The following is a 72089-nucleotide window of genomic DNA, read 5'->3' on the forward strand; positions in this document are numbered from 1 at the left end:
ATTATCCATAGTGGGGGTGACTTACCAAACTTCCTAGCTCAAATTAAACAATTTTAGTAATTGACGGTACCCTAACCACGTGCATCTCTCACACTAGGATGACCTGGTTGTTCGCGCTCCTGATTGTCTGCCCAATAGCTGTCATCGCTTTTCCTGACATTGTCGAACCAGGACCAAAGCTTGGGGATTGTTCTGAAATATCAGCCTGGACTGTTGGTCACTAACTGTTGTCTACACACACAGAGGGTGTTTGTCAGGTTGAACCCCAGTGAGGTATGTAGGAAGAATGTGGCACTGACAGCCCAACAGACAGGGTGGGCTGGGGCCAGATGGACCATGGATGCTATCAGGCATGCAGAAGCAGACATCTCTCACGTTACACCAGCTACAGAAGTTCACCGACACTCAGTCGGAACTAAACAGATACAGTAAGATGACCAAACGATTCATGTTGGGAGTGCTGGCCACAGCAGCTGCCGCCGGATCCATACTTGGTATCGGGACATCCGCAATGAATGCAGTTAACATAGCTACCGTCAGGCAACAAGTAGATGAGTTACAGGCTAAGCTTCCAAGTATAAAAACACAGTTGAACACCCAGCAATCGCAACTCCAAACCATTGGTCAAACTGTACAGGGCACAATTCTAGTGCTTAATGCCCACAGTACCACCACCAGTACCACAGTACCACAGTACTAAAACCATACAAACGGTGAACGCTCTCATTTCAGTGATCCAGATTGACCATGCTCACCTCCAACTCGTAAACATGCTAATGTTGGATATGTTACAAGAAGTTGGGACCTTGATAGACAGTCTAGGCATGGGAAGAATCCTTCATTACCTCATTCCCTTGACCTTGGTACAAGACATTCTTGCCACTGCCACACGGGAGACTGTTACGGACCTACAAGCCCATCTAGCTTACACGTTAGTTAGCGCTGTTCCCATTTATGTCAATCCCTAAGACAGAGAATTAGCGATTTTGGTTAACTTGCTGATAATCGCAGCTGAAAATATCTACCGGCTAAAAGATGTGGTAAATGTAGGATTCTGGCAAAGTGAAACATATGTCCACTCCTCGTAGCTTACAATGACAACTAGGGGTGCGGGAAAAAATCTATTCTTAGATGCATCGTGATGCAGACCTGGACGATTCTAAATCGATTCACAAATGTCAAAAATCGATTTTCTAAATATTTAATTTATAACGTAATGTTGACGGAACGCAAAGGGCGGAACTTGGAAGTGGGGAAGTGCAGCGCCCAGTCTGTGGCAGATGGATGAGTGAGAAATCCGACTGGCTCCCTCTGCATTAAAAGCCAGGTCAGGTCAGGAGTCACAACACAAATGATAAGAAGAGACATTTTGTCCTTTCAACAAAAATCAAACCACCTTGGAAGCCACAACATTTATGTCCAGTAAGTCTCAGTATGTGCTGATGTCCTAGTATAGGCTAAACAATATAAGCGAAAACACGGACTTACTCTACTGTGCTTTAAGCTTTAGCTTAGCTCAGCTACAGCCGCTTTTCCTCCATCTCCACCAGAAAACTTTTCCTCAAAAGTTGAATAGTTTCTTGTAAAATGTCTTTCAGCTTTCGGCTGTTTTACGAGGCTGAAGTCGCTTCTCTTTTCCTTTTTCGTTCGCTACCAGCGAGGCGAAACCTCATTGCTACGTGACCTGCAGTCTTCTGCGCTCCCCCCTCTATCACGAGACCAAAAACGGAGTTATGAAATCACTAAAGAATATATAATGTGCTGCGTGGTCATCTATTACCACTGGATCTTATTTCACCGTTACAGCGCATTTTATCACAGATGAGTGGCAGCAGCATCTCATGTGCTCCAAAGGCAGTTAATGAGAGCCTTCCAGTTCACTTGCCACATCACTTCCATTTATTTTATTAATAAAAGATATTGGACGTAAATGCATTATGGATCATTACAAATACTTTGCTTTAAAAGTACCAAGTCCTCAGACAGTAAGAAAATAGAAATGATGTATAGAAAAAAAAAAGATGCATGGAGATGCATCGATAATCCTTGTATAATCGCATCACAGCCTCTGAATTGATCTTAGGTGGACTGTGTCAGAGCTCTGGCTATTTAGCCTGTAAAGCTACTCTCACATTTTTCAACAAGTAGCTTCAGGATTAATTTTCAATTGTAAAAATCGAATGGTTGGAAATATTCTGAGACCTCCAATCACTTTAGAATACGCTGCAAGGCCAAAGAATTACACTGGTTTAAATTGACCTTCATGGGTTGTTGATCATTTCGTGTAGTAGCTCCCCAATTATGGAATACTCTCCCCAAGTCTATTTAGTATGCTCCTCTCTGTCTTCATTTTAATCTCCGTTAAAGACTTACTTATTTCCACTGTGTTATCATTGTTCAGTTTATACTTGAATGTTTACCTGTATTGTCCTTTTGTTGTTAATTGTTTGTGTTCATGTTCTTAGATTGTAAAGCCTTCTTGAGCATAGGAAAGGCACTATATAAACAGGTGATGATGATGATGATGATGATTATGATTGACTTGTTTCCTCCTTCACTCTCTGGAAATTTGCATCAGAAAATTGTGCTAAAATCATGGAGGGTAAGTCTGGCTTAAGGCAAACTGCAGTCATCACTCAAATGTAAAACTGCTTTGTTTTTATTTTTCTAAAGAACTGTAGAAAAAGGAGGACTGACTGTGCTGGGGGAAATTCTTGCCTTTGCTACTGGTGCCAACGATTTTCCCCCCAGCCCTCGATTGATTTCCTGCATCAAGACTTGTCTACTTCCAGAAGTCTTTTGCCCAGCACCTGTATTAACTGCAAGAAGTTGCCATTATATACTTCATATGCTGAATTCAAAAAGAGCATGAATTTTGCGATAGATAACACACACAGTTTTGGCAGAGAATAAATAGAGTGGACTTTTTTTTTGGCAGGGGGCAGTTGTTAATGATGTTTTGACAGTTTTGGTTGACTTGTTCTTTTTCCTAATCACTGTATTTCATCATAGAAGCATGTTTTACATTTCACTGCCCATTTACACCATTCATTGGTGTTCCTTGCTGTTTTGTGTGTGCTGTTTTTCTGTATTATCCTGCTCTTGATATTGTGGCTTCAACCACTGCTGTTCTTTCTGGACCTATAACTTACTCAGTCCTACACTCAGTAGAAAAGTATACTCCAAATATTTTAAGATGTGTTAATTCAGTTTGCATCTCAGGAATAGGTTGAACTTCATCATTTCCAAAGTCTTCAACTGAAAAAACTGTCGACTGTGGTGTTTCCAAGCTCCTGCAAAATGAAGAATGCCTCTCTGCCTTAATTGCAAGGGGTCCACCTTCTCTGTGTAGACAAACCGTGTTTATTCCACTGATTTCTGAATTCAGTAGCTGCTCTCTGAAATCCTACGTAAATATTTTGTAAACAAAAGAGATGGAGAATCCAGGACACCATGGTTTTATTTGAAGGTGAACAGGTTGCTGAAATGAAATGTGACTTCTCTGTTCAGCTCTGCCCACAACCTCTCTATCCGCTGATTGTGGACACTGCGGCCACTTATTACACTTTGTCTGTTTAGTCTGCATCTCTCCAACATATAACGAGCAACTCTTGTGTCGTCCATCCCATGGTCACAGCACACTCTTGATAGTAGCCCAAAATTTGCTACCCCACTGGAAGAGTTCCAAGATGCAAGAAGCTCTGTTATTCTTGAGACACTGCAAGTAAATGATAGTTTGGCTGTAGCCATCAACACACCCATGAAAGATCATGAGGGAGGGGTTCTTGGTTAACTGGATGCCATTGGCCAAGAAACAAGCCTGTCCAACAGAGGAGCTAAGGAATATTGCTATTGGACAATCCTCAACTTATAGCTCAAGTTATTTAGCTTACCTAGAAATTCTGCCTCTTAACCTCAGTGTGCTCCTGCTTGTTTGGAATGAAAACTGGGAGCTTGTCATAAATTGACCAATCTGTCCACACAGTTGCACCAAGGGGGAAAACCAAACAAAATAAACATCCTCACAACAACAAAAAGTATAACTGTAGAGGTTCAGAAGAGTCTTTAGATTTTTCTGATCAAGAGGAAAGTTCAGTTACCCAGAACAACTGTGTTCAAACTGCTGCATAGAACGTCTTGTTTTTCCTCAGTAAAACAGGGTTATGATACGTCTTGACATTGAAAAAGTGACCATGTCAAATGCAGTGATGTCAACATAATTAAAAAATAAAAGCAGAATCTCACTGAACTCACTAATGTTAAAGTTTAGTAGAACGTTGTGGAAACTCAGCCAGACCAAAAAGTAATTGCTGACTTGTATCTGTTCTCTCATGGTGCTGCATCCAAAACAGGTGCAAGTTTAGATGATACATTAATTTAGAACCACTACAGATGAACAAGTGTGATTAGAATACTGTCCTGTTGTAAAGTGACACTAAATCACTAAATACAGTGTACAGAGTTTTTATACTTTTCAGAGATCAATAAACCATCATCCCATCATTAAACCGATGATTTATCACTTTTTTGGACCCAATTAAATTTGACCCATCAGAAGGTCTGGCTGTGTGCTGTGTGTGTGTGTACTGTGTTGTTTTATTTATTGTTTATTATGTATTTTGTTGTTTTCTGATGTTTTTGTAAAGTGTCTTTGGGTTTGAGAAAGGCACTATATGAACTGAACTTTACTATTATTATTATTTGTGTTTATCGTATCTACTTATTAAAAAGGACAAGCTGCATCTTTGGTACTCAGCACCTCCATTGGTGCTTATCAACCACCAGTTTATACAACTGGCTACTTGTGGCTTAAGGTTCAAACGGTTCACTTAAGGGTTCAGCTCTGCTGCTTAGAAAAGTTCTGGTATTTTCCAACACATAGTCTCAGGGGCTTTGCTGTCGTATGTATATACTTTCATTAATGACGTTCTTTATAATCATCATGTTTATTATTATTTTTTACTTACTTAAATGTTCCTGACTCATTTTTTATTTATTACTTCTTGTCACTGCAAGCAAATAAACAAATGACACATTAAAACCCAACATTGGTGCAATATCTTTTTATTGTGAACTTTGTTGTAATATTTCACACTGTACAATGCAGATGAGCTGGGAATAGACTGTCACTGATGTCCAGCTTTCTCAGAGTCCTCAGAGCACAGAGGATTGTGTCCACATTTGGGGCAAGGCTGGGCCAGTGTTCTGGAGACCAGGCTGCTCAAGTCAGCGAGCACTGATGGCGACATTGAAGGGATACAGAGTGAGATCAATGCAGCTAAGGTGCTCTGCAGCTGGGCAGCGTTCAGGTGGAGGTCTGTGGTGGTGGTCTGGGCCAAATCAGTCATTTTGGCCAGAAGAGACAGCAGGGTAGAGTTCAGGCTGGACTCAACAGAGGAGCTCAGGGATGGAGCATCACAGATGGTGTCCTGGCTGAAGCCGAGATCCAAAGAAGTGTTGGTGCTGTTAGGGGTCACCTCCTCAATCAGGCCTGACTGAGGGGTCTGACTTTGGGAGGTGGAGGCCAAAGTCATGGGCTTAGAACCAGAGTTACGTTTCGCCTTGACCTGCAAACGGCGCTTCACGTGGATGAGCAGCTCAGGGTGCTCTCTGCGGAAGTAGCCATTATAGAAAACTTCTTTCTATGGTAAACATGGAGAGTGAATAGGTTACAGCCTGTTTGCATGTTTAATATCTATTCAGCTGTAGTTGTTCTAATCCAGGGGTCACCAGTTCTGATCCTGAAGGGCCAGAGTCCAGCACAGTTTGGTGATTTCCACCAACAAACTGGGAAGTTAAACTGTACAGGTCTCCCCCCCCCCCAAGAATGGGAACTGTTGGTCTCTATTCTTAGCCATCTTACCTTAGAAATAGATTCCATCTGATCCATACAGGTGCTCTCTAACCTGCCCTCCAAGGATCTGATCTTCTTGAAGCCGTACAGGTTGAGCTGTCGCATGAAGCTCTTCATCACTGAAGTCTCAAAGATCTTTAACTCTCCCTGTCGACTAAGAATCTCAGCCAAGAAAAGATCTACATCAATGATGATGCAGGTTCCCCACTGGTGCCATCCAATGGACTTGTAGGTCTCGTTCTCCACTATGTGCCACAACTTCTGTGGGAAGGTGAGTGTGGAAAAGTTCACCTCCACACCATCAGTGCGGGTCCTTTTGATCGGGAATGTCTGGGCGAGGGTCTGGTCATCACTACCTTCACTCGCTTTCCTTTTCATTGTGTTGGTCATTTAACAGCATAAATCATCAACCTATCACTGAGAGTGATTAATCAAGAATGAGCTGCTGAACTGAAATGTGGGCTTTATGAACTGTCACCCACTTGTGATGTCACTGATGATGTCATAATGGAGCTGTGTGGTGACAAATACTACACATGTGTGTGTGTGTGAGAGAGAGAGAGCTAGAATGCTGATGACATCACAGTGAAGCCATTGGCTGCTGTAAAATGAATGCTATGGACGTAACATTAAGATATTCTCAAAAAATGCTGACATAACAAAAATGCTCAGGTTTACTATGTTTTTATACAGCAAAACCCAGTTTATGTTCTATCGCAATACATTTCATGTGTAAGAATCCATGAAAAAGTTTTATGTCTAATATAATGCAGTATAGATTATCTGATCTATAATATCATAGGAATGGATGTAGCTATTCAAATACATGTACATCCAAACACATTTAGCATTCATGTAGATTACTGTGTGTATCTGAAAAAGTCATGCTATAACTATATAACAATTTATGTAAAAATACCAGATGTTTAAATATGCCCGCTTTTACGTTGCCCAACTCACTCGTCATGAGATGAGTCTACTGAAAACAGCTAATCTGATCAAACCCATTAGTGAGTGACACAATCACGTGAAGAGATCACACTTAAAATATACAACAGAGGAAGCAACAATATGAGATCTCCCCATAACCATAATACTTAAAGCAACTCTGTGTTTATTTGAAAGTCATATTTTAAACAGTAGGCTAGTGTATTTCAGAATGGTGTTGTGCCTGTTGTGCAAAGCACATTGTGTGTTTTAATAATTGTATTTTGTATAGTTTCAGCCACACCCTTTGCTAAGAGGTGGATAAAATTAAGCTCATAGCCTTGCAGTCTGGATAGACAAACACTGACAGTAGAATGGGTCACACTGATGAGCTCAGTGACTTTAAACATGAAATTTCCATCCTGCTAGATCTGCACTCGTCAACTGTAAGTCCTATTATTGTGAAATAGAAGCATCTTGGAGCAACAACAGCTTAGCCACGAAGCAGGAGACCACAAAAACTCAGAGTGGGGCTGCCAAATGCTGAAGTGCACAGTGACTATCTTCTGTTGAATCACTCACTAAAGAGCTCCAAATTCCCTCTAGAAGCAACATCAGTAAAAGAACTGCACTTCAGGAGCTTCCCAAAAAGGGTTTCTATGGCTGAGCAGCTGCACACAAGACTTAGACCAAAATGCACAATGCCAAGCATGGGGTGGTGAAAGCACACCGCCACTGGACTCTGGAGCAGTGGAAATGTGTTCTGTGTAGTGACCAATCACCCTTCTCTATCTGGTAGTCTGATGGACAAGTCCGCGTTTGGGCGAATGCCAGGAGGACATACCTACCTGACTGCCTTGTGCCAAATGTAAAGTTTGGTTTAGAAGGGATAATGCTATGGGGTTGTTTTTCAGGGGTTGGCCTAGACCCCTTAGCTCCAGTGAAGAGAAATCTTAATGCTTCAGCAGACCAAGACATTTTCAATAGTTGTATGACTCCAACTTTGTGGGAACAGTTTGGGGGAAGACCCTTTTCTGTTCCAGCACAACTGAGCCCCTGTGTACAAAGCAATGTCCATAAAGGCGTGACTGGGTGAGTTTGGTGTGGAAGAACTTGACTGGCCCTCACAGAGCCCTGACCTCAACCCCATCGAACACCTTTGGGATGAATTAGAACAGAGATTGAGAGCCAGACCCTCTCGTCCAACATCATTGTCTGACCTCACAAATGCCCTTCTGAATAAATGGGCAGAAATTCCCACAGACACCATGGAGCTTCACGCTGTACAATGCTGTGCAAACCTCACCTGCATGAACTGACCTTTCTGATGATGCTGCTGCTACACTGACTCAGTCTACTTAATTATAACCATTGCTTCACCTGTTTTTCCCTGTTTTTGTATATTAATATTATATACTAATGCTGTTTGCTATCCGGTGTCGACCAGAGGAGGATGGGTTCCCCTTTGAGTCTTGGTTCCTCTCAAGGTTTCTTCCTCTTGCTCTTAGGGAGTTTTTCCTTGCCACTGTTGCCACTGGTGATGCTCATGGGGGCTCAGACCTGGATTTTTCTGTAAAGCTGCTTTGTGACAACACCTGTTGTAAAAAGACGCTACATAAATAAACTTTGACTTTAACTTTGCAGTGCATTAGTGCATTAGTCAATCTCTGGTAGAACAGCAGAGGCAGCGCTGCATTAGAGCAGCAGCAGCGCCTCTCCCAGGACGCACCCTGCTATTACAGTATACTATTAATGAGAAAAAAACTGTAGATGATTTGGATTAGTAATGTGCATTTACTTACGAAGGGGGGCTAAATAATGTTCGGTTATACTAAAGCCCATGCAACCAAGTAAATAAACAGATATCCAGCTATATTGAACATAATTTGCCACAAATCCATATTGTAGGTGGATATATTTACTCTGTTTCACACTGTATATTATATATTTTGAATAAGATCTAATGTTTACTTTAGTGAGCCTTTAGCCAAAAGCCTGAATTCAGCTCATTGCAAAGTAGTCGGTAACCGAGCCAGAGACCTCCCCCGAAGTTAAATCAAACATTCAAAAGCAAAAAATAACAAGTAATAGTGAAGGAATTTGCAAAACAGGGGAAAGTCTTCTAGATTCATTCCAACTATCATATTATGTGAAACTCATTAGAAGTTATGGATTTATTGTTTAACCTACAGATCGGTGTGCATGCTGTGCGTCAACACAGACCCAGCCATCCTGTTTTAGCTTACAGTGGCAGTGCAATATCATTGTAAGTGTTAGGAGATTTTATGTAAAACTCACAAAAATGTGTCAGCAAAAACAGAACAGACATTACCCCCACCCCTACACACACAATGGGCACCAGTCCACATGAGGTATCATTCTCTGACTGTGCCTAATCATTTTCTGTAATGGATATGTTGTCATGACGTAGTTCAGAATTCGAATACAGCATTTATGTAATCTAATCTAAATTGATGTATATTTTCACACTTATTCCAGATACAGATCCAGATATTTTTTGACCTTTAAAGGGAAATGGCTTCTTTATGGGTGTCACACATCAATCCGTGTCACTAGAGAACCTGAACTTCAGTTCCCAGAATCCTCACGAGGATCACGTGACAATGCAACTTCCCTCCAATTCGGAAAACTCGATGGACTGCATTACCCACAATGCGGTGAGGAATCACATGACCTCTGAGGAGATCACACGCTCCTATCAGAGGTCGCACTCACCTGAATACTAAATATTTGCACCTGTGTTTTCAGTCATATGATCTAGCTAGAATAGCTTTTAAGCCCGGGCTTTGGTTTAGCTCTTTGCGAGGTATTGTTTCTTCCAGAGCATACTGAGCGTTTTGTCTGAGAGTTATTTGCTGTACGTTTTTGACCTTTGTTCCGTTATTTGACTTTGCCTTTAGCCTTTGCCCTTTTGTACCGTTGCCTGTTTTCGCTGATCTGTGTTTTTGGACCTTTGCCTGTTTTCTGACTTCGTTTTTGCCTTGCCCTTTTGACTTTGTCTGTTCGGTGATATGATCACCGCTTTATTTTGGATTTGTCTTTTGGAATTGACCCACGCCTGCCTTTTGACCACGCATCTGCCTAGCCCTATTAAAACACCTTTTGCCCTTTTAATCCGCGAGCGTCTGGTTTCTGACGAACGGTTACAATGGGGTGACACATTCCTTAATTGTCTCTTTTTCTTTGTCCCCACTTCTCTGTCGGGATTCTGTTATTACTATGTACAGTCATGTGAAAAAATTAGGACACCTATGAAAGCCTGTGTGTGTTTTTACCTATTCGGACAGTAAAATATCAATTTTAACAATACTGAGAGATTCAAGTAATATTACTAAACAATTAAAACTGAAGAAAAGACTTTAAAACTTTCTGTAAAGTGTAATAAAAAAAAAATGCAAATCTGGTGAGGAATAAATTAGGACACCCCCACATTTATTCCCACTTAAAATGGCTAAAATCACACACCGTTGTATCACATCAGGTGCACATGATTAGAACATCGATACTCAGCATTTTGAAGGAGGCTTGCCTTATTTAAACCTCAGACATTTAGTTTGGTGTGCTCCTGACTGTTGAAGTGAGAGCGAACACCATGGTGAGATCGAAAGAGCTGTCTAAGGCCATCAGAAAGAAGACTGTAGCAGCTTATGAGTCTAGTAAGGGATTTAAAAAGATCTCAAAAGAATTTGAAATCAGCCATCAAAACAACTGCCAACATGCCCAGGTCTGGCCGTCCAAGCAAGTTCACCCCGAGAGAAGTCTCAAAATACCCTAAAATGTCATCACAGGACCTACAGCAGGCTCTTGCTACTGTTGATGTGAAAGTGCATGCCTGTACAATCAGAAAGAGACTGCACAAGCTAACTTACATGGGAGGTGTGCAAGGAGGAAACTTTTGCTCTCTAAGAGAAACATGAAGGCCAGACTGAAGTTTGCCAGAGAGAACATAGACAAAGACCAGGACTTCTGGAATAATGTTCTTTGGACAGATGAGTCTAAAATTGAATTATTTGGACACCATAACATAAGGCATGTTTGGCGTAAACCAAAATACAGCATTCCGGGAAAAGAACCTCATACCAACTGTGAAACATGGAGGTGGAAGTGTCATGGTTTGGGGACGCTTTGCTGCAGCAGGACCCTGGCCAGCTCACCATCATAGAATTCAACATGAATTCTACCATGTATTATTTTTATTTAAAATATTTTTTGTTTAATGGGTAAAACAAGGTTAATTTTTGTTGTTTACCTGCAATTAAATCACTTTTTCACATGACTGTGTGTGTATATATATATATATATTTGTATTTTTTTTTAATAGTTTTTAATAGTACCACTTCATAGCTGATTGATGTTAAATTGATCCATGTGGACATACCATTTAAAATGTGATGATTGGCCCTCCGAAAGCCTGTTTAAAGCTTACTAGCCAAAGGTGGCCATATTTGTCCAATAGTCATCATCATTGAGTCTTCCTCTGCAGATAGATTTTTTTTTTTCTTGCAGTGTCATGAGGCCTTTCATATATGATCTTCCAAGCCACCGACATTTTATTTGAAAAATATAGCACTACAAATACAACCTTTTGGACATTTAGTTGAGATGCTCTGGAAGACCTTCACTCAGCTGTTGGTCAGAAGGTAAACTCAAAAACATCTCTCAGTTATCTTTAACCTGCCACACCTGCCTTAAATCTGTACAAACCACTTTCAAGATCCCAGACCACACATGTTGAGAAGCTGCATGTTTTTTTTTACTCCTTTTTGCATAAATAAACATGTTCTTGTCTTGATGAATTTGATATGAAGTGTGGGGGAAAACCTCAAGCACACAAGTCACAACACTGAATTTCTATCAAAGAAGGAAGGAACGAGAAAACTGGAAAACATCTTAACATTTGCTACAGGGTCAACACATGCATCAACTGTCTTCACCTTTTCATCCACAAAATGTATGATGACTAAGAGAAACCTGGACTTTGGTAATAGAAACACTAAAGGGTTTGGTATGGCGTCATTTACAGAAGCAAGGCGTTCAGCTAACGGTTGTCACAAGTGTTTGATTTTCATGGCCTGTTATTCATGGCTGTTCTCACCAAATTTAGCCATAGCAGGTGTGGTGACACAGTTTAAATGGAAATAGTTACTTAAGTGGTTATATGCTTAAAACACTTAACCTTTGGAAATGTTTTTCAAAAACGTTTTGTACGTTAGGTTGTATTTCACAGAACCAATTAACGAAAGGTACATTGCTACGTTAGCTACTTTAGCCAGCTATATTTTTAGCTAGCTAGCTGGCTAACTTATCCTCACTAACATCTGAAAAATCACAGTGAAAAATTGCACCAACTCTATCAGAGAAAAAAACTATTAAATGGCATCATCCACATATGGCATTATATTATCATTAGACCACTTCCTTCGGTTTTAAACAGACATTTGACAACATGCTTAACTTGGGTAAAATGCTTTATAGTAAAACATTAACTTAGCCAGAAATGTCAGGTGCTCTGCAGATGAAGGGACCAACACAGTTTCACCTCCATAAAGCTGGCAAAGCTCCCCTCATCAGAGTGTGCGTTGCAAACACGCATGCTGACCGTCCTGGTACTAGGATGCAAACTCATTATACGCAACCACTGGCTGACCAGTGCTGAATTAGTGAGAAATCCCTGCAATACAATATTGCTTTTACATCTGTAGTAAACACACGTTGGATCCATTACTCTCAACCCAAAAAAGCTATGTTCAGCTAACTGACTAGCTAACATAACCTAGCTAAGACTAAAAAGCTAAAAACTAGAATATCTACAAGCACAATAACTCAAAACTAACACTAATAACTAACCAGAACACTGATTAACGAACACACATACGTACAGAAAACAATCTAAAACAGCGCCGGATCTCTCCCTCTCTCTAGTCTCGAATGATTTTCATATTTAGGAGTGCGGCAGGAGGTGGGTGGCATCATCAGGGGTGGTATCATTAGTTGACTGATTTTGTAGAGTTGAACCAGAGGGGCACTGCAGAGACAGAACTGACCATGATAAAAATCTCATTTGTACAGTTTGGAAAGATGTGTTCATGTTTTAGGCAAGGCTGGTATATTTTATTATTACAGAGCAGCGCATTTTAGCTGTTAATGGAAAAAAGGTCTTAGGATGTAGTTACTCTTTAAAATTAAGGTGTAGCTGAAGTATGTAGCATTTTATAAGTATGTAGGCATAAAGAAGGCAGAAGTTTGAATGTGACAATTATGTGTCAAGTCACCAGAACCAGTAAATGTCTGAGGTGTACAGATGGAACTGGGTGAAGCCTATGGAAGTGACTAAACTGGCACAGTCAAGTTAAATTTATGGAATAACCTCATAACTGCTTTAAAACCTGGTTCAACATACTGATTAACTCATTTGTCAACTAGAAAGGTAAATCAGATCAGTACAAGATCCCAGAGAGCAAAGTTTCACCCTTTTGACCTCTTGTTGTCCCAGATGAAGACTTTGTGGATGCTGCTTTTCTTGAAGGGTGACAGTATCATTACAGCAGTTGGACTTTTTCCAGACAAAGCTCTAAATATCAGTAATAAAAAGTTCAATCTGGTGAAACGTCACATGATATGCACAGAACATTAGTTGATGCACACAGTCAGAGAATTAACGAATGTATAGAACAATATCCACTTTCACAGGCCACAAACAGTAAAATGATGTTGCCTGGCAGCAAACATAACCTGCATTACTAAGTTCAAGAAAATAGAAAAAGGTGGAAAATTATACACCCACAAAATATGCAATGATTGTTTTAATCACTGTGCCTGTGTAAAGAGCCTAATACACTTAAACTACAGCTCAACTTTAAAAATGAACATAATCATGACATGAAGACCAGCCTTAGGTTCTTACTTGCAGTCTTGATTCAAGTGTTAATTTCTGACTACATGCAGCCTTTTGGCTGGACTTCTTTTGATTAGAAGGTCTGTGACATTACAGCTGATTAATTTACATGACTGTTTAATCCATCTTGATCTTGAAAACCTGGACGTAAATATGAAAGGAATGAGCTAATGTCTTCCATCTTATCAGACTTGTTCTTGACCAACAGCATTAAAATGAAATTAATGGAAAGCTATGGTGACTAATTACATGGACATTGGTCCATGTACAGATGGAGTCTCCAACACTAAAGGGAGATTATGATTATAATTTCCAAGTCTTACTTGAGTGGTTATATGGATTTTAATAAAAACATTGTGCAAAGATCCAGACACGGGTATGAATCACATAAAAAAAGAAAAATTCTTTGCCAGCTACCTTACTATGTTCAAACGCAGCTTCACCATCACCACTTCATAGATTCAGAGTCAGCAGTGGCTGCATCTTGTAGCCCTGTTAAATAGAGTGTTCAGCTGGTACTCATTTCAGCCTTGGTCCTGACTGGTTAGTAAATACATGCTAAGGAAGTGACTTTTCCAAGACTGAGTTTAGTGTTTGTAATTGTTTGTAAATTAGAAAAAGCATGCTTTACCTAAATGAATAGAAATATGAACAGTTGTCACTTTTTTTTTTTGCTTGCACAAACCATTCCATTGAACCAGTCATTCTTATTTTTTACATTGTATTTATTAAATTTATTTCTCAGAAGACCCGCCACAAACAGCATCTTCCTCCCCTTTACCTGTTCCCCTGCCAAGCCCAAGTCCCACTTGTGAACGAAACAGAATTCTGACTGAAGCAGTGCTGGAGAAACAATGTTGTGTGTAAATGATACTTTGAAAGAAATTAATACCACGCTCAGAGAAATATGCAGTGCCATCAAAAGTCAGACACAGTCAAATAAAAAAGTGTAATGCACTGGTTCAAATTGTCTAGTGTGTGTGTGTGTGTGTTTTACTTGAGTAGAGGACTCACCATTTCAGAAATGTCCAATTAATCCCTGTCAATGCGTCACTGCTGCAGTTCACATTGGGGTTTGGTGAACTGGGAGGCAGAATGCTGCGCTCAGGTGTAAATGGGTCCTCCAGATTTGGCATGCTGTGTTCCATGCAATGTTGTGGTGGACACAACAGGTAAGTGCTATTTTACAAACTTTCTTGGTATTTGTACAACAGTGTACCACCTGCTGTTAGTTACAGTCTTGTAACTAACAGAGCCAAAGCTAAAGAGAGTCTCAACTCAGAGCCTACCTTTACCAGCAGAAAAACAATAATCAATTAGAAGACACAAGCACACTGGTTCTTCCAGGGAATACCTCCTCAGTTTATCAGCCTTGTGACTGATAGCCCTTCACACCTTTGGCTAACCTGAAACTAGTAATTACAATTAAGCACTAGGTCCCACAAGACAGCCTTGTAACTAACAGAGCCAAAACTAAAGAAAGTCTCAACTCAGAGCCTACCTTTACCAGCAGAAAGACAATATTCAATTAGAAGACACAAGCAACATGAGACAGTGACAATCTAACTCCAGTCCTTGTTAACAATGCTACCCAGATAGCAAGCATATAGTGGCTTGATAAAGTCACCACCCCTCTGACTGTATGCCTCAGTTGGTCCACCTTCATACCACCCACATTATTGTCTTGCACGCAAGGTTTCAAACAGATTTTCAATGCACACAGTTTTTATTTTGGAAAATAAACTAAGACAAAACTCAGAGACAAAAAATAATGATTAGGCCTAATGTAAAATGATTTTGTTGAAAATGTTGCTGACACTGCTAGATTAAAGTCATTTACTAAACTAATTTACAAAGAATAACAAAATACTGAAATAAGGGGAAAATAAATAAATTGGACTGTGAGAGGAAAATGAGTGATGAAAAGTGGCATTTTGTCTGACACTACCATCAGCGAGCTGTCTGGAAAACACAGAGCAAAAAGCCAGTGAGCTGCCAGCTTTGCCATCGGTGGGCCAACAGTGGCCCACTGTCCTCTTGCTATCTGGGTAGCCTAGCTGGATAGTCTCCCATTCAATTCAGATACATGTCTTTGCTCATCGACTGCATCTGGGATAAGTGGTAAATCATGTTAATTTGATTTATCATTGAACTATTCTTTTGAAGCTTTAGTACTTGATGCATGAACGAATGTAAATAACTATGTAAATGTTATGTAAATAACTATGAGATGCGTGTAAATGGTTAAAATAATGTAAGATATCTTACATTAAACTAAATGGTTAAACTAGCCAGTTTACATTAGTCTAAATGGTTAAACTAGTCAGCTTATGTTGGCCTAAATGGTTAAACTACTTAGCTTACATTAGCCTAAATGGTTTGCTAGCAAGATAAGTTACTGAAGGAAAACAGAAAAATAAATGTATGCCTGCCAAAAGACACTACAAATCCCTCTGCCTAAAGCTTAATGCTCTCTCTACAACATATACACTTCATTAAAACAAGTTGCAAATGCAGAGTGGAAGTGGAAGCTAACAGCAAACTCTGTGTGATCGAAGAGGCTAAAGTTGCTTCTTAGGAGAAGCAGCAGCTTCTTATTGGAATTTTCTGCTCCACCTTAAATGCTGCTGCAGAGACAATACAGTATTTCTCCTGGAGATGGCACTGATGAGTCTGTTTTCATCATCATTGAAGATCATTTTAAAGGTAAATTTAAGGAAAATCTATTCATTCATGTTGAGGTGAGTTTTAGTGACCCAATGTTTTAACCCTTTAACCCAAAAACAATACAGAGGTTCTGCTTCATGGTCCAAAAGCTGCTAGAAAGAAACTGTCTCAATTAACATTTAATCTTAATAGCCTCTAGTATAGTTGCGTCAGGTACTTCTGTAAAAACAAAAACAAAAACAAACAAAAAAAAACCTTGGTCTCACAACCACTCCCATTCTGTCTTTTGATGCTTTGATGCACACACAACTGATATTACTCGAATAACTTCATATTTGCAATACTGCCAAATTAAGAAATGCCCTGTCTGTACTGGATGTGGAGAGGCTAGTTCACCCCTTTTATTGCCTCAAGGCTGGATTACTGCAATGCCCTGCTGTCTGGATGTTCCAGCAAGAACCTTAACAAACTTTAGTAAGATTAGTCTAAAATGCTGCAGCCAAATTCCTCACAAGAACTAGAAAGTTTCACCATATCAGCTTAGTTTTATCAAACCTACACTGGTTGCCAGTTAAATGCTACTACAAGCTATAAACGACCTCAACCCTTAATACGTGAGTGAACTTATCTTTTATTATGAACCATCATGCCTACTTAGATCACAAGGTGCTGGTTTACTATCAGAATTATTAACCTAGAATTAATGAAGTCAGGGGATGATCATCAGGGGATGAAGCTTTTTCATACAAAGGCCCCCATCTTTGGAATAGCTTTCCAGTCAGTGTTCAGGACTCAGACACAGCCTCAGTCTTTAAGTCTAGGCTAAAAACCTACTTGTTTAGTCAAACCTTTGGTAATTCATTTTTCCTGTTGGATAAAAGGTGCAGATCTGGGGGTTCGTGGTCATAGAGTATTATGGTAAACTGGGAGTGTTGGTGCTGTTGTCCCGCTGCTCTCACACATTCACTCAGGTTTGTTGATGGTGGAGCGGAGGGGCTCTGACATCTCATCTGATGCTGCTGCTTTATCTGCCTTTTGATCACCATGGAGTTTCCTGTTGTCTAATGCTGGCAGAAAGCCTCAACTGCTTGCCACTCACCCTCCTGATGATGCTGCTGCTTGCAAAGACTCAAACTATTTAATTATAGACATTTCTTCCCAAGCAGATCATCAGTGTAGACTTCTAACAGTAGTCATTGATGTTCATGGTTTTCAGAGATTACTTCTAACAGTAGCCACTGGTTTAGACTGCTAAAAGTGACTGATTCTCTACTCTGATAGATCATTTTCTCTTTTTTTGGTTAATCAGATAGGCCTCTTAAAGTAGTTATTGGTTATCATCAATTATTCTTAATGCTTCTGGCCAATGACAGGCCCGTTTTTTTTTTTTCCTTTTCTCGATATTCAATATTTTATATTAATTGTGCAAAATCTTATTCTCTATTCATATTGCTCTTGTTCTTGTTGTGTCAGAGGAGGATGAGTTCCCCTTATTCTTCATTCCTCTCAAGATTTCTTCCTCTTGCTCTTAGGGAGTTTGTCCTTGCCACTGGCGACGCTAATTGGGTCAGTAAAGCTGCTTTGTGACACCACCTGTTGTAAAAAGTGCTATATAAATAAACTTTTACTTGACTCCACACACACCCACTTCTCCCACTTACTTTTTATTGACACTTAAAATGCGATTGATTTTGATATGTGAACTTGTTTACTAATCTCTTTAGGGCCATAGTTATTTTATATTTTTATTGAATGTGTTTCACATTATACAGTGTTTTGTTTCTTTTGCATGAAGTTGACTATATTTATTTGAATCAGTTTAACCCCTATATATTGGTCCTAGTGTTTCAGTTAATGTTTACGTTTAACTCCTCGTCCTGTAGCCACCTCTTCTGATCTGGCCCAGGACAGTAAGAGGATCACACCCCAAACCGAACTCACACAAACTCATGCATTCTCTCGTTACTAGGAGATGCAAATAGACAAACATGGAGTAGCTTGCAGTTTTCTCTGCCGTTTGCGCTGACACAGTCTAGAAGCAGCATACATAGAAGCTACATACATGAGAGACTTTTCCCCATTTTTCTTTGTTTACTTGCTGTATTCCTTTGTACTCTTGGTTTTATTGGCTGTTGCAGGAGGCAGTTTAGATTGAGTTGTTGACCAGTGTACACTTCTAGATTACACTCAAAGCCGGGTGGAAAAAATCAAACATGTTTGTTTTGCTCCAGCCGGTCTGAAACATGATTGGGAGTCTGTGCCCCTCGCACACTACTCGATTATCTCTACAACTGTCGAATCTGACTGACCCAAAAATCTGCAGATTAGGGCCAACTAGCATAGCCCAGACCAGACTACAAATCTGGGCTAAAATTGGGGTAAAAGTTGTGTAGTGGCTTTTGAGAGGCAGCAACCCATGAGAGAGCTGGTTTTCAAACCACTGTCTGCTAACCAAAGTAAAGTTCTAGGGTCCAATAAAACTGACAGTCACTGCGCAGTTAGCCTGCTTGATAAAATGAAATAAATGATGACCTACGCTTTTTATTTAATCATAATTTAACCAGGCTAGTCATTAAGATCAGCTTCTTATTTACAATGGCAGCCTGGCAAAAGCAAAGCCTCTTGAGAGACAAACACTGCTTGCAATAATCACAGCTATCATAACAATACATCAGAGCCATATAAAAGTAGCACTTAAAACATTAAACAAATAGCAAACAAAAACAATACAACAAAACGAAACATTTTCCATTACAAAGCCATACTTGGTATAGACCAGGGCTCAGCAATTGAAATGTTAAGAAGAGCCATTTAGTCCTTTCAACAAAAGTCAAACCAAGTTGGGAACCACAACATTTTATGTCCATTTTACTATCTTGGCGGTAAATATGTATCACTTTGTGCTAATGTACTAGTATAGGCTTAAAAATATAACAAACTAGAATGCAGACTCACTTTGCTCTGCTTAAAGCTGTAGCTCAGCTATAGCCGCTATATGGTCCATTCGTCTCCAAATCATCAATGTTCATTTTAAATCTTTAAAATCTTTCAAATCTCGTTAATAACTAGCTGGGCGATATTGTTGCCGTTGCTGTGGTGATCAGAAGTCTGCGCACTAATCTTCAGGGTGAATTAGCAGATATAGGCTACATTAACTACAGTGTTTAAGACCATTTATTTCTAAAACTGTATTGGAATGATTAGCAGAGCTTAATTTTACTGAAAAGGAGGATTATTGAACTATGCCGTGGAGCAGCAACAGGGCAGTAAAAGAGCCGCATGTGTCTCCGAAGCCATGTGTTGCCGACCCCTGATACAGACTTCCCTCCTTTACTTAGTAAACTTTAGTATTTTTTTTACTGCAAACTCAACCACAGTTTCTCATAATGCTTCCTTATTGGTTCTGTGCTTCTTGAAATCGTGTTTACTGAGGGAATTCACTGCTGTTCTCCACACTTCAAAGGTGACGTTACTATGATCAATCAGCATTCATTTAATATACCAGTGTCATTGCTTTGACCCTGTTTACTGCAGATCTTTCCCTGTTTTATCATCAAGAGCTCACATAAGTACCTGCCTAATACCCTACCCATATGTTTTCAGCTGTTACTGTAACTGCACGAAGTGAAACACACTTATCTTCATGACTCCTCATGAAGTAAATGAAGAAACTGTGGTTTTAGTGTGTGGGAGTGTCAGGGTTCAAAGTTCGTAAATGACATCATATCACACTTCATGCTGTTCAGGGTTCAGCAGCAAAAAAGACACCTTGTACTGGTAAAATGTAAAGATATTCTCTAATAATGGCAGAGTTCAGCAGCCTGCTTTTTGGAGAGAACATCAAACAGTGCTAGGAAGAAAAGCACTGAGGTAATTACTGAAGCTTAACCAACAGAATCAAAATTCTGACTTAATGATTAAAGAAATTTCAGACAGACAGCAGAACATCACTGTGAAACTCAGAGACAGAACTATATTTCAGAGAACTGCTTTTAGATGAAGTTAACATGTAGACTTCACTACCTCTGTGTGTGCTTACAGGATTAGGTGTAATCTGAAGAAAGGAACCATGACCTCCAAAATCAGTTTCTCTGTGGAATAGAAGTGTGTACTGATATTCTATTAGAGAGACAGTAACATTTTTAATAATGATTGCCATGATTATAGAGATAATCAGTTCTACTGTCTGTTTATACTGTACTGTGATTCTACCAATAAATGCAGTTTATTAATAATGAACTGATAGATCAGAGAGAAAGAAAGTAATATTATTGATAATGATTATCATTATTATAGAGGTTACCAGTTCTACTGTCTGTTTAAACTGTATTGTGATTATCAGTAAATACAGATAACAGAGAGCGAGAGGGCAGACGATTATGTAAGACATGGAATGTTACTTCTTTGTTATCTGAACTGAGACCAAAGTGGCACCAATTTCAAACAAGGTTTGCTGTATGTTAAAGAAATCAGCTGACCTTTTGTTCCAGTCTGTGCGAGAATAAAGACCGTGGCTGAGTTTAAAACGATTATGTAGCGCTGAGAATTAACTCAGCTTTTTAAAAAAGACATGTTGTAGCTTTGATAAAGGTGGAATAACTCCATCCTTAATTTCTCCATCCTTGCGTCTTGTCCTCACATCTCTTCCTCGCATCCTCAGAGGGAGAAGCAAAGATGCAAGGAAAGGAAACAAAAGTTAACAATTAAATATATGAAATTCATGGATTACATTAATTGTGGCCTATTTATACTAGTTAAGCCTGACTAGGAATGTCTGAACACAGCTTTCTTGAAGAAATCCTGAATATGTTAAGTCTGCTTTGTAGTATACCCCTGTGATCTATCACATATCAAACCATCAGATCCTTTCAGTGAATTCAGTACAGATATCACTGGAGTCCAGCCTGAAGATGCAGGAGGATTACAGTACACACAGTGACAGAATGTTGTACAAGAACATCCATCAGCTGTACAGGAACTGCTGTGACTCACAAACACTCGCTGATCTCATTCACAAACACACACACTGATCTGACTCACAAACACACACTGATCTGATTCACAAACATGGACTGATCTGATTCGGCAAACACTGATCTGATTTACAAATGCACATTGATCTGATTCACAAACACAATGATCTGACTCAGAATCACACACTTATCTGACGCACAGATCTGATTTACACACTACACACGTATGATTCACAAACACACACACGGATCTGATATTAGGCACTTCAGTCCACCTGAATGTTTTCAGCTATTTCTGTAACTGCACTGAGGGAATCACAGTTATCTTCACGACAGAGTCCTTATGTTGTAAATGTAGAATCTTACTGTGAGGGAGTGTCAGGGTTCAAAGTTCATACATGAAAGATGGGGCAGTGGATGTCATACTGATATAACACATTATCTACATGTTATTCAAGATTCAACAACAAGAGAGAAACTTTTTACAGGTGTAGTGTAAAGATATTCTGTAATTACATCTGAGTGTTTTAACTGAGTCCAGTGGGAGACTGGGCACTCTGGACTAGTTTATTATAGATACAGTGGAGGTAAATCATATATAATGAAATACTGAAAACAGTTGATCACATAAAGGACGGTCACTTTTGGAAGAATCTGCACACTTGCACTTGTGTGTGAAATAGAAGAACAGTGAGTTTTCATTACACCCCAGTGGCCTTTCAGTTGAGTTTCCAGCTTTTACCAAAACAGACTGTTTGGATTTGCTAGTTTCATAAGCAAACCTGTTTGGCCAGAGCTGTCATTGGTCCAGTAGAATATCAGTCTCCTCTTTTCAACCTGTAAACCTTTCAGCACTTCTTCCTGTGGTGGGGAACTAATCCATTCCAAACCGGTTTACAATGAAAGTAAATCAGCACTGTCTGTTTGATTGAAGACATGTCAGACACAGAAAGAGCAGACAATCACTGTGAAACTCAGAGACAGAACTATATTTCAGAGAACTGCTTTAGATGAAGACAACATGTAGATTTCACTGTTTCTGTGTGTGTTTATAGGATTGGGTATAATCTGAAGGAGGAGCCATGACCTCCAAAATGAGTTTCTTTAAGGAACAGGACTCACAAAAAACTGAGAGGTGAGAGAATCATGTAATTGGTGAACAGCCAGTATGTCCTCATCTTTACCAACATGCAGGAATGTTTTTAGATCATGTCTGATATTGGTTGTGTTCTAGATTGGTTCAGGGTAAGAGATCTGACTCACCTGAACCCAGCTGTGTATCTATGGAGAGTGACCAGTCATTGGACAAAATAATACTCTTCAGAGAATATTCTACCAAGCTCAGGGAAGAATTATGTGACACTGAAGAGTTTTACATGAGACAAAACAAACAAGAAAAACAGAAAAATGTTTTACTGAAATGTTTTTCATGCTACATAATTACTTTTGTGTGCAAAACAACAACATATTAGTGCATAAATTAGAGTACTTTAATTCCCAGCTTTCACCTTTAAAAAGCGTGGATTTTAGTATAAAAAAATTTAGACTCAGGTTTTTTTTTTATTTTAGGCCAAGTCTTTTGATCCATTTAGCATGAAATTTACAATGTGAAGGGCAACAGGTACTTTCAGTTGATGTAACAAACAACAAAAACAGGGATACAAGCCTTTTTTTCGACAGCATATATTGTGGCCTCTTCCCTGGGCCACATTCAGAGGCGTGGCCATGCAAAGGGCTGGCTGGTCACCATCTGTGAAGATATTATGGCTTAAGCTGATCTGCTGATGGGCTCATGTATGTGGCTTTTCTGTCCTGTTTCAAATAAAAAGAGCATTCTGAGCAGAAATTATGGGCTCACTTGACTCTTCTTCTGTTCAATGCCACACTGGTGTCCAAAGTGGGATCCTGCCACTGAACTAAAAGAAATCAAGTAGAAGTTTAAAAAACTCCATGGCGTACAATGAAGATGACAAGCTGTAGAAAGAGAAGCCAACTGCGAGAACAAAACAGACAGCATGGTCTTTAAAATAAAAAAAAAACTTTACAATTTTAACCTTTTCTATAGCAGTCACTGCAGTGCTGTCACTCTACAGAACATGGAGAAAAGAACACTTGTTTAGGGGCTTAAATTAAAGATCTAATACTAACCATTCATTTATTACAATTCAGCTGGTGCTCCAACATTACATGTCTAATAAATCCCACACAGTATATGTAACTGAGTTTTAAAATGAATATACCATAATATATGAAAGTATATTTATTATGCTGTTCAGGTTGTTCACAATAGGCTACTGACAATCTTATGTTTTCTGAAAGAGTTCAGAAGGAGACCTCAGATACTACCAGGAGAAACATGGAGATCATGATAAAGGTATGTGTGTCAGTGTGTGTGTGAGAGAGAAAGAGAAAGAGAGAGAGAGAGCAAGAGAGAAAAGAGTTAATGGGGGAAAGTGAGCAACTAATGTCATGCAGTTTAATGTTGTGCAGTTTAACTAGTGTTAATGAGCAGTGATTCTGGGTTCTTCCTAATATGACTCAATTCATATAATTCATAAATTAATTTGGTAACACTTTGCATTAAGGGTCACCAATCAATCATTAATTATATAATAATCAACTGTTAATTCAGTTATTAGTTAACTCTTCATTAAGCATTAACTATTACTTAGTAACTGATTAAGCACTTATCAATTAGTAATTGAGAACACTTAGATGATAAGTTAGTTTGTCGTTAGTTTATGTCCTACTTGCTCATCTGAGTACTAACTGCCGCTTATTACATTGTTAATGAACTAATAAGTATTTTTATTCATATAAAGAAGTAACATGATAACTTACTAGCACTTATGTGTTAATCCCGCTAATTATCTGTTAATTAACTTTCCATCACCTCCATATATATTTAGTTGCTTCACTTTTTTCACATTGGTTCTTGTTCATTCAAGATGCTTATGGTCACACCTGACCATAAGATGAGCGCACATAAATTCATGGATGGTTTTGTTATTCATCACTTTCATCTTTGGCATATCTGTACAAACTAACTCATATCTGGTAGGAGTGCATGTAAATTTGGGCATAAATGCTGGATATGTGGTTAACTAACCAACATCTGAACTGTTCAGCTTCTTTATTAAAAACAAAAGAAGGAAATATTTCTGTTTCTTTGATTCAGTGTTTCTTTTTAACTTTCCAAAATGCAAATACAAAATGCATACACATTTGCACCTTCAAAACTCTACATATGTGCAAATGTATATGCATTTTGTATTTGTATTTGCATTTTGGAAAGTTACAAAAAGTTTGGAAAGTTTTTAATAAAGAAGCTGAACAGTTCCTGATTCTGTTTGGTTTATTGAGTAAAATCATTCAGAATAAACATGTCATTTGAGAAAGTATGTGTGTTTTCCACTTTACTTGAGGGGACACAAAAACAAGTAAAGACCAATTAATGTATCAGTAAGTAGTCATGTCTTAAACATTAGTTCATAATATAATTAATGGAAAAGGTTGTCACTTTACTTGGAGGGACACAAAAGCAGTAATTAATGGCTAAGTAAGAGGAATTTAAGAAGTAATTAATGATTAAGTAAGAGGAATTTAAGAAGCAATGAATGGTTGAGTAAGAGGAATTTAAGAAGTAATGGTCAAAATTTAAAGATCTAATGACCATTAATCATCAAAGTTGCATAAAAAAAGAACATTTTATTGCTTTTTATAAGGTATGAATTGCTCTGCGTCTGATTCATAACAATTTTGTACGATGTGGAAACAAGTGGAGATTTGAGCATAAATGATAAATCAGCTTCAGTGCATGAAACCAGCCTACCAGCACCTCATTTACATATCATTTACATGAAGCACACACTAATTCATGCAGATGTTTCAGTAGCCAGCCAATAAAACGGCAGTGTTTGGCATGAAAGCTAATGGCCGTGCTCGTCGTGGAGTTTGACGTCCAGCAGTGAGTGCAATCCTCCTCTGCTGACCAAACTTAATAGTATTAAAATGACAACAACTGGAAAAAAATTAAATGTGAAATAAAACAAAATACTCAGTGTTGTTAACATAGTAGAGTGATTGTTTAGTGTAACTAATTCCCTAAAATAAATGCTGTATTATTGCAGTGTATGACAACAAAAGCACAGTGTAATATCTCTTTAAATTGAACATGAAATAGTTGCAGCATTTGTTTATATCAGTGTAAAGTAAGTACATCCCATTTTGTACTGGACTGTCATGCACACAAAATAGTATTATTGATATGTTCTATTGTTGTTCTTATTTTTGCAATTACAGATTATGTTGTTAATAGTTTTGGTTAGTTAACCACATATCCAGCATTTATGCCCAAATTTACATGCACTCCTACCAGATATGAGTTAGTTTGTACAGATATGCCAAAGATGAAAGTTTTGAATAACAAAACCGTCCATGAATTTATGTGCACTCATCTTATGGTCAGATGTGACCATGAGCATCTTTAATGAACAAGAACCAATGTGAGAAAAGTGAAGCAACTGAATATATGGAGGTGATGGAAAGTTAATTAACAGATAATTAACGGGATTAACACATAAGTGCTAGTAAGTTATCATGTTACTTCTTTATTTGAATAAAAATACTTATTAGTAATGCTCATTAACAATGTAATAAGCGGCAGTTAGTACACAGATTATGAGCAAGTAGGCCATAAACTAACGACAAACTAACTTATCAAATAAGTGTACTCAATTACTAATTGATAAGTGCTTAATCAGTTACTAAGTAATAGCTAATGCTTAATGAAGAGTTAACTAATAACTAAATAATGGGAAATTAATAGTTGATTATTATATAATTAATGATTGATTGGCGACCCTTAATGTGAAGTGTTACCATTAATTTTTCACAATGACGGGGCCAAAAGTCTTTTTATTTACCATCAAACACTGCAAGGTTTATCTGATGTATAACTTGAAGTTCATAAATTTTACCTTTTGTACAAGTCTGCAAATTATGTATTAATATATAAAAACATGTAGTCACATGTCATAGCCACTCGCAGTGGTAACAGGCCCCTGTTTATGTTACTGTTTTTTCTTAATCAGGAGCTGGAGCACAAAGTCACCTCTCTGGTCAAGAAACAGCTGAGGAGGTTTGTGAAGCTGTTAAATCTGGATTACCCAGCATGCTCTGAGACAGAGGTAGAGGATGAGGAGGGTCAGAGCAGTGTCAGAGAGGGGGCGCTGAAGATCACACTGACTGTCCCGAGGAACATGAACCAGACTGACCTTGCAAACACACTACAGACCAGTAAGACATCAGGGACATGTGATTACATGTGATAGTCAATTAATATAGTTTAAATGCTCATGATAATGTAATAATAGTAATACTCATCACAGAACCATTAGGTGTAATTTTGTGAACAGATTTTTGTGATGTGTTTTGTGTAATGTGTTTCCAGTAATGCTAAAACTAATTAAGTGGGTGTTGTTATTGTTATTGATTCCTTTTTATTAGAACTAGCTCCTTCCTGTCATCAAAAGCTGAAAACAGCACTAAAGGAAAAATTTCAGAAAATTAATGAAGGAGTCTCACAGCATGGAACCTCAACCCTTCTGAATGAGATCTACACAGAGCTCTACATCACAGAAGGAGGGAGTGGAGAGGTCAATAATGAACATGAGGTCAGACAGATTGAAACAGCGTCCAGGAGACCAGCAACTCTAGAGAAACCCATCAAATGCAATGACCTCTTTAAAGACAAACCTATCAGAACTGTGCTGACTAAAGGAGTTGCTGGAATTGGAAAAACAGTGTCTGTGCAGAAGTTCGTTTTGGACTGGGCTGAAGAAAAAGCAAATCAGGACGTCCTTTTCATATTTCCACTTCCTTTTAGGGAGCTGAATTTAATAAAGGAGAAAAAGCTTAGTCTGTTGGATCTTCTGCACAATTTTTTTACAGATGCAAAGGAATTACAACCAACAGACTATGATAACCGCAATGTCATGTTCATCTTTGATGGTCTGGATGAGTATTGCCTTCCTCTAGATTTCCAGAACAATGAGACATTATTTGATGTAAGACAGTCAGCCTCAGTGGATGTGCTGCTGACAAACCTCATCAAGGGGAATCTGCTTCCTTCTGCTCTCCTCTGGATAACTACTCGACCAGCAGCAGCCAATCAGATCCCTCCTGAGAGTATTGACTTGGTAACAGAGGTACGAGGGTTCAGTGACCCTCAGAAAGAGGAATACTACAGGAAGAAAATCAGTGACCAGAGCCTTGCTGAAAGAATCATTGCACATATGAAGTTCTCAAGAAGCCTCTACATCATGTGCCACATCCCAGTCTTCTGTTGGATTACAGCCACTGTTTTAGAGAGAGTGTTGGGTGAAGCAGAGAGTGGAGAGATCCCCAAGACTCTGACTCAAATGTTCACACACTTCCTGATTGTTCAGATCAAATACAGCAACCAGAAGTACCAGAGAAAAAGTGACATTGATCACGACCACGCTAGAAAGATTATTCTAGCACTGGGAAAACTGGCTTTCCATCAGCTGGAAAAAGGCAATCTGATCTTCTATGAGGAAGACCTGAGAGAGTGTGGCATTGATGTCAGAGAAATGTCAGTGTACTCAGGAGTTTGCACCCAGATCTTCAGAGAGGAGTCTAAGCTGCACCTGGGGAAGGTGTTCAGCTTTGTGCACCTGAGCGTTCAGGAGTTTCTGTCTGCTTTATATGCACTTATTTCCCTCATCTCCAAAAACAGAAATGTTCTGCTAACAGGATTTTCTGGTTTCTTCAGAAAGTCAGCAATGTCAGACTTCCTCAGGTCTGCAGTGGACAAGGCCTTACAGAGTGAGAATGGACACCTGGACCTTTTCCTCCGCTTCCTTCTGGGACTCTCACTGGAATCTAATCAGATTCTCTTAAGAGGTCTACTGACACAGACAGGAAGCAGCTACAGCAAAGAGGATACAGTCCAGTACATCAAGAACAAGATCAGGAAGAATCTCCCTGCAGAGAAAACAATCAATCTGTTCCACTGTTTGAATGAACTGAATGATAATTCTCTGGTGCAGGAAGTCCAATCATACCCGAACAGAGGAGGTTCCAGTCATCTCAGTGGAGCTAAACTCTCTCCTGCTCATTGGTCAGCTGTGGCATATATGATGCTGAATTCAGAAGAGGAGTTGGATGAAATTGACTTGAGGAAATATGATCCATCAGAGAAATGTCTTCTGAGGCTGCTGCCAGTGGTCAAAGCATCCAGAAAAGCTGTGTAAGTATTTTCATTCACAGATTTTTACTGTACTGTTTTAAATATACATTTTAATGCATTGTAAATGATTAATGCATTCTACTTTTTGATGTATTGATGATTTCCCTCTCATTACATGACATCTTTCTGTTGCTTTGTGATTTATTAAGTACATTGCAAGCATAAATTTTAATTTGTTTCTGTAACTAAATAACAAAAATCTTGTTAACTAAAGAAAAATTAAGAAGATGAAGTAGATGTAATGTGATTTTTTAGTACTGTTGTTGTCTCTTGTAAATTTATGAGTACTGTGAGTAAAACCTCCTATGGCACAAGTATTTTTGCGGTAGTAGGTTAACATGCCAGGCTATAGCAGTATGACAGCATAAGCATGTGATTTAAAAAAATAGCACATTTGCTCTATGCAAGTTTACTGTCACAGCTTTACTTGAGTTTTGCACTAGCACTGGGGGAACAATGCAGCACTCTCTCCTGTATTGCTCAAGCCTATAAACCTCTTTCTATCATGTTGTAATCATTGTAACTCTTTACCTGTTTGTGTTTCCTTACCTAGTTCTTCCATTATCCCTGTTGTTTTGTCTACCTGCTGATTGTTCACAGAGTTGGATAGTAATGGAATACAACAGTGTTACATAATCAGGATACAAAAAAGTATCTGTAATCCATTACAGTAAAAAAAACTAATGAGATTACAGAGAGATTCTAAAAATGAGATTACCAGCGGGATTACAATCAAACCACATACACACTCATTACCTTTTGTATAAATTCACAGTTTTTCATAATAAATATATTGCATGAATTGTGTAGATTTTAAGACTTTTTTTAACTTGGGGAAGAAGAAAAGGGGAGCAACAAAAGAGATTAAAATAATTTACTTCTGGATCTGATTACTTTGCTGTTAATGTTGTTAATCTGGCGATGTGTAAAAGCAGACATAAAAGGCTGGTTCAGGTATCTTCAGGAAAATGCTGCAGATATCAGTTCTACAACAAATTATTTCATTCTGTTTTGTTGTTCCATGAAATTCTGCAGTTTGACAAGTTATATATTTAGCTTTTGTGAATGTTAACTTGCCAGGTTTTAATGCCGACGTGAGCTAACATTAACAAACAGCTCTGTAACGTCAAAAGAGAGTGTTTTGTGCAAAGTTACTTTCATTTTCCATATTTGTTTTCATATTATTTCTTCCTTCAGTAGTTTTGAATATTATTGTGTGTAAATGATCATTATTTCTAACTACGACAATCAGTTTTCTCTTTTTTATGTGAAATTAATGCCTTTTTAAACTCATGGGTCAAGTTGATCTCTTTGAACTGAAGCCAGTGAGAGCTAATTAAGGAGCGTCTACAAATTACTATCATCAAAGTCCAATCACAGTGCACCAATATGAAGCCTTATGAGCCAGTACAGCCTTTCAGCAGAGAGAACACAAATATTGGCTAATTAGTTTTTAGAATGGCATCTATTTGTAATTACTGTTGATGAGGGACCTCAAAATAACTTTTTTGCCTGAATGATCTTTTAACTTTAGTATGATAAGCAACAGATTTTTAACAAATAAGGCAATCACAGAAGTATAGTTTTAAACTATATTGCATTTGCATGTTGAACTCGATGAACTCAATCATTCTTCAGCAGTTACTTGTTTCCCTGAGTTCCCTTTTAGTCTTCTTTCATTTTCCACTCAGTTTTTTTTCTCCTGAGGAGCTCTGCCTTGATCTCTGAACTTCTCACCTTTTTTATTGCTCACAAGTGTACAAATGCAAAAATTGTCATCTTTAAGTTTAGAATATTTCTGTATATTTCTCCTCTCAGATTTTGCCATTTTGCTAAATTTGTTTGAGTCACCTATAATCTGTCATTCTGCTTTGTAAAATAGTGCAGTTTTTGGGTTTATCTCATCTTTATTTAACTATGCAAATTGAAATTAATCCAAAAGCGGTCAGATTACTTTTCTTTAATATAGTATTCCTCTGGATTAGGCTACAATTATATTTTTTAGCAGATAATCAGTAATTAGTAACATAATACATTTTTAAAGTAACCCTCTCAACCCTGATTGTTCATCATTATAGCCATTTCTTTAGTTATAGCTCTGTCAATAATATATTACATACATTCAGATACTTTGATGATGTGCCACCAGAGTCCACACTGACTCATTGTTTTAGAATTTAAGTAAGAGTTATCTTTTTCATCAAAAGGCATGGCAGTGTGCTAGCAACAGTTAGCTAGATTTATAGTTTATATCAGCACCATAAGAGTGCTTCTCCTAGAACAAAAGTTATGTCAATTTTCAAAGCTGTAAATCTTTTGTACCTAAATATAAAGACAGTTTCCTTCCCATTGCGGAGGGGCATCTTGAGACAAAGAGGGAATTCTGGGAACATCGTAATGTAATCTAAAAGAAGACATGCATGATATGCAGGCACATGACACTGGGCTAGCAAACTTGTTTTTTTAGGTCTTTGTAGCAATAAAACATTTTGCAAACATGGTATGGATAAATACGCTGATATTACGCAAACAACAATGCAGCAAGTAATTGCAAGGTTGTGGGTCAGCAAACTGTCACCGTAATTGCTGTTGCAAAGCTAACCAGTTGCTATCACAAACTATGCTGGTTCTATGAAACAGCAAAAATAAGATGAGGGCAAACTCTTCATCCCTTTTTCTGCTTTTCAGCTCTCAGTGAGGCTGAACTCAGCTTTTTTCACTAGCTTCTTGCTCAAATTTTCCTGTTCCAGCTTAAATGGTGCAGCAGTTACATTCTGCAGCTTAGCATGTGGAATTGAAGTTTAAAATTGACCTTTCTTATCTTGTTAGTTCATGTCCCTGGTCATATTTAAGGTGATTTAGTGTATATGTAACATATATATTTATATATAGTTCTTATATCTAATAGTTTGTTAATGTTATATAGCTATATAATAGTTGCATATGTATTCATAAATGGTATCACTGGAATCAAAATTATTAACCTATAATTTAGTCACATAAGAATAACCAGTCATTGATACTCCTAATTCATAAATTATAAAACTTGGATTAAATATGCATGAAACAATAATGATTGAGTGTCCTGTTTTAAATGACTTACTTTGTGATCTACAACCTTTTTCTATAATGCTTAGTTAATATTTATGAAGTGGATTATGTATATTATTTGAATATTAATAAAAATTCACTGGACCCATGTTATAAAGTTCCTCTATATAATGTATTTATGAACATGTCAAAGTACATATTGCATTGAAATACAAAAGTGAAAAGTATTTACAATGCTCTGGTTATTATTCAGTAAAAGTATAGTAAATAGTAAGTCAAGTAAAGTCAATTGGTAGCCTTTTTAACTAATATAATTATTAACATTCACTAACAAACTATTACATAATGTTGAAGTTTCTATTTATATTCAACTGTTATTATAAACTGTTAAGAAATGCATACCTTAAAAACTGTTAGAAAATGCATAAATGCATGGCCCATTCTGACATACAAGAGAACCTATATCAGAGCCAAGCCAGGTATGTTTAATGTATTAGGTATCTGCTATTTTAAAGGAATAGTTACTTACCTCAACATAGTCCATCATCCAAGGTATGTTTGGACATTTGTTTCATTTATTATATTTTACTGTATATTTTAGATGCACACATAAATGATTTTTATTTTTCAAAATTACTGCACACAATACGTTTTTAGGTTAAACTAAACATTGTTTGCAGTTGTTATTAAAACATATTATTCAGGGGGGCACGTGACCTTCTAACGGATGGCTGCTTAGATCTGGACGCCGTTCCCACCGTCGGAAATATATCATTTTATTCCAGGGACAGACTGTTGTTTTTTATTTTATTCAACGCCTAAAGTGTTGAAGACATGTCTAAATCGCAAGAAAGTCGAGATTTTCCGCTCTTTAATGCCTCACGGCCTCAACGCACCAGCACTGCTAAGAAGAAGAGCCTCGACGAACATGGCGACTCAGTGCTAACCGAAATGCGAGAAATTAGCTCTCGACTTGGATTAATCGACTCTCGGCTGGACAGCATCGACACGCGCCTCAATACCATCGGTAGCTCCATATCCACACTGCAGGAATCGCTGGTCACTTTAACAGAGAGAGTTTCCTCTAATGAAGCCCGCCTGTCTGAAGCCGAGAACAGGATCTCCACGCTGGACGACTCCGCACATACTCAGCAGACCGCGATAGCTAAGTTGAAAGGAGAGCTAGCGCAATTGCTAACAAAAGTTGATGACCTGGAAAATCAGAGCCGCCGCAAAAATCTGAGAATAATCGGTCTCCCTGAGAAAGCTGAGGGTTCCGATTTGGCAAGGTTTCTAAGAGATATGCTCCCTGTTTGGCTGGAGCTTCCCGCCGAACTGAGCTTGGAGATCGAACGGGCGCACAGAACACCTACTGTGCTCTCAAATTCGAAGACGACGCCACGGAACATTACGGTCCGGTTCTTGCGCTACACCGACAAGGAGATGGTGCTTCGAGCTGCCCAGGTGAAACGGCACGTCCTGCATAACAATAGCACCATTCATATTTTCCAAGATTTCTCCGCAGAGGTAATGAGGAGTCGCTGGGAGTTCGAAGCGGTGAAAAATACTCTTGTGGCTAAGCACATGTACCGGGGCTTTGCTTACCCCGCAAAGCTGCGGTGTCTTCACAAAGGGAAAATACATCTGTTTTCGACACCGGCTGCAGCTCAGGATTTCTTGAAAACTCTTGAGGCCACACATTCACAGGATTTAGCGGAAAAAACTCTTGAATGACTATGACTTCGCAAGTCACTGGGGTGAATAGTTGACAGGCGCCATTCTCCGGGTTCGAGGCTCTGTTTTATGGAATGCATACAGTTGATGCAAATCACGTTTGTCTCGGCCCAGTTGTGATGCGGAACTCGTTCTAATTATGGCATTCACTATAACAAGTAGTATTTTTTTTTCTTTTTTTTTAATTATGTATGTATTTTTATCTTCTTTTCCTCTAGTGGTGATTGGCGTCATGTCTGTCATTTTTGTTTTTGCCGATGGTTGGGGCTGTCTCGGTTGCTTTGCTGCCGTTCTCTGGGCGTTTCATGTTGTTCCCCCTGATCATGCCAATAGGGCACTATGCTTCATTTGTAGTTTTGTTACCCTGTCGTTTGGGGATGGGGTTGGGAGGGTGGATATGGGTTTTACTGGGTCGTTCTATAGTTGTTAGATTACAAAAGGCACTCAATGTTCAGTCTCTCACATGGGCCACACATATAGTCAAGACATACATCCTTTTTCTGGTAAGATATGGATAGTCTATATAAATGTACTACATGGAACGTAAAGGGTTTGGGCCACGCAGTTAAGCGGAAAAAAATTTTAACCTTTTTGAAAAAAGAGAAAACTTCTATAGCAATTCTCCAGGAGACGCACCTTTCCGATAAAGAGCATTTAAAATTAAAAAGAGATTGGGTTGGGCAGGTTTTCTTCTCCTCTTACTCCTCAATGCCACACAGAAGAGGTACTGCAATCTTAATTAGTAAGCATCTACCGTTTATATGTGAATCTCAAATTAATGACCCTGAAGGAAGATTTGTTTTAATTTCAGGTATACTGTTGGGTCAACATGTTACCATACTTAGTGTCTATGCCCCCAATGAGGATTCCCCCAAATTTATGTTGGACATAATATTATCTTTTAATCAACATTGTAAAGGGATGGGACTCTTGGCAGGTGACTTTAACTGCACATTGGACCATGTAATGGATAGATCTTCACCCAGCACATTTTCTAATTCTAGATCTTCATCAGTTTTAAAAGACATGTGTAAGAATACTGATCTAGTTGATATCTGGCGAGAACTAAACCCATCGACTAAAAATTACACTTTTTATTCTAACCCACATGCTTCTTATTCCAGAATCGACTATATCTTTATCCCAAGTAGCTTTGTCCACACAGTCCAGTCCTGCCAGATTGGTTCAATTGTCTTATCAGATCATGCCCCAGTTAGTGTACATGTTAATTTTGGCACTCCTGTATGTAAAAGCAGACTCTGGAGATTTAACTGTTCCCTTCTATCAGATTCTGCATTCTGTGACCTAGTGCGTTACTGGATCAAAGAACATTGGGAATTTAACAAGGACTGTAATGTCTCACCATTTATGCGATGGGAAGCTTTGAAGGCCACAATCCGTGGGCATATTATATCTTACACCTCATCATGTCAAAAAATGAAAATACAAAATCGGATGTATTTAGAAAAAGAAGTAGCATATCATGAGCAGTTGCACAAATCAAATCCTAACAAATCTAACTGGGCTTCTTTATGTAGTGCCAGAGCTAAACTTAATCTAGAATATACAAGTCATATTAACAAATTACTATTCCTTTCTAAACAAAAGTATTATGAATATGGGAACAAACCTAGTAGGTTATTGGCTTATCAGATTAAAAAAGAACATTCAGAGCGATTAATAAAATCTGTGAGGACATTAACGGGTTTGCATACATACGATCCAAAGTTGATCAATACAACCTTTAAAACTTACTATGAATCCTTATATAAATCTCAAAATAAAGTTTTAGAATCTGATATTACTGCATATTTAGATAATATACCACTTCCGGTGGTCTCAGACAATGACAGATGCAGTCTTAATGCCCCTTTCTCCCCCGAAGAAATTTTTGGTGCCGTCCAGTCAATGCCTTCACGGAAAACACCGGGACTGGATGGTTACCCTGCTGAATTTTATAGAACATTTTGGCCTGAACTTCAACCTATATTGATGCCAGTTATCATGGATTTGTGTACCCAAACTACCATGCCTGAAACCTGGAAAACCGCCTCAATAAGCTTAATACTTAAGAAAGACAAAGACCCAGAAGACTGCGCCTCTTACAGACCAATCAGCTTAATAAATGCAGATTGTAAAATCTTTGCTAAAGCTCTGGCACGACGATTAGAGGTGATCTTACCTAAACTCATTAACCCAGATCAAACTGGATTTATAAGGATGCGATATGGTTCTGATAATATACGTAGACTGTTGAATATTATTGACTTTATTAGAAAAAGTAATGATCCCGCCTTTATTGTTTCTCTCGACGCAGAGAAAGTTTTTGATAGGATCGAATGGCCATTCTTGTTCGCTGTCCTTAAAAAATTTAATTTAGGTCCTACTTTTATTCATTTAGTTAAACTGCTATATGCCGATCCGTACGCTACAGTCAATACAAATGGGTTGCTCTCTGAAAAGTTTCAGATAAGTCGAGGAACAAGACAAGGCTGCCCTCTCTCTGCATTGCTTTTTTCCATGGTGATTGAGCCACTGGCAGAAACAATTAGATGTTACCAGGACATTTCAGGTATTAGAGCAGGAGGAGCAGACCATCGAATCTCACTGTATGCGGATGACATTTTGTTGTATATGGCCCACCCAGAAAAATCTATTCCATCTATAATGAAGTGTATTTCAGAATACAGTAAATTTTCTGGTTATAAGATCAATTTTTCAAAATCATTAGCTTTACCTTTAAATATATCCCTTAACACACCTTGGGTAGTTGCATCCCCCTTTCAATTAGCGTTAGAGGGTTTTAAATATTTGGGTGTTCATATCACCCCAGACCTTAATAACCTTATTGACAAAAATTACCTTCCACTTATTAATAATATAAAACATGATCTTACATTATGGAACTTTCTCCCTATTTCCTTATTTGGCAGGGTAAACATAATAAGAATGAATATCCTCCCTCGCTTACTCTATTTATTTCAGTCAATCCCTTGCCATTTATCCACAATTTTCTTCAAGGATCTAGAGAAAAGTTTCTCAAAATTTATATGGAATAATAAAAGGCCAAGACTTAAATTTTCTAGATTAATAAGAGCGAAGGAGGAAGGTGGTGCTTGTGTGCCTAATATGCAGTTGTATTATTGGTCATCTCAAATAAAGCATATGATCAGCTGGTGTACAAATAGGTTGGATTCTCGCTGGGTCTCTATGGAAACAGGGGCATGTAGCCCTATTCCTCTTGATTGCTTACCGTTTATTAATGATGCTGCAAAGGTGAGGTGTGTCTCTGAGAATTTTATTTTACACAATACCCTTATGGCCTGGACAGATGTTAAGAAATATCTTAAGATTCCTCATTGTCTTTCACTACTGTCCCCTCTGGCCCACAACCCAGATTTACCTTCTCAGCTGAGTAACTCTGGACTCTCAGCTTGGCTTAACAGAGGGATCAAAAACATTTCTTATATGTTTTCTGGTAGTTTGCTCAAAGCGTTTACACAATTGCAAGAAGAATATGAGTTACCTAGGTCAGATTTTTTCAAATATCTTCAGATTCATCACCTGATCACCTCAGCCATTAAGGATGGGAGATTTAGAAAGGAATTAACCGATCTTGAAGTGTTGCTAGCTAAGAAGGACCAGACTAGAGGATTGATTTCACTAATTCATGGCATTTTGCTAAAGAGTGTTAAACCATCGTCAGACACTCTGAGGGGAATTTGGGAAAGGGACTTAGACCAACCTATCTCAGAAGAGGACTGGTGCAATATTTGTAAAGGTCTGTTTCCCAGGTGTACCTCATCTGGTGTTCACGAGCTTAACTTTAAATTCATGAATAGGATATACTTTACACCTGTTCGCCTACAGAAGATGTTTCCAGACAGAACTAATTTGTGTTTTAAATGTAAAACTGAAAAAGGAACGTTTTTTCATGCCTTTTGGCAGTGTAAAAAAATTGGCATTTTCTGGGATAGAGTACACATCACGGTAGAAAATATCCTTCAGACACAATTTCAGAAATCCCCTGCCCTGTATCTTTTGGGAATAGGAGCAGAACATATTTTTGATACTGATGGCAAATTTTTGTTTCTAATGTTTTCATTTCTGGCAAAAAAATGTATCCTAATTCGATGGGCCAGCCCCTCTTCACCATCTATTGAGCAGTGGCTTTCCCAAGCTGCAACTCTGCTTCCCCTGGAAAAACTGACCTACGATCTACGTCACCAGACGGACAAATTCTGGAAACTTTGGGTCCCACTGTGGACTTACATAGAAAATCTTTCTTAAAATCCTAGGTATGTTGGCCTGCTGTGTGAGATTTAAATGTATAATTGTTAATACTGAATAGAGTGCAATAAACATATTATTCAAAGTTCAGATGCTGTTCTTACACTAAGTGCTCCGCACATATTACATCAATAACCCATCAGCAACATGTTAATTACTTGTATTCGTAAAGTAACTTTGAGTGTGAGGAAAAAAATCAGGTTACAAACATCCTGTGAACTTTCTATGGAGAATGATGTTACTCAGTTCTAATTCTCTTCATTTTACTGTACCATGTGCTGTATTTACTCTGTCTATACAGACTACCCAGCTGTAATCTCACTACAACATCTTGTGAAAAACTGGCGTCAGCTCTACGATCAGTAAACTCCTCCCTGACAGAGTTGGACCTCAGTAATAATGACCTGCAGGATTCAGGAGTGGAGCTGCTCTGTGCTGGACTGGAGAGTTCCCACTGTAAACTAGAGATACTCAGGTGAGCATTACACATCTTTAATAAAGATCGCTAATAAAAATTATAAAACAGTTAGTTCCGGCCACGCAAGCTGATTAGTTGAGAGGTGTTCTAACTGTGCTGATATTTCACCATAACAACAGGTTTTTCACAAACACTGTATCACTCCGCTGAGATGCCATTGCTAAGCAATGACTCTGATAGGAGACGCTCAAGCCATTTGAACGTTTTTACTTCTTACTTTGAGCACAAACAGAAAATGGATACTTTTAAGATCACATTTGACCTACAGCTGATTTGGTCAGACTCTGAAGATGAGACTACACAAAATTCCCAAACTGTTATTACCGCTGAGCAAGCTTTTAAGTCAGCACCTGAAACATGTAGTCTCATCTTCAGAGTCTGACCAAATTGGACTGAGCCATAAAACTATGGCAATAAAAACAAAAAAGCTGCTCAGTGGTAATGACAGTTTGAGAATTTAGTGTAAGGAGCTGGAGAACGAACTGCCGGCTGTGCAGCGAGTGAGCAGAGCTCGTTACTGTGACGTAGCAACAAGCCGCTTGTTGCAGCCTGCGACCAAATCACAGCCATGATGTTATTTCGCACACTCCCGCTCGTGTTCTATTGCTTAAATAAGATATTGTCACACCTTCCGCTGGCGTAGCAGAGACTAACACTCTTCACTCCGTTCAGGACTCCAACTCCCAGAATCCTCTGGGGAGTCACATGACCACAAACTCTCAGCAATCCACCTATCCATGCTCTGGCTTACCTGATTATTGATTGTTGACACCTGTTGTTGAACTATATATACATATATACTGTTGCTTCTTTGCAAAGTATTGTTCAGTCACCCTGTTCATTATTGAGCCTTTGTTATTGTGTTTGACTTCCCAGTTTGTGTTTTTGCTTGTTCTCTCATTTACAAATTTAGCCTGAACCCCTTTGGACTTCCGTGTATCCGACCTTTTGCCATTGTTCTCCTGTTTTTGGACTTAGTCTTGCCCTTATTGTTTCTTATCCCTGTGTATTGACCTTTGCCTGTTCCGTACCCCAATTCTGGATTTGCCCTCATTGAACATTTTCTATCTCAGCCTGCTCTGTGCTCATCTGACTATTCCCAAAGCCGTGAAAAATGTTATCTTTTATATTTATAATTATGAAATGGGAACATACATTCATTGTGATCTTTGGATAAAATGTGACATTTTAAATAATAAATATGTTTTTCACATGAATCATGTAGATTTGGAGATTTTCTGGTTTGGGGAGTGGTACTGCTCCCAGCAGACAGAATTTGGTAGCACTTTACCAATAAAATTATGAAGAACTCTTATTGATCACAAATAAAATGTTATTTTAATAGTTGCAAAATAATCAATTAGTAACTATTACTGTAAAGTGAGTAAAGTCTTTGTTTGTTTACATTCTAAGAGATAAGTTGTCCAGTTTTATAGCACAATCAAGGTGTCAGCCAAATTCTTTTAAATCATTATAGGGTTTTATAATATTAGGATTATGATCCAAAAACAATGAAGTAGATTTGGCTTAAACTATGTGGTATTGGTGCTGTAAAATACTAATTTGTTTGTTTTTGCTTTTTTTCTTACCTGTTATATCTTTAAATTATCAGGTGCAGTATGATATACCGACATGGTTAAAGTCTGTATTACAGTGAAACTAAATGTTTTACTTTAATTTTTAGTTGGCAACTTTAATGTTAGCTGCCATTCATCTAAATTTGTTCATTTGAATGGTGGTTTGTAATTTTTTCCATATCTTTTTATCTATAGCTTCACTTTGCTATGCTGACCAGAGAAAAACATATGTGTTTTGAGGTCTTAGTTCTTTTCTCAATTTCTTCCTAATCATATTTCCTGGAGATCAGAATTAGAATGAGATTACTGACATATTGTTAAATGTGAAGCTGTTGAGTCAGTTGTTTGTGTGTTTGTTTTATTGTGTTTGATAACAGAGTGTTGATGTATATTTCAGAGAATTTGCTGTTTGTACTGAACAGCTACTAGGATTTGCTGATGTCAGTGCCACTTGTCTCTCTTTTTCCTTCCTTTCTGCAGATTGTCTGGTTGTATGGTTACAGAGGAAGGCTGTTCTTCTTTGGCTTCAGCTCTGAAATCAAATCCCTCCCATCTGAGAGAACTGGATCTCACCTATAATCACCCAGGAGTGTTTGGAGTAAAGCTGCTCTCAGATTTACTGAAGGATCCAAACTACAGACTGGAGAAACTACAGTGAGTTACTGACCTACTGTCTTTATACTGACTGACTGTAATTATACATATTATACATATTATACACATTACTGCCTGTAATGTTTTACTGCAGATGTGTTTGTCTTTATGGCAACTTGGCAAATTGTTATTCTGAACATGACTGTAACTAGCATGAGAACACTGAGGTCCAGAGCTTGGTAGTTTTAGAAGGATTTTATGATTTTCAATGTGGAATCAATGGTGAGACTTTATCAGCTGTGACTTGTTCTCAGCTGACCTCAGAACAGCTGAAGTTTGGTCACAGACTTAGCTACCTACTGTGTTTATCTCTGTATGAGACACTAATGCTACCCAGAGTGACTCTGACTTCTTGAGATGTTCAGGTGGGCAGCAAACACAGTGTAGACTAACATACAAGATCAATATGATATAAATGTAAGATTTTATTATTATTCATTAACATATATTCTTGTAAAATGCAAACTTCATAATTTTGCTAATTCCAGTAGTTGCTCAATTTACACTACGCCCCCTAGTTGGCTGTGTTAGCAATCAAATTAGTGTTAGTGTTATTTCAAAGTTGTTTTGTATGTCCTCTTCACAACACACTACAACCAGTATGTGAAAGTTCACTGTTAACTTGTATATTGATGGCAGGGTATCATGTAGCATAAATAAGAAATCTGCAGGTAAATAATACTGTATTATGTCTGGTTAACTGTGTGAGCAGTATTTTTAAGGTACGCTTTTACAATAATCAGTGAGGACTGAGAAACAAGTGAGTCAAAGTGACAAGCAGAGAGAGTGAGATAGTATGGATTGGCATATGTAATTTTAGCAGAAAATAAATGAAAAATAAAATTTAACAGGCTAAATGGAGAATTAATTTAGGGAACAGACATCAGTTCATAAATGAATGGAGGAAAGAGAAATGACAAAATGGCAGGAAAAGGTACATAACAATTATTGATGTTTGAAGAGCAATGAATTGCTAAAATCTGCAAAATGGATCTCACTACTTTTATTTATTGTAGTAACGGCCCTGATTCTAAAGTTTGGTCTGAAGTCTTAGTTTAGTTTCATTCTAATTAAATAACAAATTGTAACTGACAGAAGAAGTAAACACAGTAGAAAGTGACAAACTGCATGTTCATTGTGTTATGACCTACAGTCTAAATTTTTTCTTTTACCGCTTGACTCTAGACCGGGTTGCAACACCCTGACAAAACACATCTTAAATACTTAAGATCTCTATTTACAGAATGACTGAACTGAGCTGAAATATTAACTGAAGTCACTGTTAAAAGTGGAACACAGCAGAAGTTAATGACAAAGTGTTTTTTCCTTGAGGTTTCAACAATAATAAAAATAAATAATGATCTAAATTATTATTTTACTTTGCATTATTTGATAGTATCATGTTCAGGTCAATTTGAAATCAAAATTGACCTTTTTTACCTGGTTAGTTTGTGCCCTTGGTCACGTTACTCAAAAGACAAAATTCTTGCTTCTCCATAATCTTTGATTAAAGTGTAGTGCCACCTCTAAATGCCTTCTGATGTTTGGTTGTGCCACTGTCTTCCAGTGGGCAGAAAAATTAGACTAATCAGTAATATCTCAGCATGTTTTCCTCCCTACCACCCTGCTCAATAATTGAGCAAGAACATCCATTATAACCTCTGCTCCTGACTGCACGCTCATGTATATCAGAAGATCATTCTCATTTGTTTTTTTTACTTTAATCTCTCTTTTGATTTTTGGACTGGTTGTAATCACTTACGAGTTATTTTAGCTTGTTTCTGCTGGCAACCTGGGTTCATAATAACACAAGTTCAAGTATCTGGTACTATTTGTGCTATTGTCTGCTGCACTGTGACGCTGCAAGGCTGTGAGGCTGAGACGCGGCGATGCTGTGAGTCTGAGACACTGCAACGCTGTGAGGCTGCAGGGCTGTGAGGCTGCCAAGCTGAGAGTTTTTGAGACTGTGACACTGTGCAGTTGCAATGCTGTGAGGCTCAAAGGCTGCAACACTGTGAGGCTGAGAGGCTGTGAGGCTTTGAGGATGCGAGTCTGAGAAGCTGTGAAGCTGAGGAGCTGTGAGCCTGACACACAGTGAGGATGTGACACTAAGGCTGTGATAAATAAGTTAACTGATTCATTTAACATAAAGTCCTTTTTTTCTTGTTTTTGCTGTGAAAGTTTAAGAAAAGTGAAAGCAACATGGATGATAACAGGCTTGCCTGCTAAGCAGTGATTTGCCACATCTGTGTACAATTTAAAATCAAGCTTTCAATAAATAATGAATCATGGTTCAGAACCTACAGAAAATGCACATCAAAATATTGCAGTACTTGTTTTTTGAGAAAATCTATATTTTTAATATATCTATATTTTTTCTTATATTTTCTCTTCTGCAAAACAGACGTATTCTGCTGGCTGTTAGAGTCTGACTTCGCATTCGTTTTGGAATGCCTGTTTTTCACGCTTCAATCAAAACCTGAAGAACAAATTATTTCCCTGTTATATTATCCTGTTTCACCTTAAGGTAGAAAAATGTGTTCTGATTCTGACTCATATTCACAAAAAAATTGTCACAACAGGTTAATTTATTCTTCTGTGATGGAATATATACGTATCTGTCATGTTTCAAAATGATTTTTGTAAAAAGTAAGTTTCATGTAGACCTTTTTCTGAATAAGAACAGTTATGTTTATTATTTTAAAATTACTGTTTTAAGATGTACTGTGAGTCCTTTATTGTTTAATATTTTTGAATGAGAGGTACTTGCATGCAATATAAATAAACAGTAAAACAATGAACAGTAAAAAAAAATACAAACTTATAATTTATAATACTCCAGAAAGGATGTTTGCTTTACAAAGAATAATATGTTCTATTTCATGTTGTTATGAATATATTGTGTTCAGAATTGTGTTTCAGGCTATCTATAGGATATGGCTAACTAGGCTAGCCATACTAGTAATAGAAGTAAAGTGCTTATTTATGTAACATAAGTTCAGTGTATTAATGTAAGGATTTGGAGCAGCAGCATTCTGTAAACTGGTGTTCTGAAATAGAAAGCTGGTTTCAGTGACTGATGTATTCTGTAGAAGCAAGAAAAGCGGAAATAACATTTTTAATATCCTCCAGAACATAATGACCAACCATGACATTCAACTTTATTCCCTTTTATAGTGATTAAAAATGACCGTCTATTAACATTCTCACAGCAGCAATAACTCATAACCGCAGCACTCAGTGTTCTAATAATAGTATTAATAACAGATTGTTTAAATAGGAGACAAGAATTAACACAGTACAGACAGCCTGTATGATCACTGGATTAATAATCATAATCATAATGATAATGTGCAGAAGAACAATATTCATTGGTATAAAGTTAAAGCAGTGATTTTACTTTTATCTGGTCTGAAGGATATTTTGTATTGTAATGATTTGCTATTTTCTTTAATGTATTTTTTATCTGAATTGTAAGGTCGGAAAGATGTTGTATTCTGTAATGATCTGTTTTAATATGAATTATTTTAGTTTTGATTTGATATTAAGTTTAATGAATGTATAAACATATGTGTTTGTTCTTCAGGGTGGATCATGGAGGGAAGATCAGGATGAAACCAGGATTGAAGAAATGTAACACACACACACACACACACACACACACAATATACACACACATATATACACAGCACAAACAACATACATACACATACTGTGGGGCGATAGTGAGCAACTGGACTCCTTGAACAGAGACAGCAAATACATGGCATGGATGGAGGGCTAGAAAAATCAGTCTTGGATCTGGGACAGGGTATTGGCAGAGGTTATGTGGCTGCCTAAGGAATGTTGGTAACTAAGTTGGTAACTAAGTACACTATAATGAAGGACTTCCTGCCATGCCTTGACAAATTCCCTTCAATCTGGGCCTGTCAAAATAGTAGGTTAACTTGCTTGTTTAGCTCACCTACTGATCCCTTATCTGTGCTCTTTCATCCCCGTCTTGTACTGCAAATGCTAGTCATGGGTGGAGTGACATTTTTGAGTGCTGGCCTTCCAAAGTTTGGTGACGAAACCTGGGAAGTCCTGGCTGATGAGGTGGGACACCGGCTGGTCTGGTACTAGGGCAGTGATTGTTAGCCACACTTGTTGTTCATCACAATCAGGAACTAGGCTGAGGGAAAGAGGCATATATCACCATGTACAAACAAAACTGGAATTTTCTCTTTAGAGGAAGTAAACCATAGGGATGAGGAGAGCTGCACTAAGGTGATGATACTACCCAAATCCAGAGCCCACACTTTTCATCCCAGGTATGGACCTCAGCTATGTTATTCATTTTGAGGGCTGCCCAGGCCACTGTAGTGTCATGAGGTGAAGGGGTCTGCCTTTGGGAGGGCCCTCTCTCTACCTTCTTCCTTGGGAAGGGGAAATCTCTTTGCAAGAGGAGGGCCCTCAGGAATCTAACTTTTGCCACTTGCTCAACAATTTCTTCTGAGCTGAGTGCCTCAGATTGTCGTTCTTGTGTTCCTTTGTGTGTGAGGAAAAATAGACAAGCTTCACTTTTAGCAGTACACTTGTATGTATATAGTTGGCCCTTAATGTCATTGTCTGGGGTTAGTTTGGTGGTTTGCGGTCTTCTTGGGGTCTGGAAGTCGGGGTGCCATGTTGCTCTTTGCAAAACCATGAGGACCTCAGTGACGTGTTTGAGACTGATTGCAATTTCTTGTGTTACTTCCTGCTGTATGAACTCATCCATGGTGGAGGCCTGTGCAGAAAGATGCCAGGATAAACACCAGAATTGCCTATCAACCAATTACCTGCTTGAGAGAGATAGAGACAGAGTGTGAAAAGGAAAAGATAACTATTAAGCAAGCTGGCTGTGTGGAGTTCAGCAACTCACTCACTGTGTGATGGATGCTGTTAATATGGCAGCCACTGGCAGTCAGGTGAGACCCAGCAGCTGAGACTGATCACCAGTGGCCAGCCGTGTGAAGCTCAGGGTCCCACCCTGTAGCCACGCGGTGGTGCTGCACAACATGGGTGCTGAAACCCTGCCAGCAGGTTGGGTTACTAACTACTAAGAGCTATTACTACTGACACACACATATATACACGCATACATACATTCACCCGCACATAGATACACAATATGGACAAAAATATTGGTATACCTATACATTACACCAGGAGCTTTTATGATATCTAAATCCATAAGCATTAATATGGAATGGATCTCCCCTTTGCAGCTACAACAGCTTCCATTTTTCTGGGAAGGCTTTCTACAACATTTTGGAGTGTGTCTGTGGGAATTTTTGCACATTTCTCAAGAAGAGCATTTGTGAGGTCAGACACTGATGTTGGATGAGAGGGCCTGGCTCACAATCTCCATTCCAATTCATCCCAAAAGTTTTCCATGACCCAACCATGTCTTTATGGACCTTGCCTTGTGCACTGGGGCACAGTCATGCTGGAACAGAATAGGGTCTTCCCCAAACTGTTCCCACAACTTTCCAAGCATACAATTGTCCAAAATGTTTTGGGATGCTGAAGAATTAAAATTTCTGTTCACTGGAACTAAGGGGCCAAGGCCAGCCACTGAAAAACAACCCAATAGCACTACCCCTCCTCCACCAAACTTTACACTTGGCACAATGCAGTCAGGCAGGCAATGTTCTTCTAGCATTTGCCAAATCGAGACTCGTCCATCAGACTGCCAGATAGAGAAGCGCGATTTGTCACTCCACAGCATATGTTTCCACTGCTCCAGAGTCCAGTGGTGGCGTGCTTTACACAACCCCATCCGACGCTTGGCATTGTGCTTGGTGATGTAAGGCTTGCACGCAGCTGCTTGGCCATGGAAACCCATGCCATTAAGCTCCTTTGTGCTGATGTTAATGCCAGAGGAGGTTAGGAACTCTGCAGTTATTGAGCCAGCAGAGCATTGGTGACTTTTATGCACTATGTGCCTCAGCACTCAGTGACCCACTCTGTAACTTTACGTGGTCTGCCACTGGCTGAGTTGCTGTGGTTCCTAAACACTTCCAATTTTCAATAATATCACTCACAGTTGATCGTGGAATATCTAGGAGGGAAGACATTTCGCAAACTGACTTGTTGCAATGGTGGCATCCTATTACAGTACCATGCTCGGATACAGTGAACTCTTTAGAATGACCCTTTCGTTTACAAATGTTTATAGACTACATGGGTAGGTGCTTGATTTTATACACCTGTGGCAATGAGACTGCATGAAACACCTGAATTCAATGAATAAGAGGTGTGTCCCAATACTTTTGTCCATATAGTGTACATCGTGCATACACACACAAACATGCACAAACACACACACACTCATCATATACACATACTTTGTTTATTATATACTCCTCTAATCTGTGTGTGTGTGTGTGTGTGTGTGTGTGTGTATACAGATGTGTATGATCTTACTCTGGATCCAAACACAGTGAACAGATTTCTCTCTCAGTCTGAGAGGAACAGAAAGGTGGAGAGTGTGAGAGAAGATCAACATCATCCAGATCATCCAGACAGATTTGATATATATGGTCAGGTTCTGAGTGTGGAAAGTCTGACTGGACGCTGTTACTGGGAGGTTCAGTGGAGTGGAGATGGAGCTGCTATAGCAGTATCATACAAATTAATTAGGAGGAAAGGAGGCAATAAAGACTGTGTGTTTGGAAATAATAATCACTCCTGGAGTCTGAACTGCTATAATAACAGATACTCTGTCAGACACAATAATCAGGAAACTGTCCTACCTGACCCCCCAACACCCTCTAACACACTAGGAGTGTATCTAGACTGGGGGTCCTACACAGTCTCACCTAACACACACACATTGACCCACCTATACACACTCTACACCACATTCACTAAACCGCTCTATGCTGGGCTCTGTGTGAATTATAACTCCTCAGTGCATCTGTGTGAGAAAGAATAACCTCTACACTGTAAAAAAATAATCTTGCCCTTTAGTTATCTGAACTTAAATACAAATCACTGACTTTATTGGGATAACATAATATTTCATGTATGCATATTCTAAACTAATAAAAACTTTAACTCAAAACATTTAACTCCCTAGTTTATTATGTCAGCACGTAGAATGTATGTCTACCGGCTGGTTTGATTTTCAGGTAAATTTCTTAATTTCTTCACACTTTTCTCTTTAAGGCTTTAGAACATTAAGTTCTGCTAAGGCTACCACTGGTTTCTGTTATTCAATGTAACTTCTTTTGGGCTGCATAACCTTTAACAAGGCCTCAGATGTGTTTGACAAACATGTTTAGCTAATATTTAGTCTACTGTTAGTCCAATTAAAAAAATAAATCACATTAAAAGTGCTTACCAACTTCATGTTAATTTTTATTTCAAAAATATGTGTTCAGAATAGCAGGCTGGTCCCTGTCAGGCCATTTATGTTTGTTTTAACTTGGTCTAATAATACTTGGTAAATGTAACTGGACTATCTCACTGTTACTGTAGACTGTTTTTTGTGGGGAAAAGTATGTAGAGTTGAGTCAGGGTTGACTCCAGTAACCTCTGAGTCATGCATCACTTAATAGAGGCTTGAATGAAAATTGGAGTTGCATTTTTGCCAGGCGTTGATTTGTGTTCAGTGAAAGCGCGTTACAAATCAGTAATTTTTCGTTACTCCCCACTGCACATTTGCAAGGCTATATTGTTTCATTCAATGTAGAGTTACTGCCAAATTAGGAAGCACTGTCAACCATTTTAAAGTATACTGACATATTCCTCTAGGGGGAAGTCCTAGCTAGCTAAAGCATGTTTGGGCTGTTTGAAATACAAACTCTTCACAAATCATTTACAAAATTAACAATATAAACATTATAAATAGAAAAGCAAAAAATCTTTAAAGCAAAGCAAAGTTTATTTATGTAGTGCTTTTTACAACAGGTGTTGTCACAAAGCAGCTTTGCAGAAAAATCCAGGTCCAAGCCCCCATGAGCATCACCAATGACTACAGTGGCAAGGAACTCCCTAAGAGCAAGAGGAAGAAACTTTGAAAGGAACCAAGACTCAGAAGGGGAACGCATCCTCCTCTGGTCAACACCGGATAGTAAACAGTGTTAGTATAAAGTACTATAGTACAAAACGGGAAAAACAGGTGGAGCAATGGTTAATTAGATTAGTTTTAGTTTATGCAGCAGCAGCATCATCCTGAGGGTCAGTTCATGAGGGTGAGGTTTGCACAGCGTTGTACAGCATGAAGCTCAATGGTGGTCAAGCCGGTCCAGAAGGCTGGCGAGCAGTGGGCACCCGATCAACGCAGAAGAAGCAACAGCATCAGACGCACAGGATGGGCAGCTGTTCAACTCGGCAAAGAAAGGAAAAGACACAGAGAGTCAGTACTGTAATGAGTGACTGATCACAGATTACAGGGTTTACAGAGCAGCAGAGACTCCAGCAGGTCTAGTTATTACAGCCCTTTACTAAAAGGGAGAAACCAGACATGAGGGCTCCCTGAGATGTCAGCGCCCCTCCGCTCCACTGTCAGCAAACCTGAGTAAACGTGTGAGAGCAGCGGGACGACAACCACACTCCCAGTTTACCATAATACTCTGTGTCCAGGAACCCCCAGATCTGCACCTTTTATCTAACAGGGAAAACTAATTACCAAAGGCTTGACGAAACAAGTACGTTTTTAGCCTAGACTTAAAGACTGAGGCTGTGTCTGAGTCCCGAACACTGACTGGAAGATTATTCCAAAGCTGGGGGGCTTTGTATGAGAAGGCTCTCCCCCCTGATGCAACTTTATTAATTCTAGGTACTAATAGTGAGACAGCACCTTGTGATCTAAGTAGGCGTGATGGTTCATAGTGGGAGAGAAGTTCACTCAGGTACTGAGGAGCAAGTCCGTTTACGGCTTTGTAAGTCAGTAAGAGAATTTTATAATCAATGCAAAATTTAACTGGTAACCAGTGTAAGGTTGATAGAACCGGGCTGATATGGTCAAACTTTCTGGTTCTTGTAAGGACTCTGGTAAGGATTCTGGTGCTTGTTAAGGCTTTTGCTGGGACATCCAGCCAGCAGGGCATTACAGTAGTCTAGCCTTGAATTAATAAATGCATGAACTAGCTTTTCTGCATCCTGTAGAGATAATGCATTTCTCAATTTAGCAATATTGCGGAGATGCGGGAAGGCTGTTCTAGTAATATTAGTTATGTGCATTGAAGGACAGATCAGGGTCTATCATGACACCAAGGCTTTTTACAGATGAGCTTGATGCAACTGAGAAATTGTTAAATTTAAGTGTTAAATCAGACAGTTTGTTTCTAACCGCTTTTGGACCAAGAAGCAGAAACTCTGTTTTATCCGAGTTAAGTAGGAGAAAGTTACTCGACATCCAGTCTTTTATGTCTTTTAAACAGTTCTCGATCTTGCCGAGTTGAATTTTATCATCTGGTTCACTTATATATATATATATATATTACACACACACACACACACACCATACTTTATTTTGCGAGGGCAGATGATTCACTGTTTACATTAACAAACTGATAGCGATCAGTGAGGTAGGACCTGAACCAGGAAAGAGCTATTCCTGTTACCCCTACAAGGTTTTCTAGTCTATCTAGTAAGATAGCGTGGTCTATTGTGTCAAATACCACACTAAGATCACGGAGGACTAGCAAAGACACATTTCCTTGGTCAGAGAATAATAATAGATCATTTACAATTTTTACTAGTGCTGTCTCTGTACAATGATGTGGCCTAAAACCAGATTGAAATTTTTCGTGTATTTGATTCCTATACAAATAGGAGCTTAATTGTTTTGTTACAACTTTTTCCAAGATCTTAGATATAAAGGGGAGATTCGAGATGGGTCGATAATTTGATAGTTCGCAGGGATCAAGGTTAGCTTTCTTAATCAGAGGTCTAATTACTGCTAGTTTAAGAGTTTTGGAATGTAGCCAAGGGTAAGAGAGGAGTTTATTATTGACAGAATAGGCTTGGTTATTTCTGGCAAAATTTCTTTGAGTAAACCTGTAGGAATTGGATCTAAGTAGTTGATTTTGCGGAAGAAACAATATTAACTAGGTCATTTAATTATGCATTCTGAATTTTCTGCCTAATTTTTTCAATTTTATCACTAAAGAAATTCATAAAATCATTGCTGCTATAGGCTAATGGCATCTGGGATTCACTAACTGTTTGGTTCTTCGTTAATTTAGAAATTGTGCTAAATAATAATCTAGGATTATTCCTATTGTTTTCAATGAGAGAGGAGAGGTAGGATGAGTGTGCTGCTACAACTAGTTGTCTGACAGTCTGTTTTAAAGCTCGAGTATGACCATTATACCATGGGCAGCTTTTTCTGCCTTACTAATTTACTTTTTAATGGAGCCACATTATCTAGAGTAGATCGAAAAGTATCCTCTAAGAACTTGGTCATAATATCTAATTCGGTAGGATTAGATGGACAGCCGAGAGAAGCTGATAATTGTGGGAGATTTCTGGTAAAGCTACCAGCTGTGGAGGAAGTTATAGTCTGCTTAATACAATAACATGGTGATGAACACACATAACCACTAAAGCTGGGGTTGGGTTTATGTGTGTGTTTGTGTGAGAGAGAAGGAAGGGGGTTGGGGGGGTGTGAGAGACAGAGCACCTGATGGTTCAAAAAAGTATTAAACACATTGATCATACCTTTCATATGTAAACTTTAAGCTTTCTAAACATTAATCTAACCCTCTGGACAACATGTCCCTGCATGACAAATGTAAACCTCCCCATATACGTGTGTGTATTTATTCATTTATTTAAAACATAGTTAGTTAAAATCTGTTTTGACCAAGTCATTTAAGCTACCTAAACCTGCACTCTTCTCTAACAGGCTGTGTTGGTAGATGGGCTGACACTGTCAACACTGGCAGAAACACTACAAAGGAGCAAAATAACATCCAGCCAAGAGAATGTATCAAATACTTGTTGACATAATGACACAGTGAATAAACATACACACTGTATATATAATACACACCCTATTCCCAAAAAACTGGGACAGTATGTGAAATGCTAATAAAAACAGAAAGCAGTAATTAGTAAATTCTGTTGATCGTGTATTAAATCGAAACAGTACACAAACACAATTTTTGATGTTTTACCTTATGATCTTCATTGTATTTTGACAGGGCCATGTTTACCACTGTGTTACATCACCTTTCCTTTTAATATCACTTAATAATTGACTGAGGTATATGGTCTGACATTCGAACACCACAAAAGAGCAAGAACAAAAAAAAAGCCATAAAGAATGTCTTAAATTGTCTGCTTGTTGGCAAAAAGAATGAATACATACAAACTGAATATATGATCATTTAAAAAAGAAACAGGTGGGGTTCAAAATAATAGAAACACCAGTAACACTTTTTGTTAAATGCTAAGAAAAAAAACCCACAACCACTGAATTACTACTGTTTCACCTAGTGACACAAATAATGCTATTTATAGTGCACTGGGTCTGATTTCCACACAAAGTGTAAAGAATCACTAACTTAGATTCTTCTAAACTCCTGACTCAGTCCCTGAAACATTTTTCAACTGCTCAATTACTGATATAAAACACAGAGAACTTTGCTTATAAAAAATAAAAGAATGTAGAATAAAGAAAATAACAAGCATGTTTTTTTAAATAATAAAATAAAATAGAATTGATTAATTTTATGCTATTAAGCAATTTACTGAGTGAATCTAAAGAGACTGGCTAAAGTGAAAAGGTAAAAATACAGAAAAGTACAAGACAAGAGGTAGTAGAGTGAAAGATTACAAAAACTCATTGAAAAATAATTTCAACATTACAATCACACAAAGAGAATAGATTGAAGAGGAGAGTTAGAAAAAACAAGTCAACAGATAAATTTAAAAGAATAAAACCAGACTATAAAACACCTGCAAGCCCTTCTCTCTACCCTAACAACACCCCCAACATGATTAGACTTCAGTGTGAATTATATGTTAATCAAATTGATCAGGTACATTGTTTCTTCTTTCTTACTGTAAAATGAAAATGACCAATATCTATATAATGATTCTTTTAAACAAAACAGAACTTTAATGACTAAACAGAAGATAACTGCACAGCATCAATCAGAATCGGCAGTGTCAGAAGACCACCCTTTAGCCTAGTTTCAACCCATCCAGCCCCCTCTGGTTCTATCACCTCAGCTGTGCCCTTCAGTGGAAACACAGTAAAAACAAACAAATAAACAAACAAAACTCTCTCTCCAAAGCCTACATGTGGTCAGACTGACACAGAAGCACAGCAGAGAAGACATGTATCCCATCCACATTTGAGCGAGATAGACGTGACAGCGACAAGGAAAACTCCCCAAATTACATTTACAGGAAGAAACCTGGAGAGGAGACCCAGCTCAGAAAGAGACCTATGTTCTCTGAGGCAACTTCAGAAAAATATATAATAGATATATGAAATCGCACGAACCTGTATTGATCATTATCTGATAAGATGATTCCACTTTAGAGATATTAGTATTCATAAGAATAAACTATAAGAAAACTTTCTGATCACTCTCTTCAGTTCACACACTGTCAAAAGCATTTGTTCTCTCTCTCTCTCTCTCTCTCTCTCTCTCACTCAAACACACAGTCTTAAGAATGTTAATAATTACAGAGATGAAAGACAATCATCTTAGAAAAGTGTTAGAATTATTTATTTTGATTATTTCTGAACATGTATATTGCTTGAGCCTGTAACTATTCTATATAACACTTTGAAAACACATTTAAATAACAGTTTTATTAGCTAACTTTCAAATGATCATCAGTGCATCAATGTTTTTTGTGTATGATGTGCAGATCATGTGTTATTCAGTGTCTCTGTCACAAACTGAGATGGGAGACTGGATGCTGAATGATGTGCAAAAGACTTTTAATTCGGAAAGTTACTCAGACAAAACAGCAGGAACAAACAAAACTACTCAGAAACAGTTTACAAAGTGAGGGGCTTACAGCTCAGAGCTCTGTTAGTTGGCAAGAGGCTTCGTAACTGAGGAAAGAAAGCTGGAGTTTAAATAGCCGAGATGAAATGAGGAACAGGTGGAAGGTGGAGCTAGAGATCAGTAGACAGGCGACGCCAAGTGGGGGAGAGAGGCAGGCAGAGACCAGGACATGACAGTGTCCAGTGACTCCATAGGTCTTTTGAGGCCTCACTGGAAATTCGCTGACCAGCAGATTTTAAGTTGCCATTGCAGGTCTTTCCATGTTTCCAGAGATTTCCTCTGTATTACCTTGGTCACTTTGTCTACAATGACATATTAAAGTCACTACAATAATTGCTGTCAGCAGGACAAATCCGGTCACCTGAAAGCACAAAGACAATGGACTATTCGCACAATGTCGCATAACATATAACCTCTTTCCACAAAACAGTCTGTTTTGTTTCCATTGGCATCTGTCAAGTTCGCCCAAAGGCCACACATTTTATACCCTTGTTGTGATGTCATCACTCAGCAGCACTTAAACCTTTCAAGTGTTTAAACCAGCTTGGTTTAAACTTTTTTCCATATTTGCTTTTTTCCATAGATGCTTTTTTCCATATTTAATGGAAAATTAACAGCAAAAATCAAACATTTTAAAAGAAGGTAAGGTGTTGATGGACATTATAAGTCCATTTGAAAAACGTGACACAGTCACTCACCTCAGAAGCAAAAAAGTATGTTTGAGTCTTGAGTCGATAGTCAGTTGGCGATCAGTCACTACCAGTTGATACACACCAAGGAACCAAACCCTCACGATATATTCCTTCCCAGTATGACGACGCACAGGCTATGTATCTGCCATCGAGGAAGAAGAGGGCTAACCAGATAAAAAATGAACCGATGGAGTAACCAATGCGTTTTCTTTTCTGCTCTCCATTGTTGCGATTAGGGTCTGGAACCAGAGCGTAATATGTAAAAGCAGAAGAAGCTAATCCAGGCACCAAAGCATACAAAATGCATAATGTAATATTTTGGCTATGTATGCAAGTGCAAACAAAGCCATGTTCCACCAGTTTCTCCACAACAATGAGGATAAAACTGAACAAGACAAAAGCCTCCAAGGGGCTCTTTCTAACAACGGCTCTAAAAACAGAGAAGAATGAGTGAGAAAATGACTGCAGGGTAAGGAGATGCACAGATAAACAGTGTCTTCCTGTTTGGTTAGTGGGTGAAAAGCTGTGGGTTCATTTCTGAGAAAAAAAGTCACTGTGCCAAACAACGTCTAGTGTCTTTAATTTGTGATAATATTTCATTTTTAATAACTCATCTGTAATTCAGCATTCAGGTTTCATACATTTAAATTATGGGTTGGGAGTTACTGTTGGGTATTATTTTGTCTTAATTTTCTTATGACAATAATTGCATTATTTTATGATTGTGAGACTTTGTTATGTATGAATGCACTGCATGACATCCTATAAGTTTTCATTTTAAAACATATAAGATATATATAATGTGTGTGTGTGTGTGTGTGTGTGTCTGTGAGGCCAATTGACCTTAAAAATGTGGGTTGATCACAAAAGATTCCTGTGTAAACAAAGTCGTATGACCACATTTGTTGGTGATAACAAATCAAAGCTTTCTGTTGCACTGAGGCACTTTTTTCCTCAAACTCTAGTAACTCTAGTCTCACAACAACAACTGTAAACACAAACTAAAGAGTCTTTAGTTTTTTCTGATCAAGTGGAAAATTCAGTGTGTGTGTTTGTGTGTGTGAGTGTGTTTGTGTGTGAGTTTGAGTGTGTGTTTGTGATTTTGTGAGTGTGTGTGTGTGTGTGTACTGTATTGTTTTATTTATTGTTTATTATGTATTTTGTTGTTTTCTGATGTTTTTGTAAAGTGTCTTTGGGTTTGAGAAATGTGCTATATAAACTGAACTTTACTATTATTATTATTATTATTATTATTATTTGTGTTCATCATATCTACTTATTAAAAAGGACAAGCTGCATCTTTGGTACTCAGAACCTCCGTTGGTGCTTATCAACCACCGGTTTATACAATTGGCTACTTGTGGCTTAAGGTTCAAAGGGTTGACTTAAGGGTTCAGCTCAGCTGTTAGAAAAGTTCTGGTACAAAGTCTCAGGGGCTTTGCTGTCTTATGTATATACCTTTATTAATGATGTTTTTTTTAATCATCATGTTCGATTATTATTATTATTATTATTATTATTACTATTACTATTATTTACCTATTTGAACGTACCTGACTTTTTTTCCATTTATTACTTCGTCACTGCAAATAAATAAATAAATAAATAAATAAATAAATAAATAAATAAATGACATCAAAACCTACATTGGAGCAATATACTTTATTATAAACTTGGTAGTAATATTTCACACTACAGTATCAAGATGAGCTGGGAATAGTCTGTCACTGATGTCCAGCTTTCTCAGAGTCCTCAGAGCACAGAGGATTGTGTCCACATTTGGGGCAAGGCTGGGCCAGTGTTCTGGAGACCAGGCTGCTCAAGTCAGCGAGCACTGATGGTGACATTGAAGGGATCAATGCAGCCAAGGTGCTCTGCAGCTGGGCAGCGTTCAGGTGGAGGTCTGTGGTGGTCTGGGCCAAATCAGTCATTTTGGCCAGAAGAGACTGCAGGGTAGAGTCCAGGCTGGACTCAACAGAGGAGGTCAGGGATGGAGCATCACTGATGGTGTCCTGGCTGAAGCCGAGATCCAGAGAAGACTTGGTTTTGTTAGGAGTCGCCTCCTCAATCAGGCCTGACTGAGGGGTCTGACTTCGGGAGGTGGAGGCCAAAGTCACTTGCTTAGAACCAGAGTTCCGTTTCGCCTTGACCTGCAAACGGCGCTTCACGTGGATGAGCAGCTCAGGGTGCTCTCTGCGGAAGTAGCCATTGTGGAAAACTTCTTTCTATGGTAAACATGGAGAGTGAATAGGTTACAGTCTGTTTACATGCTTAATATCTATTCAGCTGCAGTTGTTCTAATCCAGGGGTCACCAGTTCTGATCCTGAAGGGTCAGAGTCCAGCACAGTTCGGTGATTTCCACAAACAAACTGGGAAGTTAAACTGTACAGGTCTCCTCCCCCCAGAATGGGAACTGTTGGTCTCTATTCTTAGCCATCTTACCTTAGAAGTAGATTCCATCTGATCCATACAGGTGCTCTCTAACCTGCCCTCCAAGGATCTGATCTTCTTGAAGCCATACAGGTTGAGTTGTCGCATGAAGCTCTTCATCACTGAAGTCTCGAAGATCTTTAACTCTCCCTGTCGACTGAGAATCTCAGCCAAGAAAAGCTCTACATCAATGACGATGCAGGTTCCCCACCGGTGCCATCCGATGGACTTGTAGGTCTCGTTCTCCACTATGTGCCACAACTTCTGTGGGAAGGTGAGTGTGGAAAAGTTCACCTCCACACCATCAGTGCGGATCCTTTTGATCAGGAATGTCTGGGCGAGGGTCTGGCCATCACTATCTTTACTCGCTTTCCTTTTCATTGTCTTGGTCATTTAACAGCATAAATCATCAACCTATCACTGAGAGTGATTAATCAAGAATGAACTGCTGAACTGAAAAGTGGGGCTTATGAACTGTCACCCACTTGTGATGTCACTGATGATGTCATAATGGAGCTGCAGGCAACAATACTACATATTTGTATGTATGTGAGAAAGAGAGAGAGAGAGAGAGAGAGAGAAAGAGAGAACTAGAATGCTGATGACATCACAGTGAAGCCATTGGCTGCTGTAAAATGAATGCTTGTTTATGGATGTAACATTAAGATATTCTCAAAAAATGCTGACATAACAAAAATGCTCAGGTTTACTGTGTTTTTCTGCAGAAAAGCCCAGTTTGTTCTTTTGCAGTATTTACAGAATAACTCAGGGAGGAGGGGCTCACTAACCAGGAGATGTTCCACCTAAAGAAGTGGCCAAACTAAATCACCAGCTCACTGATGACAGTAGTGAGATGGTGTAAACATTTCTTCAGAGTTCTTTGTTGTGAAGTGCTGGTTGAGTTGCTTTTATGCTTTATTTTTAACATGAATGAGTTAAAGGTGGTGACATTAAATGTCATTGGAGCCAGAGATGTGAATAAGAGAGCACAGCTGTTTGACTTGATTAGACTTAAACATATTGATGTAATGTTTGTTCAAGAATGCAGTGATGAGCAAAAATCAATGTAAATCTAATAGTAACACTTCCAGGGAGTACACAGCACTGGAGCAGTGGCTTCAGTAGTGCGCCATCTAGATTAATAGATGATATGCAGCATTTTGTCAGAAAAAAAAAAAAATCAGAAAATAATTGTTTTTTCAGTCTCATTTCAAATTACTTATTGCTTATTGTTACTGCAAACAAATAAATAAATGACACATTAAAACCCAACATTGGTGGAATATCCTTCTTATTGTGTTCAGATGGAGGATGCTGTACAAACTTCCAGTCCCCAAGAGGTCAGGAGACCTACAGTGGCATATCATACATGGGGCAATAGCCACAAAACTGCACACTGCACACTTTGTTCAAGGAGTGGAAGTGGGCTGTCCCTTCTGCCCCAAACCCAAGACTGTTGAACATCTGTAGAATGCTCATGTCTGAACATCTTATTTGGTGTTTTAAACAGACTTTGTTTGAATCTTGGCATGACTCACTTTTGGACTGTTCGTATCAAAATACAGGCCAAAATACACTTTGACAGCAGGCCAAATGTTGTCTCTTAACCTTCGTGTTTGGTCAAGCCAAACTGGTCATATGGCTAACGAGGAGGAACAAAATTAGGAGACAAGGTCTTACAGACCCTGACATGATGTGTAAAAGTGGATTTTGCATATTATAATGCGACAAATGACTCGTTAATGTTTCAAAATATGTGGCCTGTTGCTGAAGCACTGCGTTTATCCAGCCCATCAAAAAAGGTGGTGCTGTCTAATGTTCACCCCTCTTCATTCTAAATGAACGTTTGGAGAGAATTTTAGAACACAGAAAAATTGTTGGCCCGATTAGAATGATCCCACTTGACTGCAAAAACTCAGAGATTAAACATGTTCTGTCGTTTAGACACCAAACTTTTTATGATCCTGAATGCGCAGTATGACCTTCTAGACCTGTCTGTTAAACCAAAGGTGGACGGCAAGAGCTATGCTATTTTTATTAACTCAGAAAGCATGAAATGTTTCACATGTGGTGAGCACATTAAGCAAGACTGCCCGCGGAGTGAGACTCAGGCAGCCCATGCGTGACTGGGGGAGCCTCTGACTAGTGGTGCAGGGGGTAACACAGGGGCTGGGACCAGGGAACTCCAAGCTACACGTAGTACAGTTCGCTGAGGAAGAGCTGCAGCCCGACCAACCCAGCAGGCAGAGTGTACACACTGTCCTATACACTGATGGAAACATGGAGGGTGGAAAGCAAGACACCAGGTCGTTTGCTCACGAGTCAGACCATGATTATGAAGATATGGAGAGTTTGCCAGACGAGTTTGATAGAGCAGACCCTCAAGCCTCGGTCGAGTGAAGCACTGCTGGAGGTAGGACCAAACTCTACTCCCTCAAAAGTCAAATTTATTTGTATAGCGCTTTTTACAACTGATGTTGTCACAAAGCAGCTTCACAGAAATCCATTTAGGACAAAGTTTTAATATGAAATGTAAACCCTCCAGGTGAGCAAGCCAGGGGCGACAGTGGCAAGAAAAAACTCCCTCAGAGCTGGGGAAGAAACCTTGGGAGGAACCAAGGCTCACGAGGGGGGACCCATCCTCCTCTGGTCAAACTACCTACAAAATTATTATACTACTAATATTAATAGTAGTAGTAGTAGTAATAGTTAGGAGTTCACTTCAGTGTAGGGTGGGCAGCTAGTCCAAGGCAGGTGGCGATAGCTGGGTAAGAGGCGGTGACTGGGGCGTGGGCAACTGGTCTGAAGCGGGTAGCAGGAGAGCTCGACAGACAATCATCCATCAGTGTCCGGCCGGACAGGTGGGCAGTCGTTTGCTCGGAAAAAGGTAGGGAGATGGAATTAGTTTTGTTCTGTATGGGTGTATGTATAATAATATGTAAAACATTTCCAGAGTGTGGATAATGACTCCGGCAGATCTGACTATAACAGCTTAACTAAAAGGAAAGAACCAAAAGGGCACACAGATACGGGAGCACCCTGAAACAATTTGGCATCCCTCCGCTCCACCGTCCACAAACCTGAGTGATCACTTGTGAGCTGCAGCACCAGCGTCTCAGTTTACTATAATTCCCTGTGTCCATGGACCCCTGGATCTGCTGCCTTTATCTAAGGGGAAACATTAACTACCAAAAGCTAAACTAAACAAGTGAGTTTTCAGCCTAGATTTGAAGATTGTGACTGAGTCTGAGTCCCGAACATTTTCTGGAAGATCATTCCAGAGTTTGGGGGCTTTATAAGAAAAGGCTCTTCCCCCAGCTGAAACCTTCTGAATTTTGGGAACTATTAAAAATCCAGCACTCTGTGATCTGAGTAATCGTGGTGGCTCATAATGGGAAATGAGGTCTTGCAGGTACTCAGGGGCGAGCCCATGTAGGGCTTTATACGCCAATAAAAGAATTTTGTAATCGATACGGAATTTAACAGGCAGCCAATGAAGTGATGATAGAACTGGACTGATATGATCAGATTTTCTAGTTTTAGTGAGAACCCTGACTGCAGCATTTTGAACTAGTTGAAGTTTACTTAAATTTCTGCTGGTGCATCCTGATAGTAGTGCGTTACAATAGTCTAGCCTTGAAGTAAAAAGGCATGTACTAATATTTCTGCATCATGCAGCGATAAGGCATTTCTTATTCTGGCAATATTGCGAAGATGTAAAAAAGATGTAACACCAGCGTAAACCTATTATCGAGCACTTTTTCCCTGATCTTAGTCTATTTCTGACATCTTGTGCAACCGTGATGAGGAAGGCGACCTTGAATGAGCTGGATAAATAAAAACAAATAGTTTAACTATGACCTCAGCATGTAGCTTTTTGAATTTCTGTTTGTGTATTCCGGTTTATTAGTGTCAGGGAGAGAGGCTTTCCCCACAGATAGACAATACACTTGGATAAAAACTAAAATCAGACATGATATCTGGAGCCTGGCTTGATAGGTTTTATGTCCAGTAGTGTAATAGAGGCAGGTTGTCTCATAGCTGTATTGTCCCGTTCCCACTGTCCATCACTATGTTTCAGTCTCTATTTCTTGCACAACGAACATAGGACATACTGGCAGTCATACTGGCACTTTAGTAGCAGATTAGTACAGGACCATCACTTTGTGCACTCCTTCACCCTAATTTGGGATGCTTAGAGAGAGAAAGTTTCAGTTTAAGTCCCTCAGCCAATGGTGGGACATCAGTAAAGCTCAAATTAAAAGCTTTTGTCAACAATATACAGCACATAATACAAGTTTGCTGAAGCTCAAGATGAAGCTTTTGGAGGAGGAGATTTTAAAGTTAAGCAGCTGTGGGACTGGGACGGATACCACAAATGCTGCTGGAGACCTTGAGAGGCACAAGTCACTGTTGAGGAAACTGCTGGAGGAGAAAGGCCGTGGATCACTGGTTCACACACACACACACACACACACACACACACACACACACACACACTACATGCAGTTTAATGATATGGATGCACCAACATCCTTTTTCTTTGGATTAGAGAAACAGCATGGAGAGAAGAAGGCTTTGGACTGCTTGAGATTGCCAGACGGGAAAGAAACCTCAGCAAGAAATCCATGGAAATGCACTGTCCTATTTTGAGAATCTGTACAGCGCTGAGCCCTGTGATCAGGCAGCAGCATTATTTCTTACAGGATTTACCCCATCTATCAGAGGAAAACAGATCTCATCTAGAACGTACTGTGTCTTTCAATGAGCTGTCTCTGTTCAAGAGCAGTCTAAAGGCAAAGCTCCATGTTTAGATGGATTAACAGCAGATTTTTATAAAGATTTCTGGCACTTGAATGGTCCAGACTTGTTGCCGACAGGCCGTAATAACTCTGCTGCCTAAGAAGGGTGATCTTGAGTTGTTAAGAAATTGGTGCCAAGTCTTGCTTCTTGGAGTGGATTATAAAATTTTGTCTAAAGCACTGACGAAATGCTTGAAAAAAGGGCTTGGGTTCAATAATCCATGCTGATCAGTCCTTCTGTGTGCCGAATAGATCCATTTTTGATAATTTGTTTTAAATTACACACTTAGAACAGTGACTTAACATGGGTCTGATTTCTCTTGAACCAAGAGAAAGCTTTTGACAGAGTTGATCATACCTTTCTCTTCAGGACACTCAAGGCTTTTGGATTTGGCTTTTGGATCTATTTCACAGATTAAACTGTTGTATACTGATGTATATAGCTTGCTGAAAATAAATGGGAGCCTCACTAGGCCTTTCCCTGTTAATAGAGGGATACACCAAGGCTGTGGTCTCGCTAAACTGTTATATACAATTGCAATTGAGCCACTGCTAGTGGCTTTCTGAAAGTAGCTTCGCTGAGTCTCAGCCCAACGACCCAGCACTTATAACAGTGAAACTAACAACATACAATGTTCCCCTTATTCCAGTTATTTCTAGCGACCTAATTGCAAAGGAGCTGAGCCGCTTTGTTAAATTCGCGATTACACTGATTCCGCGCGGCTGTAAGAACGCACTGCTGAAACACACTTCATGTGGCAAATGTTCCTGTTTTTAAACAGCCCTGATAAAATGTGGGAGGCCTCTTTCCGTGTAGCTCACAGAGAGCACTCACACATGGTGTACTCTAGTACTGATAGTCTAAGATGAATGCGGCGATATCAGACACAAGCGGTTTGTGTGCCCACATAAGAGTCGAACAGCAGCTCAGGAGAACCGGGCCTCCACTGCGGCCAAACACAGTGAGACCCTGAGACTGCTGGGGTGGACGCCGTGGATAGAGCTCATCCTGACCCGGGTGAAGGCACGTCCTCAGCTCGGGAGGAGAACCGTAGAGAGACGGTAAGTGAGTGTTTGGTGGTGAAGAATGTTCAGGAGAGTGAGGGGGATCAGCAGCAGGCTGGTCAGGGTGAGTGTGCAGCGGGTGTTGAGGTCAGTGGCAAGGTGGTGCGATGGCTGGGCCAAGCGGTGAGGGGCGCAGCGCTGCAGGGTCGGCGTCAGTGACTGAGTCGCAGTCTGAGTTGGTTGTGTCAGTGGAGGAGGGCATGGATGAGGAGGACAGGCTGTCTGAGGTGTCTGATATCGGTGGCAGTCAGTTCAACAGTGAAATATTGTACACTGTAGATCAGATTAACTCCTTTTTGGACGAAACTAAAGGCAGGCCTGTGGAAATTAGTGATTTCTTTCTTGACCTGGCTAAGTTTGTGTGTTCAGTGTTAAAAGTCCAGAAAAAAGTGTAGGTTATAACATTCGTTCGCAGCAAGCCAGACCTATGAAGACTGGTACGAGGGCTGCTCTCACCGTACACATGTGTGAACATAGTGCACATGGGAAAATGGCTTCTTCTGTCTGCTTTTCTCATTTTCTGCTGTACTGTGTTTTTCTCCTTTCTCCTATATTTATGGCAATATTGAAGGTGGGCTCTCTGAATGTTAATTGGTTAAGAAATAGTGAAAAACAGCTGTTCACTAAATTTTTTAATCTTAAGAAGCTTAATGTGTGTTTCTTGCAAGAAACAGATAGAGTGAGTAATTGGGGTTTATGGTAGAAAGGGCAATTCTTTCTGAGTCATTGCTCTAATGTTAGTGCAGGTGATGGCATAGTTACTACAGATTCTGTGAAGGTGCAGAGGCAGGCTGTACACTTTTACTCTAATGTACGCAGCTGGGGGTTTGGACCAGACTTGTTCTAAGGCATTGCTTGCAGACATGCCTCAATTGGATCAGCAGTACAAGGATGTACTGGACGCAAATTTGACTTTCAAGGAAGTCACTGAAGCTGTTCAGCAGCTCACTTCGTGGCAAACACCTGTGGACTTTCTCAAGGCTTTCTCGGGAGTTATTGGGAGAGACTTTCTCTGCCAACACTGCCAGGTGGAGTACAGTGGGATAGGATGGGTCTGAAGTTTTTAGGGGTCTGGTTAGGGACAGATGAGGTTAAGTCTAGGAATTGGGAGTTCTGGTCACCAATAACCTAACTGCATCAACTTTATGGCATAAGTTTACAGTGCTTAACCCACCTCAAGGGCTGATCGATGTTGTTCACAGGACACTCGTGGACTTCTTTTGGAATGAGCAGCATTGGCTCAGGGCTGCAGTCCTGTATCTCCCTGTGCAAGATGGGGGACAGGGGCTAAAAGACAACTCTAGAGTTGCTGTTCTGCGGTTGCAAGTGGTACAACAGCTTCTATATCATCATGGCTGGATTGATGTGGCCTAATGGGATTGGACAGACACCTGTTCTGCCTCTCAATGAGAACAGTGGACTTAAAGTCGCTTAACTCCTTTTTACATGGTGGCTATGCAGGCATGGCAGCTTTTCTCCTTTTCAAGGGGAGCTACTCCATTCCATCCAAATGGATTTTTGAGGAACCATTGTTTTTCAATCCTGCCCTCCCCACTGTGTCTCAGTTTCCAGTGTGCTGAGGACAAGCCTGGTGGAAGCTGACATCGGCAAGATGCGACACTTGAGAAGGGGCGTGTCTTGGTTAATGGCAGATTAGTTGGCAGGCCTGGTGAGGCCTAGGTCCATGCGCTTAGTTTTACAAGTGCTGGACCGGCTGAGGGCCGATTTGTCTGCTGCTGTTTCGAGTGTATTTGAGTGTGACTGCTGCTGAAGACTGCCGGAGTGGACTGGAAGACTTTCCAAAGCTTGAGGTCACTGTGGAAAGAGAAGACTGGCAAGAGGGTCAAGGGAAGCTCCTTTCACTGAAGACCCAGACTCTAGGGTGTTTCAGTGGTCTTAGTAAACAGTCACTGTATCTTGCCTGTATGAAACTTTTAAATTTCAACCATTTGAAGGATGTGTGGGAAACAAAATAGACTGAGGTTTTGGGGGCAGGCTTATCCCCAAAAGGTAGCTGGTGGTCCCTGTACAAAAGGCCAGAAAAGGATGGGGGTCCTCCAGTGGAGGGTTGTACATGGGATTTTGGCCACAAACAGACACGTGGCTTGATCCTTTAGTTGGGGAAGGGTGTCTATGTTGTGGAACTACTGAGATGCTGTTTCATGTATTCATTCAGTGTCCATGTCACTCTGTCTCTAAGAGGAGAAAAAAATAGTTACTTTAAATCTGCTGTATGGAGCAGCAAAATTAGCAATTTGGTATACCAGGAAGAACAAAACTAAGGGAAGTGAGGGTACTGACCCTGCTCCAATAGTAAGGGGTCTGGTTTTGATACAGCTTAATTTGGAATATGCTTATTATAGCCTTATTGATGTGGATTCATCCATATTGCTCTATGGGGGGGTGGGGGCTATATCTGTGAACCTGAAGAGCTGGTGATGAAGAACTGCGTGATGAGGATACATGCTCTGTGATTTCTGGTGTTTCTGAATTGCAGTCTCAGTCAGAAGAAGCTGATTTTTATTCTCTTCAAGAAATAAATTCATTTTTGGATGAGATTTTTGGTAGAGCAGTCGACGTGAAGGACTTTTTCCCAGATGTTGATAAATTAGTTTCTTCTGTAGTGTGAATTCAGTTGACTGTTGGGTATGATGCTTGGAGTGAAAAAAAAGAGGATCTGGCTGAAAAATTCTTAACAAAATTACAGAGGGGTAAAGACGCCGTTTCACTGAGAAAATAAAAATGCACATATTGCACAAAGTGTATTTCTCAACTTTGGTCTTTTTTCTGGGCTTGTCCTTCCTCACTACCTTTATTTGTATGAAGCTTCTTAGAGTGGGCTCTTCAAATATGAATGGGGTAGGGATAGGAGCAAATTAGAGTTGCTCTCTGAGATGATTAGGATTAACATAATTATTTTATTATTATTTAATTTCTTTCTGGGTGAGCAAATGCTGTCTGCCGCTGTTTGTTTTTATTAATGCGGTTTATTGGTGGATTGACGCTGAATCTCAGGATTAGGAAGAAGAGATACAGTCTGGATTAATCTTTTAAGTACTGTCCCCTGCCTAATATGAGTGCTTGCTATCCAGTTCCACCCGGTGTCTGCTTGGCTATTCGTGAGTCGTGAGTAAGCTCCCACTTTTGCAAGTTGCTGGTGCTTCAGGGTGTTGGGTAGGTAGTTTCAGCTACTTTTCCTAGACACAAGCTCCGAGATGGTTTCAGTGGTTGGCGGGCTTACATGGTTTAAACTTGGCTATGTGTAAAAATGGGGAACTCGTGATGTGATTTTAACATTCATGTCTGCTGCCCATCCAGGTCTTTAGTAGGAGAACTTATTGACTCTTTTAATCTGACTCGGTCTGTCACTGGCCCTACACATGTGCTTGGACATACTTTGGACCTTGTTTTGTCATTTGGCTTCCCAGTGTGCAATTTAGAGATAGCTGATGCATGTTTGACTGATCTTGTTTGATGTTGCCATCCCATCTTCTTTCAAACACACTCTGTCATCATATTGCATGCGCCATGTTAGGCCTTAGACATTCCACAGTCTCGGATGAGATTCAAAAGGGACCGGGCCTTTTCTGTAGTTGCCCCAACTTTCTAGAACAGTCTAATGCTTTTCATAAAGGAATCCCCTATAATGGAGGTTTTTAAATCAAGTTTTAAAACCCATCTATTTTCTCAGGTTTTTGAGTCTTTTTAATGATTATGCACTCCATATCTGTTCTCTCTTGGCTTGGTTCTGTCTCTGCCAGTGTAGTTCTTCTATTTTGTTTTATTGATTTTATTAATTTTTTTTTATGCATGCTATTTCTTTTCCTTAATCAATGTATTGTATAGTTTTGATTAGTTAGTAGTGGTTATTTTAATTGATTTTATTGTGCAGCACTTCGGCCGACACTTCTTGTCTTTTAAATGTGCTAAAAGAAATAAAGGTGACTTGACGAAGGTTTCAAATCAGGCTTTGGATTTACAAAACACTTGGAAAGCTCATCCATTACACCTTTGTGACTATTTAATATGAATATCAACCAATCAGGACCAAGTCTGTTGCTGAAATCACTACCAGCTGATCACTACCAGTTTAACAAGATGATAAGATGCAGCCCATCTTCATGCTGGAAGTGGTGATGGTGAAGCAGTGTTTGAGTGGTTCAGTATGAACCAGCAGCCAGCAAAGAAATTTAAAGAGGATTCTGTTTTCACAGTTACTGGAGATTTGCATGGTTCTCTTCTTAAAATTTCAGTCAGCGCCTGTAAACATTTTGAAGTGTCGCTGCAAACTGAAAGAGGAATTTCATCAGGTAGCTGTGTTTGTTCCAGAGAAACACAAAGCATTCACTCAGACAGCAGAAAGGAGGACACCAATAAGGGTTTTGAGTAAGTATGGTCTTCTACAGTAAATGTTGATATTTGGTTTTAAGTGCAACGAGTGATTTATCTACCGGTATAAATAAATATAAATAAATAAATAAATATATATCTGTACAAACTTGTGTATAGTTTACTCAATTATAGTTTGGACACTTGTCTTGTTCTGGCTTCAGTTGTGTTGGCTGATCTGTAAGTGAATGTATGTCTGCTTAGTTACCATATGTTTTAGTAATTTTATGAACTTTTTTTAATGCTAATGCTCAATAATCTAAACCCAATTAGAAGGAAGATACGAACTTTTATCTTTCCTGTTTAATTTCAGCTTACCAAGATCAAGATGGCTTTGATATAAATGTCAATAAATTGCCAGCTTTGCATGCCACAAACCTCTCGTTCCAAGCAAGAGAACTTGGATAACTTTTTTTTATGACTTTTTTTGATGAATATCACAAGGCTTTTTTGGCTAAAGCTGCCTCATATATTTCCCTTAATAATTCCAGGCTGGACTGGTCCGTCACGGACACTGAACTGCTGGTTTGCCACTTCAGCGGCCACCGCGCGCTCGCCTGCGCCGTGTGTGGCTCTCACGGTCACTCTTCTGCCCTCTGCCCTAGGGCCTATGCTGCTGTGGCTGCGCCCTCTGTCCGTGGTGTTAAAACTGTAAGTGCTCACCGCGATAGGCTGGGCCGCCCCCTTACTGATTTTAATGGGAACGTTTTATGCACTAATTTTAATGAATCTGTATGCTCTTTTCCTCATTGCAAGTTTTTGCATGTTTGTAGCTTTTGCAAGGAGCCCCACCTGAAGTCTGTTTGTCCTCGTCGCTTTTGTCCGGCTGGGCGGGGGAAGGCCCCTCCGTCAAACAAATTTTGATTGGCCATCCGTTCACTCCTCTTGACGTGCCTACTCTGTCCTCCTTTCTTTCTTCTCACTCTGACCGATGTTTTGTTAATTATTTGCTCTTGGGGCTCTCGCAGGCGTTTCGGGTTGGTGTCCTCTCTCCACTGTCCTCTTCCTACGTATCTCGGAACCTCTGGTCTGCGTTAGATGAACCTGGTGTGGTTTCTGCTCTGCTGGCCAGGGAACTTGAAAGGGGCTATTTGGTTGGTCCTTTTAAATCCCCTCCTTTTGTTCCTTTTCCAGTCGATTCCCTTGGTGTTGCTTCTTGCCAGTATACTGGCAAGAAGTGGCTTATTTTTGATATATGTCTTCTCCTCATTTGTATCTTGTTACTAGTGTCAACGAATGCATTCCTCTCAAGCCCTTTCCCTGTATTATGCCTCTGTTGATGATGCTATCTGGTTTATTAAGGTTGCGGGTCGTGGCGTTCTGCTGGCTAAAGCAGATATTACGGACACCTTTAAAATATTGCCTATTCACCCATCGGATTGGCCCATCCTCATTGCATCCTCTTTGGTGTTAAGTGGGAGTCTAGGTTTTATTTTGCCGTCCAGCTTACTTTCGGTTGCAGGAGTAGCCCTCGTATTTTTGATTGCCTTTCCGAGGCTTTGTGTTGGATCCTGTTGAACGTCTGTGACTTGCCTTTCGTCCTCCATCTCTTGGATGATTTTTTTGCTTGTGGACTTTCCGTCTTCTCGTCGTTCCGCGCTAGATGTCCTCAAGGGTGTTTTTTACGAACTGGGCGTTCCTCTCTCTGCTGAAAAGACCGTTGGTCCTTCCACCAGTCTCGAATTTCTCAGCATCGTTTTGGATTTTGTTGAAATGTGTGCATCTCTCCCCATAGATAAGCTTGCTAGGATTAGATCGATTTTAGGAGCTTTTCTCTCGGCTTCGTCTGTTTCTAAGCGTCTCTCTTCTCGGTCATCTCAACTCAACTCATTCTTTTTTTTCTCGCTTGCTCCTTTTCGCTCACTCTGTGGTTAATTTGCGTGATGTCGTTGCCCTTGACAATGGCTGCCAGTCCGATCTGCGGTTCTGGTCTCGGCTCCTCGAGCAATGGAACGGCATCTCCTTCTTTTACTCTGACGTGGTTGAGTCCTCGGATTCTCTTGCTCTGTTCACTGACGCCGCTCCCTCTGTTGGTTTTGGGGGGGTACCTCCAAGGGCAATGGTTCGCAGAGAAATGGTCAGCCGAATTCTCTGAATTAGCCCTTGGATCTGCTTCCTCGGCACTGCACAAGATTTATCCCATCGTCGTCGCTAGCATTCTGTGGGGTGAGGGTTGGTCACAGAAACGTATTAATATTTTTTGCGACAACGAAGCGGTGGTTGCCATCATTAAAGGAAGGTCATCATGTAGCACAATCATGTCTTTACTTAGACGTTGACATGGCAGTCAGTCATTCATAACTTTGTGAATTATGGGGGTGATATGCTACTGTGGCCGTATGTCAAAAGCAGCTCATTTTGTCAGACACTTGGCTACAGAGTACATACATTATAGCAATGAGTTGCCACAAATCAGGAATGACAAGTGTTCAGGATGAGCTGGTCCTTGTTGAGTGCTTCCTTCTCTTTCAGCTTCCACAGATCCACCAGCAGTTCACTGTTTCTTCCTCCTTTCTATAGTCTCAAGGAATTGAGAAAAAAAGTAAATAAAAAGGAACGAAAATAGACAACACGATTCACAGCGCACCATTAATTTTCACAGCAGCTGAAGCAAGTCATTTCACAGATGAAACCACAATAAACAATTCTGAGCAAGCAAGCAAGCTGAAACCAGAAGATGCATGCCCACGGCCCAGGGGGTCCAGCCCAGGAGATTTAAAGAGCTAGCTATCTGAAAATTTTGATAGTTTACACTATTTTATGTTTTTAATTCTTTATTTTGCATGTATTAAAGTTAGCGAATCCAACTTGTATAATATTATTTCACTAGTAGCAAATTAAAACACCTCCTGCTCATATAATATAAATTTAATCCAGTGAAATGGCTTCTCTCCAAATAGTCATTCAGTATTTAAAAACAGGAATTTTTCATTGTCCAAATATGTCAATAGAAGACCATCATTTCAGTGGATCGGCTAGCTAGCCTTACATTTAAACATCTCTGAATTCAATCGATTTTCAGAGGAGACAGGAGTCTGTCACTAGCACTGCAGTAGGTAAGTCGTATGCATTGTGTAGACAGAGGCTACACAAGTTTTGCTGAGCACAAACATTTGTCCATTTACCTAGTAACAGTATGTTACAGTGGGCCTGCTTTAAGTATTAACTATGCTATTTGGTTAGTAAGTTAAAAGATTAACATTTTGAAATCTGTGAATTGGTCAAATCCTCTTCAGTGTTTTTACCGCTGACCAGGGAGCAGGTCTAGACCTGATGGCAGCAGAACTGATGGAGAGATACAGCCAGGCTTGTGTGGCTCCTCCTAAAGTCCTCAATGTGGATTCACACTGCGGCGTGGAGGAGGGACTGAGCAAGCTGCAGCACCAGTTTGGTAAGTGGCCCAACCTCCAAATTAGACCGGACATCTGACACATTATGTGGAGGATATCTGCAGGGTTCACCACCGATGCCCATGCCCTGTATCCCATTTTCATGGCCTACATGTCATTTTGCATTTTTGAGTGGGATCTGGATGATCTGGAAGGCTCTACTGCGCCAGGTAGTGCGTTAGCAGCTCAGACAGGAGGGTGTGTCCTTTGTGATGCTTTGGTGGATAAACACATTACTAAGAAGGATCTAGCTTCCTGCTGTCAACAGAGAACTTGTGGGGAGCAGACCACCATCCAGCTCATTGATCATCTGCTCCACGAGCTCATTAGAGACAAGGGCAGAGACCTAATGGGCATCCTTCTGCTAGACAAAGTGAGGATAGAGTACATCTGGCATGTTCAGAAACAACACATTAGGTGTGTCCAGGATGTGCCAGGGATACCTCTCTACACAGAGACAGGCACTACCACCGAGTCTGGCATTGTGCTTACCAGATACGGATGTGCCAGGGGATTCCACATCATTGGAGTTTTCACTGCCACCTCCAGAGATTCATTCCAGCTTAATTCCAGTCATCTTGGCCATCTTTAAAAAAAAATGTCATTCTTTTTCACTAAATTATTTAATTTTTGTTTATAGAAATGTTATTTTTTTTCTAGAAACCACTGCCAACAGCTTGAATTTTCAGCTGTACCTCCTGGAAGGTCTCAGCAGGTGGAATCAGGACAGAGCAGATGCATCTGTGGCTAGCCAGCCAGCCTGCCTCTCTGCTGTCCTATGCAGGGATGCCCTTCACTGAACACCAACAGCCTGAAGGTTTTTTGGACAGAAATAAACATTCTGTTATTGTTTAATTAATTGCTTTCTTCAGGTAAGTACATGTAATTTAAAAATATACATTATCTTTAATTCCTAGGAGAGCTGATTGGTGTGGACTATTTGAGACAGACTGGACAGTCCCTGCAGGAAGTCAATTTGGACTCAGGAGACTGAGGCCTTTTCCATGCCACTGTATACAACATTTTACGGTTGTTTTTTGTTATGTATGAGTAACGAGCACAGAAGGAGTAGATACTAAAGTATGTTGCTAGTTTAAATAGATACTTTTCATGTCAAACCAGAAGATCTTAATGATGCTTCTTAAACGTAAGTAGTGATATCCGAATGCCCATTAGGAAATATTGATGGATGCAAAGAGAAATGTAATTTCATATATAAGAAATTTTACTGTGTCATAATGAGGTATGGTAGTTATAAATATTAAAGACTCTGCCAGATGGTCTCTAACAATGATGAACTTGGCCCAGTGGCTGTATGAACATGCCTTTTCGGAAAAAGCATAGTTGTACAAAGGAGGCGTCTTTGGCAAAATACAGTTAGGACAAATCCTGAAGGGGCTGCACACAGAGACATATTCTCCAGACTGCACAGGCGAACATACAGATTGGCAAGGCCATGGGAGTCTAACTGAAATCCACTCTGGTTGCATACTGTCCTCTTATGTATATAGCTGCTTACAACTTTTCAACTCTTTAATTTCATCACTTGACCATCCCATAGAAACCCACATATTTTGATATGACACTTGACAGTATTTTGATTTAGAATCAATATCAATTTCTAAATGTATATTTTATAAAAATATAAATAAATAAAGTCTGGTAATAAATGATGGTAAGTTTATTACTACTTTTACTTTGTCTTTTCACTTGGCTTCCAAAAGCCAGCTCGATGTCTGTATAAAAAAAACAAAAAAAAAAATCAAGTTAATATCATTACTGCAATATCATTAATCTTATTGCACTTGTTTTTGTACACACATACACACACACACACACACACACACACACACACGTCTGTACTTGTTTTGCTATTCTTGTGAGGACCACCTCAAGACATACCGCCTTCTTGTGAGGACTTTT

At 39.4% G+C, this 72089-nt stretch overlaps 1 protein-coding gene across 1 annotated transcript; it reads left to right on the forward strand.

Annotated features, from left to right (window-relative positions):
* Positions 1-20132: 20132 nt before the first annotated feature.
* Positions 20133-47475, forward strand: LOC118804285 (NLR family CARD domain-containing protein 3-like). The gene is made up of 9 exons (XM_036564795.1): positions 20133-20234; positions 22393-22472; positions 23657-23711; positions 26431-26635; positions 26846-28610; positions 37987-38160; positions 40221-40394; positions 43981-44027; positions 46826-47475. The coding sequence occupies exons 2-9, from the start codon at positions 22420-22422 to the stop codon at positions 47350-47352; spliced, it is 3000 nt and encodes a 999-aa protein (XP_036420688.1). The 5' UTR covers positions 20133-20234; positions 22393-22419; the 3' UTR covers positions 47353-47475.
* The last annotated feature ends 24614 nt before the right edge of the window (positions 47476-72089 follow it).

Source organism: Colossoma macropomum, unplaced genomic scaffold (assembly GCF_904425465.1).
Source record: "Colossoma macropomum unplaced genomic scaffold, Colossoma_macropomum, whole genome shotgun sequence".
Lineage (NCBI taxonomy): Eukaryota > Metazoa > Chordata > Actinopteri > Characiformes > Serrasalmidae > Colossoma > Colossoma macropomum.

Excerpts from the sequence above, each read along its gene's own strand:
- LOC118804285 (XM_036564795.1), top strand. The coding sequence starts at position 22,420 with ATGACCTCCAAAATGAGTTTCTTTAAGGAACAGGACTCACAAAAAACT. Across the intron at positions 38,161-40,220 it reads TGTAAACTAGAGATACTCAG|ATTGTCTGGTTGTATGGTTA; the intron begins GTGAGCATTACA and ends TCCTTTCTGCAG. Across the intron at positions 40,395-43,980 it reads TACAGACTGGAGAAACTACA|GGTGGATCATGGAGGGAAGA; the intron begins GTGAGTTACTGA and ends TTTGTTCTTCAG.